General features: G+C 42.8%; 2 protein-coding genes across 2 annotated transcripts; both read left to right on the top strand.

The window, feature by feature from the left end:
• Positions 1–17,463: 17,463 nt before the first annotated feature.
• On the top strand, positions 17,464–38,167 carry st3gal2 (ST3 beta-galactoside alpha-2,3-sialyltransferase 2; the record flags this gene model as incomplete). The annotated part of the gene is made up of 8 exons (XM_083894316.1): positions 17,464–17,506; positions 21,206–21,591; positions 31,545–31,604; positions 31,954–32,087; positions 36,031–36,210; positions 36,316–36,361; positions 37,797–37,916; positions 37,994–38,167. Coding segments are annotated over 8 exons (1,143 nt in total), but the record flags the coding sequence as incomplete, so codon positions are not given.
• A 6,343-nt stretch (positions 38,168–44,510) lies between these two features.
• Positions 44,511–71,576, top strand: sf3b3 (splicing factor 3b, subunit 3; the record flags this gene model as incomplete). The annotated part of the gene is made up of 27 exons (XM_083894119.1): positions 44,511–44,593; positions 45,944–46,086; positions 46,167–46,322; positions 46,430–46,600; positions 47,644–47,816; positions 48,033–48,174; positions 49,321–49,433; positions 49,520–49,657; positions 49,766–49,869; positions 49,954–50,119; positions 50,352–50,447; positions 50,776–50,848; positions 52,614–52,765; positions 53,652–53,807; positions 53,891–54,046; positions 55,755–55,898; positions 56,014–56,136; positions 56,233–56,387; positions 57,363–57,537; positions 58,500–58,705; positions 58,811–58,967; positions 61,327–61,452; positions 62,422–62,634; positions 64,180–64,278; positions 69,286–69,429; positions 70,479–70,583; positions 71,436–71,576. Exons 2-27 carry the CDS (start codon positions 46,017–46,019, stop codon positions 71,574–71,576), a joined length of 3,654 nt encoding a protein of 1,217 aa, XP_083750245.1. The 5' UTR covers positions 44,511–44,593; positions 45,944–46,016.
• Positions 71,577–72,089: the final 513 nt, after the last annotated feature.

Below are 72,089 nucleotides of genomic sequence, written 5' to 3'. Positions count from 1 at the left end.
TGGTGGACTCCATGTGAGATTGAATTTTCGAGGCTTCTCGAATGCATCTCGTCGGCTGCTCCTCTTCGCGGCTCAACATGCATTCCTCTCGCTAGCTCTCATGCGCTGGAGTTTATGCCCACCTCCCTCGCTTCCTTCGACAACTTTTTTGTCTTCACAAGACCTCCTGATTCGGAGGCCTTCTGCTTTAATGTTGCATCTGGCTCGCATTTATGGAGAACGTATTACCATGAGGTGCCACAGGTTGACTTTGTGGCATGTATGACTCCAAGATGGTAGCAGCAGCAGCAATAATTTGGTGGACTCCATGTGTGATAAAATTTTCGAGGCTTCTTGAATGCATCTCGTCGGATGCTCCTCTTCACGGCTCAACATGCTCTGAACCCCTCATTCCTCTCACTAGCTCTCATGCGCCGGAGTCATTACAACCTCTCTACGCGAGTTCCCTTTAAAGCAGGGGTTCTCAAAGTTTTGATACCTGAGGGCCAATTTAGGAACCCAACATTGGACTGAGGGCCGCCAAAGGAAAAAAATGGGAAAAAAACCAGAAGGAAATCCCATTTGTAATCATTTTAATGACCAGATTGCAGTTCTACAGTTTAGCGTTAAGTAATATAAGCATTAATATAATAGCGCGATATACTTTAATGGGTAATTACCCAATATTTTGGCCATTGTTCTTACCTTCTAATTACAGGTTAGTACCAAGTAACACATTTCTGTTACCATATATTTACTGGGTAAATAGCTAGTAATTGGGGGCTGTAGCTACCTGCTTATTACCAGCTTATAACCCAATAATACACAAAAATTCACCATATAGAAACCAGGTAAATACCCATTATTTTTGTTTACACTTATTGGTCTGTATCCAGTAATGTCCAATAAACATTTAACAAGCTCCTGGATTAAAACTATCAACTGTAATTCATTGTGGGGCCGCCATTGGCCCCGGGGCCGCACTTTGAGAACCAATGCTTTAAAGTGAACCGGTTTTCGAGCAGCTTAAACATCACTTGTGCTGTCGTGGTTCAGAAAGCCGACTTTTGATCGAAGGCTCGTGAAGAAAAGGTTGTCAGAAATGCAGTGTTTCGTTCTTGTCTGATTTGCCATTTTTAGTCTGGCCACATTTTTCTGGACGCGGCGCCGGTGATGGATGTGCTCTGGGGTAAAAGTGACACATGCGACAGATGTGATGCTGACTCCAGTTTATGTCAGTGTTGTAGCAGAGTGAGTTATGTCTGCGCTCACACTGGAATGCGTGTGCAGCGAATGACAACTGCATCGTCGCTCGCCTCTGTTGCATCTGCTGTGTACCTGGTGTGCTATGAAAATGCCAGGACTGTATGAAGTCGTGCATCCTCTGGTTCTGCAAGTGTATGAGCCTTAATGGATGCTTTTACTTTGAAATGGGTACATGAAGTGCTCTGTTTGTGACAGAAGTAGACAATGAAGATGTGGTCAAAGATCATTTTCGCTGTCTGTTTTGCTGCGAGCCGTGCATGGCGCACAGAGATAATGGGCAGGAGCTTTGTTTCCGACAGAGAACAGCAGCGCGGCTCCCTCACGTCTCACGGGGCACAGTGTAGCTGATCTAATCTAATAAAGTGGGTGCCTTAATGAAAAGGAGCCGGTGTGGCCCAGTCCTCAGGTCCCTTTTGGAGCCGGAGTGAGTGCTTGTGCTGTAACGGCGGAATATGAATTTAGCCTTTTGAAGAAGTTGAATTCATTATGTGGCGGGGGAGTGTTGGCCGCAAAGGGATAAGCATAAGAGCCATAAGAACCATCATTTTTCTTTATTTAATTTTGGTTCATTGTGAAACTGAAGCAGGTCAGTGGACATCAGCAGAGCAGATATTCACACAGTGTTCACACAGATAAAAGACTGAGACCACCTGTTCCAGACTACAGTCTGAATGATTGGACTTAAAGAATGCTGTTCCTGCCCCGATCGATGGTAAATATAAGACTATGATTTACTAAAAGTACATTACGCCTGCTTTAGACCAAAATGTTTTTACTTGCATCATAACTCAACTGAGAAGTTCTTAGGTTCTGATTGACTGCACCTAGCCTACCGTCAACATGTCGTCTTCTCCATTCAATGGTGTTCTTCTGTGGCAGTGTTGCAGCGCCGTCTACAGGCCGGGCATATGTACTACTGCGTAGTTTTGGTCTCGAGACTATGCCGTGTTTGTATATTTAAGATTGTAAAAGATGGCATAGGGAAAGTGTCTCGTACTCGATTCAAATTTGAATATTTTGAAGTCCAGCACATGAGAGCTAGTGACAGTTAATGCAGGGTTCAGTACTGTTTAGCTACGAGGAGCAGCTCATGAGTTGCATTCAAAGACCCCGGCAACTCTCCGCACTTCTGCGCCGTGTTGAGATTCGAAGAGCAGCTTCAAGATGCATTCAAGAAACCCTGTAAATGTTATCACTTCTGCAAACACACATGCTGTAATAGATGCGCGGAATTCTCACATTTACCGATCAGCTTTTTGTCGTCTTCTCCATTTAACAAAGCTGTGTTTGTGTATTTAAGATTTTAAAAGATTGCGTCGGGAAAGTTCTGTTTCTGTGTGAGGATTAGTGTCTCGTACCCTATTCAAATTTGAATATTATAAAGTCCAGTACATGAGAGCTAGTGGCACTAATGCAGAGTTCTGTACTGTTAAGTTGAGTTGCATTAAATCAAATCTCTGCACTTCTGCGCCGTGTTGAGATTAGAAGAGCAGCCTCAAGATGCATTCAAGAAACCTTGTAAATGTTATCACTTCTGCAAACACACATGCTGTAATAGATGCACATTTACTGATAAATTATTTTTTTTTGTCATCAAAGAATAATCCAGTATTCATTCTCATCCCCTCTCAGCCCTCCGCACCGTTTCATCCCCAGCTGGACGTTTCATCTGATATTTGTCGGCGGTATTTGCGTGTTGTCATGTCTGATGTGCACGGTGATGTGGAGGCATGATTAGAACGCTGTGTGCGTAGCAGATATGGGATGGACACACTTGATAACACGCTGTCGATGACTTATGCTATCACTGCTGCTTTGCCACATAAGCACCCAGACAGCCCCACGGGTCTGGGGAGGAAGTTTTCCATCAAGGGCTGGATTCCAGGGTTTGGATGGATGGCCTCTGCAGCAGCAGCAGCAGCAGCAGCTGGCACCGGGCCTCAGGTCCGGGGTCTCTTCTCCTGGTCTTCCCTTTTATATTCCCCTCATCTCTCTCTTTAAGACCCAAGAGTAATGGAGAGAAGAAGCAGGGGGATGGGGAGGGGGGGGGGAGAGAGCAGAGACACTATTAAGGACAGCAGGGAGATGGAGAGAAGAAAAACAAGTGGCTGGTACATGCTCGCTGTTGCTTAAAATGAAGCGACAGTGTATGGAAGCAGACAGGCCATCTGGGCGCTTGTACTGTTTTGTTTCTTGCACCTCCCTTGATGTTTGTGTAGCCGAAACCACTGAGTGCATAGGTTTGGTGTACTTCACTCAGTATTGATCAGCTGACATGTAGGTTTAAAAAAACACCATAGTGCTTTTTAAAACAGCTATAAAGATGGTCGTAAATGGGGTTGAGTCGATGGTGGCCACAAAATCACTGGAGCAGATATTGGGGAAAATGCTTCATGAAGAATAGAGCTGCAGTGATTATTTTCATGATTAATTCATCTGAAATGAGTAATAATCTCATCATGTTCTCCCCAAATCAAAAATCAATGACTTAAATGCTCCATAAAATGTCAGAAAGTGTTGAAAAATGTTGATCGGTATTTCACAAAGCCTCATAATGATGTTCTCAAATGTCTCAAAAGAAAACGATTAATTCTTAATTTCTTTTTTTTGGTTGTTTTTCTTTGCCAATGAAACAAGAAAATGTTCACATTTGAGAAGCTGAAAAATCAGATAACTTATTAAAAAACACTTAATGAATCTAGTAATTTAACAATAATCGGTGAATCTTTTCTCGATAGCACGTGGTACCAGGGACTCCGCCCACGTTGAGTAGCTACTATTTTTGTGCGATTCTGAGAGCAGGTTCCAAAGAAAAGTACCAGGTAGTGGAAAGGCAAAATAACCGCGCCGAGTGTAGTCGAGCGTAGTCGAGTGTAGTCGAGTGTAGTCGAGTGTAGTCGAGAGGAGTCAAGTGTAGTTCAGTCCAGTCAAGTGCAGTGGAGTCCAGTCCAGTGGAGTCCATTTGAGTCCATTTGAGTCAAGTGGAGGGGAGTCCAGTCGAGTGGAGTGGATCCCATTACAGTCTAGTCCAGTCCAGTTGAGTCGAGTGGAGTCCAGTCCAGTGCAGTCAGTCCAGTCCAGTCCAGCCGAGTCGAATGGAGTCCAGTCCAGCCGATTCGAATGGAGTCCAGTCCAGTCCAGTCCAGTCCAGTCCAATCCAGCCGAGTCGAATGGAGTCCAGTCCAGCCGAGTCGAATGGAGTCCAGTTCAGTCTATTCCAGTCCAGTCCAGTCTATTCAAGTCCAGTCCAGTCAAGTCAAGTCCAGTGGAGTGGAGTCCAGTCCAGTCCAGTCCAGTCCAGTCCAGTCCAGTCCAGTCCAGTCGAATGGAGTTCAGTCCAGCCGAGTCGAATGAAGTCCAGTTCAGTCTATTCCAGTCCAGTCCAGTCCAGTGGAGCGGAGTGGAGTCCAGTCGAGTCTAGTCCAGTCCAGTCTAGTCCAGTCCAGCCGAGTCGAATGGAGTCCAGTTCAGTCTATTCCAGTCCAGTCCAGTCCAGTCTAGTCCAGTCCAGTCCAGTGGAGTGGAGTGGAGTCCAGTCCAGTCTAGTCCAGTCCAGTCCAGCCGAGTCGAATGGAGTCCAGTTCAGTCTATTCCAGTCCAGTCCAGTCGAGTCTAGTCCAGTCCAGTCCAGTCCAGTCCAGTCCAGTCCAGTCCAGTCCAGTGGAGTGGAGTCCAGTCGAGTCTAGTCCAGTCCAGTCCAGTCCAGTCCAATCCAGCCGAGTCGAATGGAGTCCAGTTCAGTCTTTTCCAGTCCAGTCCAGTCTAGTCTAGTCTAGTCTAGTCTAGTCCAGTCCAGTCCAGTCCAGTCCAGTCCAGTCCAGTCCAGTGGAGTCCAATCCAGTTCAGTTCAGTCTAGTCCAGTCCAGTTGAGTCGAGCCGGTGCAAACATGCCATAGCAGACCGTACCTCTGTCTTCCCACAACAAGACATGTAATTAGGATACAGACTTTGCGTAGTTCTGCTTTAAATGTAAGTCACATACGATTCAGTGAGTGTGTGATGATGTTTCTGTGTGAGAGCGAACACAACAGTGCTGTAGCGTCGGACGTGAAAGAGACGTGCTAGCATAGAATTCTGTAGAGAAGAGTGAGGATAACAGAGAGCACGTATAGATCACTAGTGACTCCTACTATTAATTATGAGCCATACATACAGAAATAACCCCCGTTTTTAAATACACGTCCCTGAGTTGCGTTTCTTTTGTGTGGAAAATCCTTTTATTTTAATTTTAGATCTTATGTAAATGTGCTGTTGTGTTTGTTAGAACAGAGAGATTATTATGAGAAGATGATGATGATGATGAAAGGTGGATGTGAGGATGGAAAGGAAAGATGGAGGACAGAAGATGAGAGGCAGTCAGAAGGATGTGATTGTTTTTTTGCGATCGGGCCGCGTTTATACGTCTGTCGGGGGAGAAAAAAATCCTAAGTGCCCTTTAAGTGCAGCCATCTTTTCCAGTGATTGAGCAAACGCGACGCCGTCCAATTCCAATGCGGACTGCGATGTCTCATAAATCCCAAAAGGAGGAAGTCGATTTGAGCGAAAAACCTCGGAGGTAAAGAGAGTCGACGGAGCAGAGATTAAAAGGTTTATTTGTCACGGCCATGAAGAAGAATGAAATGATAACATTTCCTAGTGTTTGGCTCTAGATGAATATTCATTTCTCTCTTTTTAAAAAAAAAAAAAAAACCACCGCTGGCACTTTGTGTGTTTGTTTTGATGAAGTGTTCGCATGAGCAACAGTGGAAAATTGGAAAATGACTTTGGAGTTGATTACTTTTGAAGCAGATTAGTGGAACGTTGAGGTCTGGAATCACACATTATCTCCACAAATAATATTCAGGAAATGGGAGATTAAAAATGAGATTTTAATAATTTAGCTAACACAATTAGGTATAAATTAATGGTTTCCATGACGACTGACCGGAAAAAGACGTGCGTGACGTCGTGTTTACGTGACTCCCCGGTGTTAAAATGAGTCTCTAAAGTAACGCTAAACTTTAAAAACAGAGGCAAACATACGCAGTACACAGGTACGCTAACGTTATTTGTAGCGCTGCTCTTTTCCTTTAATAAACAGACCGCTCCAGTTCCACTGTAGGCTAACGCTAACGGCGCTAAAGGAGCTAACACAGCTAAAGCATTTGGCATTGCGAGGGAACACTGTGATGTATTTTTAATAGAAGTGGGCACTAAGTTAACGCATGACGCCGTTTCCATGACGACTGACCGGAAAAAGACGAGCGTGACGTCATGTTTACGTGCCGCAATTTAGCAGTTAGCTCCGTTAGCTGCATTAGCTCCTTTAGCGCCGGTTAGCGCGCCAAACGGTGGAACTGGAGCGGTCTGTTTTATTAAAGGAAATGAGCAGCGCTACAAATAACCAGCGTACCTGTGTACTGCTTATGTGTGCCTCTGTTTTTAAAGTTTAGCATAAACATGACGTCAGTCAGTCGTCATGGAAACCGCCGTTAGCGCGTTAACGTGCCCACCACTAATTTTTAAGCAAATGTCTTTTTACTTACAACTGAACAGTTGTTTTTTCCCAGACTTGGACGTCCCTTGGCATCAATAAATTTGCGCTAATGTCAATAAAGCTTGGTTTACGTTACACTCTCCAGCTTTTGAAAAAAATAAATAAATGTACGGTTTCTCCGTAAATGCGTGACCAATTTAAAACAAGTTCCTTGATTTCGCCGCTTTTTAAATGTGTATATTTTTTGGCCCTTTTTTAAACTGAATAGTTTCCGAGGTTTGGGAAACAGCCGATCAACATTCTCTGAAAATTGAAGCGTGCAAATGCAATTTTAAATAGAAACCTGGTCATGGCGTTGGTTCGGCTAATGAACGTAGCGTGGTGCAGCGTGATGCAGCGTCTCTGTAAAATTAGAGCGAGGGAGAGACCGAGACGGAGATATCAGAGCTGAAGTAAAAGCTTCATGTATTTTGAATGAGCGTGTGTACCTGCAAACACACAACATCGTCTAATGTGATGTGATGCGCCGATAACTCGCCTCGCAGTCTGCTCTCAGCCCGCTTTTCTGGCATCGGAGCGGAGACTCACGTTCAGCCTCGGAACCAAACATCTCCCAGTCAGCATGAGGCATTATTGTGGTTTAAATTAAAGCTTAGTGAGTTAATGGCTTGTGTTTTTAAGTTTGTGTGTGTGTGTGTGTGTGTGTGTGTCTCCATAAAGTGGCTCCAGGCCAGGCAGATCATTTGGGCACAACATGGCCGCGGTGCATCAAAGCACATTAGTTTGATAGTTTAGCGACGTCACGGTGCTCACAAGGTAATAAACGTCGTGACTTATAGATTTTTTTTTACCAAAAACTGTGTCACTTTAATTTGTGCTTCTTTCATACGATGGTCTCGCACTACCACAAAAACAAATGCTCTGGAATCAGTGGAGGTGATGAAGGATGATGATGCTGCTGCTGTCTGCAGAGGAAAAGAAAACCAACCAATGACACAGTTTTCATTCTAGATCAGGGACGGACCAGAAGATTTGATTACTATATTCTAATATATGAAACAACTGTATTTGTCTTGCATCTAAGCATTTAGTTAGTGGACTGCATGGTGATTTACCAGGGTCCATGAATGCATCTCGTTAGCTGCTCCTCTGGAGCTCCACGCCTGTGAACCCTTCAAACTAGAAACTTACTTCACGTTCAAGTACCATTTGGTATTTTCCCTGTTGAACGGCGTGTTTCTAAACTCTCAAATGGACGAGAGACGATCCATTTTTCGGATCTACTTTTGGACCAGTGTAGTTTGAATTCAAGCTAGCTGGTGCTAATCAGGCAGAAGCTAATGTCTAACTCTATCTCTGAGGAGCTGGATACGTTTTGGGCTGAGATTTAAATTGTGGTCTGGTTAAGGTTAAAAGCGCCATATGTAAGAATGTGGCCAAAAACAGTTACTACACTCAAATTCAAAACACTGAGGTCTTTTTAGGTTTCGTTTTCTGACGTAACTGGCAACCTGTGGTTGTTCGGCAGCTGAGGCTCTACAGACTGCAACGATTGGTAGACAGCAGTAGGTGGCGCCACATGACGCCAAAACATGATTTCAAAACACAAACATGATTTGCAGTCTGCAAAATATTTTTTTTTAATGCAAATATTTTGTCTGTACTGTTGTTGTTGTTGAGTTGAGTTCAGTTTGTTATATGAACATTATTCCTGAGTCTCTGTGACATATTAGGAGGATTTTATGGCCAATTGCTTTAGATTTATCACATAATGCACCTTTAAAGGATAGGGCTTTGTTTATATCAGCATCGTTGCTGTTGCTGTTGTTGCTCAGTGTACAGTTTGTGTTTTTCGGGAATTTTTAGCCGCTATAAATATATAGTCGTGTGTGTGTGTGACCTCTGACCCCCCGTGAAGCAGCAGAGATTGTCATCCATTTTGTCCTTTTTTTAATAGTTTGATCACGCACTTATTGTTAGCCGCTGAAAATAGCACATGAAGCGTGTTTGTAGAGCGCACGCACACACACACACACACGCACACAGAGTAATGATATGCACCAAGAGTCTAGCGTTAATCATTTGAATTCCTCCTGCAGAAAGATGCCTGATGTGTCTAATTAGCCACGAGGGAGCTATCGAGGGGCTTTTCTCTCTCTCTCTCTCTCTCTTTATCTTCTCCATCTCTGTCCATCACTCCATCTTTGCCTCATAGTTTTTCCATCTCTGCCTTCCTTCCTTCCTTCCATCCTTCCTTCCTTCCTCCTCATCCTCATCATCCTCCTCCATCCGTCTCGTGAAGTCCAGCCCAGTTTCCCTCGTGTATTTAAATACGTTTTTAATTTACATAATAGTGTTTGTGTGTATTTACATTTTGCCGCCACGTCAAAACAGTGTGAAGGAGACGGTGGAGAAACTTCCTGTGTCTGTCACTCTGAATGAATATGTATATGTATATATGTGTGTGTACATATGTGTGTGTGTGTATATATATATATATATAAATATATATATATATATATATATATATATATATATATATACGTAAGTATGTGTGTGTGTGTGTATATGTATGTTTATATATGTGTATATATGTGCATATGTATCTGTATATGTATATATATATACAGTGTATATATGTGTGTATATGTATGTATGTATATATATATATGTGTATGTATGTATGTATGTATATGTATGTGTATAAATTTGTATATATATATACAGTATATATGTATGCATACATATATACAGTATATATGTGAATGTATGTATATGTATGCATACATATATACAATATGTGTATGTATGTGTATGCATACATATATACAGTATATATGTATGTGTATGTATGTATGTGTATGCATACATATATACAGTATATATGTATGTGTATGTATGTATATGTATGCATACATATATACAGTATATATGTATGTGTATGTATGTATGTGTATATATGTGTATATTCAGAATATAAACAGTCAGCTACAGTTAGTTGCCTCTTGTGAATGTATATATGTATATATGTATATATACGTACGTATGTATATGTATACATGTATGTATATATGTATATATATATATATATATATTTCAGAATATAAACAGTCAGTTACAGTTAGTTGCCTCTTGTGAATGTTTATATGTATATATACGTACGTATGTATGTATATGTATATGTTCAGAATATAAACAGTCAGTTACAGTCAGTCCTTGAAAAGTCCTTGAAAAGTTTGTGCCTTTGATGTCAACCAAGGCGTTTGGAACACCTGGACTTCTCCACTGGAATTTGGTCGACTCAGAGTTGACGCCGCTTCAACTTCTGACGTCCAATAACCGCTCTGAGCTGCTTCACTCTATCACGGCTGTGCTGTGGATGCTGAAAACTTTAATGAAGTGATCGTCCCTTTGACCACATGTCCCAGCATGTCATTGATAAGGCTGTTACCGAACGCCCTTGACACTTTTCTTTCCTTTTAAACTTGTTATGCTGCGAACACTCCTGACCCGCTCCTGTGAAACGTCTTGCAGATTTTCCCTCCGTATGCAAATTCCCCATCTGGTGCCATTATCTTTGTCAGCCTGTGAGACCTGAAGCTGCTGCTGCTGCTGTTTTCATCTCCACTGCAAAGACAAAGGAACGTTTACAGTTTGACCTTTATTTAACCTCTAAAAACAACCTGAAAGTCCACAGTTACAGAAGCAGAGTTTGTGAGTAAAGTGCTGCAAACATGCGCTGATGACTCTGTATATTACGGAGTGCTTTAAAGCACTTTAGTGCACTCAGATCTGTGATGCACATGGAACAAAAATCAGACATGAAAAGTATCATCGGGATTTAAGAGGTTTCTGGACAATCCACACTTGAAGATGTTCTTTGTTGTTGTGGACATATAAGTTGGACTGAGAGGTGCTTAAAACGTCGTTTTCATCGTTAAAACGTCCACAAAACGTAAGAAAACTGTGTTTTTAGTGTCGTTTTGTCCAGAAACTAAAGATAATCACTTTATTAATGAATGACTGAATGAATCGTCACATTAGCTCCTACCTCCAATTATAAAAACTACAGCATAAAAACGGCATATAGGGCTGCAACTAACAATTATTTTCAGTACGTTTGGGCCATAAAATGTCATCTAATGTTGAAAAATGTCGATCACTTTCACTCAAACCTGCATCTTATAATGTTGTTTTGTCCACAAACCAAAATAATGATTGAGTTTTAACGATTTCTTTTGTTTTATGGAGCAAAGAAACCAGAAAATATTCACACTTTAAGAAGCTGAAAACATTAGAGACGCCTATCGCCCAACGTCAGTTATTGCATTTATAAAAACAAATCTCTCTACTTCAAAGCCTCCTGACGTTTTTTTTGCGGTGCATCTATTACCACAAGGGGGAAGCATCGGCAAGTATTTAGTTGTTGTGCACTTCTTCACGTGATTAAAACTGATTAAAAAAACTTCTTGGATGCATCTTAAAGCCTCTCCTCTAAGCTCAACGCGCTGTACATCCCGCATGAAGAGAAGTGTTGAAATTTACGAGAGCCCTTGAATGCATCTCGTTATGCTTGCTTTAGCTCAACGCGCTCACGAGTTTAGAACATTTGAATATTCCAATACCAACACCAAATTTGAATCTTGAAATTAATATTGAGGCTCTGATTACTTATATATATATATGTATGTATATATGTGTATATGTATATTGATGTATATATATATATATATATTCACATATATGTATGTGTATATGTGTTTGTATATATGTGTATGTATACATGTGTGTATATATATAAATGTATGTGTATATATATATGTATGTATGTATTTCTATACATATATATACGTATATGTATGTATATATATACATATAAATGTTTATGTATATATGTGTATATATGTGTATATGTATATGTATATATATGTGTATATATGTGTATATACATAAATGTTTATGTATATATGTATGTGTATATATATATGTATATGTATGTATTTCTATACATATATATACGTATATGTATGTATATATATATACATACATATATATAAATGTTTATGTATATATGTGTCTATATGTATATCTGTGTATATATATATATGTGTATAGGGGGCGTAATCAGAGCGGCTTTGTGTCACAATTAACGAACGGCTGGAATGAAAGAATGATCTTTTCTATAGGATATAGATGGTGTGTTTCCATGACTACAGTCCAGAGCGTGAGAGCGAAGCTCTCGGCGTGCAGTTCATCATATCTGATGATTAAAAAAAAATAAAGAAATAAATAACTGGGTGCTTAATTGAGTCTCATCTGGTTTATTTAATTTCACGTCTTAATTTTGTCCGTTCAGAGACAGCGCCTGCTCTGGTCACCATGGTTTTTCTGTCTGTGTGTTTCAAAGACGTCAAAGTCGAGTTCGAGACGTTTGTTTGCCTCGAATACGCTGAAGTGAAGAGCTGACGTAAGAGTGGAAGTTGTTTTCTTTGAGTGGTTTTTCGTCCCGAGGACAGAGGAGACTTTTGTTGAAGGCAGTGAGCGACTGTGAATGAGTTATCAGCACATTCACACGCCGTGTAATCGTCAGCATCAGCGGGTCGCTGATATCTGCACGCTGTAATTATTCTTGTGCGTATAAATGTGATTTGAATATAAGACTGAAGACTGAAGACCCCCCCCCCCCCAAAAAAAAAAAGAAAGTAATTGACAGATTAATCGATTATGAAAATGATCATTAGTTGTTAATTAGTTAACCAGGTAATTAAGATAGCGAAAGGCTCCACCTGTCAATCTAGAGCCATCCTTCCATAGGTCAATCTGACCGTTCACCTGTGAGACAGACAGACAGACAGACAGACAGACAGACAGACAGACAGACAGACAGACAGACAGACAGACAGGAGACAGGTGATGTTCAAATGTGCGGAAGAAACGGAGATTACCGTTTGAATAAGTGCAGGTCATGTGACGGGGGGGGGGGGGGATTACATAACAAATACAGCACGCACACACACACACACACACACACACTACAGAGTGTGGACCATAGATCACATTAAACTAAAACTGTCCATTGAAACCTACATTTATAATTTGTGCCGATGGGAAGCATGGCTTGTTCTGTATGAAACTACAGCGATGCATCACACACACACACACACACACACACACACACACACACACACACACACACACACACACACACACACACACACACACACGCACAGGACACACACATAAACCTTAAACTAACCTTAACCTTACTTTAAACCAGTTAAAGGTCTAACCCTAACCACAGTTCAAAAATTAGCCCTGAACTGAAGCAGTTCCTCAGAAATGAGCTTCTGCCTCCATTAGGGTCAACTACTGGCTAGGGTTAGGGTTAGGATTAGGATTAGGATTAGGATTAGGATTAGGGCATGGTATGGTTAAGTTGCGTTTACTAGCGATAGCACCTGGTACCAGATCCTCATTTTAGCACCTGCTCTGGTTCCAAGCGAGCTGAGGCGATAACTACTGCCCGGCCACCGATTGGTCAGAGCGTCTTCACAGGAAGAGACGTACGACAACAAGAATCAAAGCCGAACTGTAGATCAGTTTTAAAGACTTAAAAATCACGAAAAAAAAGTGGTTTAATCTCCATTAATTAGCAGCAAAATGTCTAAAATCTCAATATTTAACAGTGGAGTCTGGTGTGTTTGGCGAGCGGCGAATTCACGGCAGTTTCATGCAGACGTGCGTTTATGACTCCGCCCACGTTGAGGCGAGTTGGGACCATAGGTGGAAAAGGGTCAATGGAGAAAGAGCCAAAATGGCTGAGGTGAAAACCCAAAGCCAAACGGCGCGTTTGGCTTTGGCTGAGAGAATAAAAATACAGAGGAAAAGCAACGAGAGGGAAGTGATGGAGCGTCGTGGGATCGGTCGCGTGCTCAGCCTCCCATCACCGTTTTCTCCTCGTGAACACATCGTGCTGTAATGACTGGAGGAGGCGAACGAGGCGACTGGGAAATAATCAGAGGGAAAATCGGAGCAGAAGAAGAGGAAAAGTGATTTTTGTGTGTAGTTATGGTTGGAAGTGGAGGAGGAGGATGAGGTGATTAAGCAAGCGATACGATAAAAGCTGCTAATAACAGATGTTTCTTGGGCAGGATTCTGCCGATGCCATATTTTAAACTGATAACGACGAGAGGCAAAGAAAGCAGATATGAGAATTGACTCTTTCAGGCAGCAGCAGTTTACGGCGATCGAGTCAAGTCATTTAAAGGCTGGAATTCGTCTGTAAAATCACAGTGTAATGCAACACTGTGTGAACACAGATCTGCAGACTGACTTAAAGTGCAACTACGCAGGATTGTTAGCCTCATTTAACAGCTTCAGAGTCATTGTGATGCTTAACCAGCTCCTTCTAAATCGAATCCCAGTTCGTTAGCTCGGGAAAGTGCGGTTCGTTTGGGGCAGTTGAGTGTGAATGTGCAACCGAACCCCGATCGCACCAAAGAAGCAAACTCTGGTCCGCCTTGCTACACTTCAAGTGGACCAAATGCAGGAGGCAGTCTACAACGCAGGGCATTGTGGGTAAACGCAACCAAAACTAAATCGAATCCCAGTTCGCTTGCTCGGTGTGAACGCTCAACCGAACCCCGATCGCACCAAAGAAGCAAACTCTGGTCCGCCTAAACACATAGGTCTTTGTTTACTTCAAGAGAACCAAATGCAGGTAGCGGACTACAACACAGGGCATTGTGGGTAAACACAACCAAAACCAAATCGAATCCTAGTTCGTTTGCTTGGGAAAGTCCGGTTAGTTTTGGGCAGGTGTGAACGCGCAACTGAACCCTGATCCGCACCGAAGAAGCAAACTCTGGTCCGCCCAAAGACGTAGGTTTCAGTTCGCTTCTGGTGAAGCAAATGCAGGTAGTGGACTCCAATGCATGGCATTGTGGGTAAACGCAACCAAAACTAAATCGAATCCCAGTTCGCTTGCTTGGAAAGTCCGGTTCGTTTGGGGCAGTTGAGTGTGAACGCGCAACCGAACCCTGTTCCGCACCAAAGAAGCAAACTCTGGTCCGCTTAAAGACATAGGTCTCAGTTTGCTTCGAGTGAACCAAATGCAGGAGGCGGACTACAACGCAGGGCATTGTGGGTAAACACAACCAAAACCAAATAAAATCCCAGTTCATTTGCTTGGAAAGTCCGGTTCGTTTGGGGCAGTTGAGTGTGAACGCGCAACCGAACCCTGTTCCGCACCAAAGAAGCAAACTCTGGTCCGCTTAAAGACATAGGTCTCAGTTTGCTTCGAGTGAACCAAATGCAGGAGGCGGACTACAACGCAGGGCATTGTGGGTAAACACAACCAAAACCAAATAAAATCCCAGTTCATTTGCTCGGAAAGTCCGGTTCGTCTGGGGCAGTTGAGTGTGAACGCTCAACCGAACTCCGTTTGCTTCGAGTGAACCAAATGCAGGTAGCGGACTACAGCGCAGGGCATTGTGGGTAAACACAACCAAAACATACGTTTGTAGAGCGATAGCCCGGAGAAATGTCCGAGCCCGTTGTTGTCGCTCATTATGTGTCGTATCTTCAAATAAAATTGATCAAATCCCCAATCGTACTTAGTCTAGCGGACTATTAAGTTTGAAAACGAGCAGAAATGTATCCTGTCTGTTGTGGAAAACCAGCCTTTCAAGATCAGGGACACACTGACCTGGGGTCATCAGAAACAGAAACCCCCAGACAGGTACTAGCTATATAAGATCAAGGCAGCGATAGCGTTGTTTTCGGTTATTTTCGCAATAAAAATACTGTAGGAAACTGTAGGGAGGAAAAACGGCAAAAAAGAAGAACAAAGTGATGAAGAACTTTCTGTTGTTGTTTAAGATGGAACACCACACTCTGAAATGACTTAGATTTATTCATGTTCCAAAAATTGATCCATCTCCATATTTTGTAAAAATAAAAAATCAATGCCTGGTTAGAAGAATTATTGCCTCCCAACATTTTCCTAGAACACTTTGTGCAGGTCTTTTTTTATTGGAATAATACTCATGTTGGTTGTGTTCATTACTATAATAAACTAGCAGCTGTTAGCTGTAGCAGTCGTTCTCTCTGCCACATACGTAGAGCGTACATCACCTCTGCCTCATGAGCGTCTGAGAGACATTTGCATGAGAGCCGATTTCTTTGCTCGATCATTAGTCACCAGCACCTGTTGAGAGTCGTCGTTACTCAAAATGAGGCTGTGGTTTTTGTGGTTCTGTAGTCATTTACAAGCTGTAAAGAACTTGGCGTCACATTCCCAGGATTATGACAATGGGACAATAGTTGTGTTTGCCTTAAAGCAGAAACTGGAGACGGCAAAGGGAAAGAGTGCAGGTGGTTATTGTGGTATTTGGAGGTAGTGGTGAGGACATTTGCTGGACTTTGCCATTTACATACAGGATGAAGGACTGTGTGGATGAGGCGTGTCCAGGGATCGACTTCCCCTATTCAGTTTCTTCTAACACTGGGGGGCCTTTTTTTTTCTTTTTTTTTGACGATTCTGAAATGTATAGTTTAGGGCGTGTCCAACTCCGATTTCACTCTTTACAAGACGTGGAATCTCTGGCGAGTCCCACCACGGGAAAATACTGGGCCATTGACTTACACTACCCTTCAAAAGTTTGGGGTCACGTAGAAATGTCCGTATTTTTGAAGGAAAAGCACTTTTTTTCCCAATGAATATAACATTAAACGAATCATAAATACACTCTATACATTGTTAATGTGGTAAACGACTATTCTAGGTGCAAAAATCTGGTTTTTAATAGAATATGTACATAGGTGTATAGAGGCGCATTTCCAGTGTTCTAATGGTACATTGTGTTTGCTCATGGTGTTAGAAGACTATTGGATGATTAGAAAACCCTTGAAAACCCTTGTGCAATGATGTTAGCACAGCTGAAAACAGTTTTGCTGGTTCTTTGACGAAATAAGATGAGAAAATAATAATTTTGCCTTTTCGTCAATGTCTTGACTATATTCTCTATTCATTTTGCAGCTCTTTAGATGAATAAAAGTGTGACTTTTAATGGAAAACACCAACAAAAATTGTATAGGTGAGCGCAAACTTTTGAACGGGAGTGTAGAAAATACTGGGCCGTTGACTTAAGATCAGGTTTTTTCCGTGCTTTATCGCATATTTAACCTCTAAATGGGAACAAAATTTGTAAAGACCAGAAACCTGCCATTTAATCGCACATCAGAACTGGCGTAAATGTTTTTATAAAATAATGGAAATGCGGAAAAACAATATAAAATGGCTCAGTAGCGCCCCCTCAGGTCAGGCGCCTATGGAATGGCCAAAATTTAGTTGTAGGAACATCATTCGACCCAAGACAAACAAACAAAAGAGTCCTCTTGGGACCATGACCTCGATTCAAAAGAAAGTCGACCATCTTGGATTTGGAGTCCATCTTGGGTTTTTTGCAAGTTTCGTAAAGGAACGAACTCAAAAAAACGCACAAAAAACGCGTCAAATTGTATGTAGACCCATTTTCCAAGATCAAAAATAATCAGAACGTTTCGCAGATTCAAAAGGGCGTGGCCACGGCAGCCATCGGAATTTTGACTAATTTCGTTGGCTCGCCACGAAACAGGAAGTGCGCTATGACTTCGCCATACATTGACCAATCGGCACGAAACTTCATAGTTGACACGTGACACTGCCCCTGAACACATGTACAAATGCGAACTTGACCCAAACACCTGGTGGCGGCGGCGGTGGCGGCGGCGGTGGCGGCGGCGGCTGCGAAGGCCCGCACAACGCTGCTTGTTAAAGTTGTCTTCCCAAATGTGTCGAGTCACCGGGTTTGCAGCGCCGCATGGATAAAGTCTGCTGTTTACCTCGTCTGAAAATGACAACCGACCATGTTTTCACAACGATTTAAATCTGTTGCTATGGAACCGCCTCCTGACACATTTGAGATATATGTACTGAGAATATCTGGCAGGCTAGGGCTTCATGTTTCCGTGTTAGCTTACTAAGTTAGGTGTAATAAGGTATATATCGGATTACGTCGTCTTACTGTTTGAAGCTATTGATCGTCATTCACAACCAGGAACGTCTAAGGAATATTTCCACGCATCGGTAATCCTCGACAGGCTTGGATACATGCGAACAGGAATATAACTTGGACGTACGGCAAGTGGAAATAAACGTGCAAACCCTTCATGTGACTTTCTCTTGCCTTCGTGATTGACGAATTAAAACAGTGCCTACGAGTCAGGCCCATTAGAACCTTACTATAGCTGAAGACTTTCAGTGGCTTCGGAATTGAGTGTACTTTATTAAATTTGCAGCATACAATAACATCCGAGGTAGGACTGCGGATAGTCCTGAGCAAACGCAACGCAGAAGAAAAGAAAGACGACTGTCCTCGCTGTCTAGCATTGATTTGACGGGTCAAGGTCGGGGACTCTGTTCGTCGCTGTTGCCGTAACAACCCTGCCTTGCCTTGCTGGCTGCCATGGCGATCATCAAAAATAGAGAAGTGGAAGAAAGTAATCATTACGTTTTGTTTACTGCGAAGGTTCATAGCAGCAGCAGCAGGAGAGAGAGAGAATTAAATGACACTTTAAACAAAAACTTTACAACAAAAACTTTTACAAGTGAATAATGAAGTATTTGTTGACTCTTTTCTGGTAAATTAGCTTCACGTAATATTCCACAAGGATTTCACGGGAGTTTTGCACCATTAGAATGATAAATGACGAGGCGGGAGTCGTACATTAGAGTGGCATCTATTATTTTCACTTAATTAAGCTGCGGTTAATTTTAATTTACAAACTAATTAATGAGGTTTTTTTTTATATTTTAAATGTTACAAAACAAACACAATGAGGACAAAATGTCCTGTAGCACAGATGAGATATATATCATCATAGTCCTGTTTCCAATGAAATGAGACAAAGAACAACAACATTTATGCGTCTTTGTATGGATATTATATCAAAATATATGGTCGCCATTTTCTTTTCTTACCCTGTTCTTAAATCTGTCTTAAATAACGGCTCATTTGTCACTGCTGTGTAGTGGTGCCCATGATTTGATCAGCCAGCTCAGAGGCCCTGGAAGCATCCAAAAGGGGGCTGTTAACTTAATAAACAGCAGGTTTTTTATATTACCGCCACAACTCAAGAGATGTACTCTGGGGGGGAAGCATAATAGAAAAAGAATATAAAAAAAGAACGAGGCAGGTTTAAAGAATGAGAAAGGGCATTTATTACACTGAAAATAATAGATCTTCTGTCTTTATTCGACAAATTTAAGACATGGAGTGATTTAAGCATTCAATTACTCATATTCCCAAGTTAAACGCTGCTACACGAGGATAATAGAGCGGAATAGAGTGATTTTTTTGTTTGTATTTTATGAAATCACTGGTTTCAGAAGTCGTCTTCCTCATGCAGACTTGCATCTCCAAGGTGCTGTCGCTGCTGCGACCACCAAAGTTTGCACTCGTTTGTGCAGTTCCGCGTTTTTGCAGTCGATGTCATCTGATGTGAAACCTTACAGGCGCCCTCTGCTGGATGCTAAAGGGTACTACTTTAAGTGGTCTTTGCGACCGCAGCATGAAGGAAACGGGTCCTGGAACAGTCGGTACCATTTCAGTGAAGTGAAACCCTTGTATTACACACTTTTAACCATGCTAACCGTCTCAATGTAGCCCCAAAATACCGATTAGAAATAGTCAGTGATGCTGTTGTTTGTGGTTAAAGGGGTTAAAACAAATATCTTTTGTCTCTTCCTCTGCAGGTTCTCCACGGATCAGGAGGACCAGGCTTCAGGCTAAGAGAAGACGGTCAGGAATCCCAGGCGGACATAAAGACGCTAGCAAAAGACGCTAGCAAATGAAATCATTCCATCGTCTGCACACGCCAGATTATTTATTACTGAAGATAGTAAGAGCGCGATTATCGCGTGTGCGCAGGTGTTTTATGCGGCGCGAGATTAGCATAAACGTGGACGCCGCACAGGGACTCCGCCGCAGGATTACAGTTTAGCAGATTAGCATCAAGCTCACCAGCCAAACCCCCCCCCCCCCCCCCACATGAAACTTTGGCCAGTCGGTCGTCCACAAACACAAACACCGACACAGCTGTAGAACACAATTAGATTAGTGCAACTGGCAGACGCCGCGCAACCTAGCTTAGCCGCACACACACACACACACAGCAGGACAGATGCTGCCCCCACCGTTCTCCCAAAGCCAGCTGGAGAGAAGATGAGATTTGGGACAGATTTCTTTTTTCCCGTCACACTCTCTGGAATCTCCAGAATCTTTCCGTCCGTCCGTCAATCCGCCGTTTGATGCTTCGATTACCGCAAAGTTCTTTTTGTACTTTTCTGTCGTTTCATCTCGACGGCGGAGAGGCAGCGGCTGAACGGACTTGTTGATTCGTCGTTTGATATTTTTAGCATCTGTGGGCAGCGCTATCCGATATAAACAAGACGATTGTGTGCGAGGAGAGAGAGATGCTGTACATCACCATGAAGCCGCCTTCATCTTCTTTTCATTGAGATTTCATCATCCAGCACAAAGGGGTCTTTTCATCCCGACTTTTTAAAACTCTGAAGAGTTTCTTCAAAACAGAGAGAACACGAAAGAAACTAAGAGAGGTATATTTTTTTTTTTGGCGAGATGTGATGGAACAACCTTCAGGCCAAACCTCCTCCTCCCTTGTTCTGCTCCTCCTCCTCCTCCCTTCGCCCTCCCTCTTTCCGCTGTTCTCTTACTAGTCTGCCAGCTTTCTGTGGTTACGTCGCCTCAGTGTAACCGAGAGAGAGCACAGGAAAAGGCCCTGCTGCATTCATTCATTCGCCGGGGATGGACACAGATGGCTGTTAAGGGACAAAAGAGGGAAAGTTAGAAAGTTTATTTCTTTTGTAAATGATAGAGAGATGGAGAATACAAAGAGTCTGCTCCAAAGCGAAGCGCGGATCAGCTCACGTTAACAGAAAAAGGACTTCTGGAAGCAGCTGCTGCTGAATGTGATTCAGCCACGACTCCTGTGTGTGCGTGTGTGAGAGAGAGAGTGTGTGTGTGTGTGTGTGTGTGTGTGTATAGAGAGGGAGAGAATCCAGAGCAGGAGACGGTGAGAAGGCGGCGAAGCATCATCGCTCAGTCTGGCAGCGCGACTGTGAGACAAATCCACTCTGACGCTCTCTCGCTCTCTCTCGCTGGGTGATCTCCTCGCCGTTGGTTCGCCCGTCAGGTGGTCGCTCCCATCGTGGGCTGGGGACGGTGGCAGGCCCGGGGGTGGGGGCATGGCCGTGGGGGGGCCGCATCCCGTCCTCCACCCTGAACAGGGACAGACGCTGGGGCTGGGGCTCCTGGGGCGCCGGCCCGTCCAGAGGGGTGCCCAGGCCCTCCGAGCTGAGGCCGTTCGTGGGCGGCGGGGCTGCAGCAGCGGCTGCCCCGGCGGCGGGTGGTGGAGGTGGAGAAGGTGGAGCGGAGAAAGGAGGCAGAGCGAGATGTTCCCGCAGAGTCTGGGTCCTCCTGGGCTCGCTGGTGCTCGTCTTCGTCACCTCGCTCTTCTACACCGTGTCGCTCCGCGGCGGCGGCGGCGGCGGCGGCGGCGGCGGCTTCAGCTACCTGGAGCCGCCCGGGTGGGAGGAGTCCCGGCGCGTCAAGCTGGTGCCCAACTACGCCGGCGCTCGCCACCTGTCGCCGCCCGACACTGCCCAGCAGAAGACGTGCGCCTGCCCGCGCTGCGTCGGCGACCCGGGCGTTTCCGATTGGTTCGACGAGAACTACGATCCAGACATCTCGCCCGTGTGGACCAGAGACAACGTCCAGCTGCCCCCTGATGTCTACTACTGGTGGGTGGTAAGTAACGAGGCTTAAATCCTTTGATCGTCATCATGTTTTTTTTTTTTTTTTTGCCTTATTCCCCAAAGCTTCTGTCCCTGTTGCGGCTCCTGTTGCCATGGAGAAGAATTTGTTCACAGGCTCTGATCAGATTCCTCAAAAAGGTTTTGTGATAAAAACATGAAATCTGGCACCAGAGGAACTGAATTCATCATCATAAACTGATTTTAACGTTGCAAATTGTAAATGGGGAAAAATAGTTTGATCTTTGGTGCAGTTCTGGAACCCACGCTACAATAAAGGCAAATGTTTTTAGTCAAAAGACGTGAAGAGATGCTAACGTTGTGTTGCTTGCAGTGGGGCGAGGCAAATTCGAGGCAAATTCTGCTGCACAAATCACATAATGACGTGAAATCCACCTCAGTCACTCGAGTTTAAACATTTCACGAAAGCCAGTTAGCATCGATATGTTTTCCAGGCAACGCTGGTTGCGAGTGAGACGAGGTTAAAGTCCGGAAAGTCAGTGTTGAAGTTGTACAACCGTGCTACTTGAACAGCTGTTGTCTCGGAAACAACAGCTGTTGACGGGAAAAAGACACGTGTGACGTCATGTTTACGTGACTCCCGATTTGTCAAAATGATTCTCTAAAGTAACGCTAAACTTTAAAAACATAGGCACACATACGCAGTAACACAGGTACGCTGGTTATTAGTAGCGCTGCTCTTTTAGTTTAATAAACAGACCGCTCCAGTTCCACTGTAGGCGCGCTAACGGCGCTAAACGAGCTAACGTAGCTAACAGAGCTAACATCGCTAACTGGTAAACGGTGCCTGGACTCCGGCGCCGCAACACCTAAACATGACGTCACGCGTCTCGGTTTTGGCTGAGACGCTTGTGTTAGCTCCGCCGGTTCCCGGTTCCGCCCCATAGTTTGGGAACCTCTGGTACGGCGCTGATACACCTCTAGCTTACCTATAGCTGTTATTTTAAAGTGCCGTCGGTCTCGGGTATTTAAATGGCGTCGATCTTTGGTTCTCAAACTTACCACCTGACCATATATCGAGCTCTCTGAGTAACGCCGCTATCGACAGCGTTAAAATAAGCCGAGCACTTTGGCGTAGCGAAAGTAGATTAAGACGGAGCGAGAGCTAACGAGTTATTTGCTTAATTTTCTACGCACTCTGGTCTAAAGAACCATGGGGTTTAGATTAAAGCCTTCTTACTACTTACTACCTACTTACTTACCGCTCCAATAAAGACTGGGAGAAATCTGGGAAAGCACTACGACGCTGGCTCCTCTGTTTAGCAGAACCTCTAAACCTCAGTAATCATGACTTATCTTGTGTTTGTTTGCCTGTGGATTAGCCGGAGCACGATAATCCTTCAAGCGTCTTGTTTTTAGTGCGCTCTAAATAGACGGCGCTGATTCTCGTTTAATTTTTTACGATCGTATTTTTCGAGCGCGAATTACATCCCAGTCTTTGTTTTCTTATCCTGTTTTCTAATATTTGATATCAGAGGTCCATAATCTTGTTGCTTGTCGATGAGATGAGTGTAATTCACAAACTTCGGCTCGTCCAGAACTCAGCTGCACGTATCATCACATCAGTGCTGAGTGGTTAACGATCACTTTTCCCATTAAATACAGAATTAACGTCGTCATCCGCCCGCTGATTCTCTTCAGACCTTCAAATCCTGTCTGAAAACACACTTATTTAAACTCTATATTGTTTTAATTAGAGCTGCAACTAACGATTATTTTCTCGATTAATCGGTTGTTCCATAAAATGTGAGAAAACGTTCATAATCGTTGATCAGTGTTCGTCACTGAGACAAGCGCTGACTGGACTCAAACTCTCGTCCACGAGGCTTCTTCGGATCTTCGTTAAATTGCAATAATTTGGTGAAGAAAAAAAACTACAAATCGATCGTTTTTGAACAGTAAATGAATCTCTAGAGAGAATCTACTCCGCGCTAGAGCTAGCGATACAAGGGTTTGGACGGTGTTCTTTTCGTGAAACATGGAGTAAAACAGGTTCGAATTCATATGTCATATGATACGTATATATATAAGTATATATATGGTGCAAAATCTTCCCAGTTTTGTGTAAATCCGCGGTCAGCGCTCCGCTCTCAGCCCGCCTTCTTGGCATTCGTCAAAATCAGTTCAAACTATAATAGGTTCAAACAGGTTCGAATTCATATGTCATATGATACGTATATATATATATGGTGAATTTATATATTTGGTGAAGAAAAAAACTACAAAGCGATCGTTTTTGAATAATAAATGAATCTAGAGAGAATTACTTCGCGCTAGGGCCAGCGATACAAGGGTTTGGACGATGTTCTTTTCGTGAAACATGGAGTAAAACGGGTTCGAATTCATGTCATATGATACGTATATATATATATATATATAAGTGTGTATATGTATGGTGCAAAATCTTCCCAGTTTTGTGTAAATCCACGGTCAGCCGCTCAGCTCTCAGCCCGCCTTTTTGGCATTCGTCAAAATCAGTTCAAACTATGATAGGTTCAAACAGGTTCGAATTCATATGGCATATGATACAAATATATATATATATATATATATATATGTGTATATGTATGGTGCAAAATCTTCCCAGTTTTGTGTAAATCCCCGGTCAGCCGCTCATCTCTCAGCCCGCCTTCTTGGCATTATTCAAAATCAGTTCAAACTATAATAGTTAGCAAATTCAAGCGCTCGCGATAACTTAGGGGCGTAACACGTTTCCTCCTGGATAGTAACGCTAACTTTTAACCATAAATAAAGGTGAACAACAACAACAACAACAGAGGATGATGCTTCAGGTTTCTCCCTAGTAACTTGTCGTTGTGAGGCTTCGGCCCGAGCGTCACTTTAATCTGTGTCATTTTGTGTTGTCAGGGTGTTGGTGACTGTGGTGAAGAGGTGGTTTATTACAGCAATGGCCACTGCACTGTTTCTTAAAACTACAACTCAGCAAAAAAGAAAAAGAAAGAAAGAAGGAGGAAATCCTCTGAGAGGCAAAGATGTGCAGCTCTTCATTAAATAATGCTTGCATTTGCAGTTTATAGATAGTATATATTTATATATATATGGTGTATTCTGTGTTTTAAGTTCTATACCCAGTGCTGCTGCATTGTGTTGCGTTCAGGTTCCTGCTCCAGAGCAGCGTCCTCAGTCCAGCTCTGGAATAACAGAAAAGTGCAAACGCAGGCCAACAGCAGCCAAGACGTTAGGGTCACGCTCTGCAACAGGGAGGTGATAAACAGAGAGAGAGAGAGTGATGGATATGATGAGGAGATGAACGGAGGAAACAGAGGAGATCAAATATTGGATTAAGGAGAAAAAAAAACCAGGGTTGCGATCATTATGTTAAATTTATTCATTTATTCAGACCGAATTTTAAACACAAAAAAACCCCGCGTTTTTAAAAATTTGCATTTTAATAGCCAGTGTTGCTCTTTAAAACAAGATCAATGACTGATGTAACAAACCCTAATATAGTCGTTCCTGCAGCACGTCGTGATCTAACGAGATCGTGTTACTTCATCTGAAGGTCGTTCAAAAATGGCACCGACCAAAAAAAATATTCAGACACAAACAAAAAATCGATGTGAAAGCTGAGTGAAGATGAGGGGAAAAGACCTCGTCCTGGCCTCTGCTTATGGAACCACCTCATGGCGCCTCCTTGTGGTGGTGAGAGGTACTCAATTTGAATTTTAAGAAGGTAAAACTAGTTAATTCACTGAAAAAAAAAAAAAACGTTTTGGATATATTGAATTATTATATTGTTGTATTGGATATTGTTTGACCATTTACCAAATAAAATAAACACACCAGGCTTCTAATTTACCTTTAATGAGAAAGTTTAAATTGTCCCAAATGTAGATTTATATTGCACAAAAGTTTGCTATTGCTAATGAAGCCCTAAAAACAAAACAAAAGTAGTAAAAAATAAAGATTAAATTGCATTTGTGGAATTTTTAACAAGATAAATAGAACCTGGTTGACTTTAAAATGAAGCTTAAATTTCTCCTTACATGGTTGTCCTCTATTAATGCCTTTATATGTGATGTAAATTGATGTTACCTAAACAGGAACCTATTGTTTCCTGTTGAGATTATTATTTTTCTCCGAAGTTGCGCTCATTTTTTAGGGCGTTAACGTGCATAAAAAACTCTTGAAATTTGGCACGAAGGTCGGGTCGGTGAAAAATACGATAGTGGTATAGGACACGGACCGCGTACGTAGCCCCGTAGCGGCGCAAAATCATCACAGTTTTGTGTTAATCCATGGCAGTGCACGGCGGTCTTCCAGCTCTCAGCCCGCCTTCTTGGCATTTTTCTAAATCAGTTCAAGTTCACGTTTAAAAAACGTGTTTTTATTTTAACACACTTTAAAATTACGTTGTCATCAATTTGTCAAAAACATATGTCGGAAATAGCGAGATATTTGCATTTACTAGTATTATAGGATAGCCCGGGCTTAGGGAAACGCTACGCCTCCTAGCATAGTTGTCGTCTGGTTAAATCTTCCCGAAACGCAGGTGCATACAAGAGGGAAAGTCGTGGAAAGAGTGTTAAATGTTTATATTCTGTAGTTGTGAGCTGTGGGTGTGGTAAAATGGCTCCACAGCGCCCCCTTCAGTCAGTTCGGTTTGTCTGAAAGAATTCAGGAGGCGCATGTATCAGGTTAATATGAGCTTTTGTATTTGTGTTGTGGCGTTTGTATTTGGCCTGACACCTCTGGGCCACCGTATTTATGTCGTACGTTGGACAATTCAACATCCAGCCAACACAGCGCTGCTTGCAGCAGTAGTTTTTTTGTATAAATCTCCTCTTTTAAGTCCTAACGTCGAATAGAAAGTGACAAAAAGCAGATGCAGGATGGTTATTGGTTTCTGTCGCTGCTTTAAAAGCTGCATTTTTTTTACCCCAAAGTGTCGGTGTCAGGGAGTAGAGGACAAAATCGAGAGGAAGCCGCACGGCTGCCAAAAAAAGCATCATTAGAGGCTGCTGAACAACAGCAGTGCAGCGCGCCGAGCTCAGAGGAGGCCAGAGGATGGAGGGATCAAGGAGGATAGGAAAGGACAGAGCTTATAGCTCATGAAAAGACAAAGTTAGGAGATAGCGAGGAGAGAAGCGAGAACTTTGGGGGAAGGATTAAGTGGCGCTCCAACGCTGATGAGCTGCAGAGGGAAACGGGAAGAGGAGGAGGAGGAGGAGACGGGAGCGAGGGAAATTAAAGAGAAGGAATTAGTCAGGAGGAGGAGGAGGAGGAGGAGGAGGGCGAGGAGGCTCCCGGAGATGATGTGGGAATGCAAATGCAAAACGAAGGAGACCTGTGTTAGGAGAAGCAAATCAGGGCTGATGGTGGGTGAAAAAGGAAATGAGTACAGAGATGAATAACTGCTGTGTGGGAAGAGAGCAGAAGAAAGGAGAAGAACAGTATTATGGGATGTGCCGATGGTGCCGACGGTGCAGGTGCTTCCTCTTTGGCCGTCTTTGTAGCCGCTGTCGGTTTGTGTCGTCGTCGTTTCAAATCGTCGCTTTTATGTCTCAGGTTTGACCTGAAGTTGACCTCAAATATAAAACATCTTAGCTTTTACTCCGTTTTCAAGGCGATGCAGTCATGTAGAGCTGCAACTAACGATTATTTTCGTACTCGATTAATCTGTCGATTATGTTCTCGATTAATCGATTAACCGTTTGGTCCATAAAATGTCAGAAAACGTTAAAAAAAAACGTTGATCACTGGTTTTCAAACCTGGAAATGGAGCAAACAAACAAAGAAAATATTCACATTTAAAGGTGAAGTAAGTAGTTTATAGTGCCATCTAGAGGAGAGGCTGAAATTTACAACAAAGAACTGCTCCTCTGCTCACCCCCTCCCTTCCCTGAGCGCTACGGTGTCCGCAGCCGGTCAAATGTCGTCGACCATGTTATTTTACATGACTTTTTGAAACACTACGAAAGTGAAACAAAAAATATTATACAGCGACTATACAACGCAGGAGCACATAATATGTATAAAAAGTGGATTTTGGGTCATATAAACCCATAAATACTACACAGGGTCCCTTTAAAGGTGCCAAATGTAAGAATGTGGCCAAAAACGGTTACTACATTCAAATTCAAAATACCGAGGTCTTTTAGGTTTCGTTTTTTTCTGACGTAACTGGCAACCCGTGGTTGCTCGGCAGCCGAGACTCTACTGACTGCAGTGATTGGTAGACGGTGGTAGGTGGCGCCACATGACGCCAAAACATGATTTCAAAACATAAACATGATTTGCAGTCTGCAAAATATTTATTTTTAATGCAAATATTTTGTCTGTACTGTTGTTGTTGGTGAGTTCAGTTTGTTATATGAACATTATTCCTGAGTCTCTGTGACATATTAGGAGGATTTTATGGCTTTAGTTGCTTTAGATTGAATACATAATGCACCTTTAAGAAGCTAAAACAATCAGAAATCTTGTTTTAATCAGGAAAAAAGCTTAAAATCAAGTATCAAAATAGTTAACGGTGAATTTATTATAGATTAATAATCGACTAATTGTTTCAGCTCTACAGTCGTTAGCATTTAAATAGCGCTGGTTGGACGTTAGCTTAACGAGGAGCTGCGTTTAGACCTGTGTTCATGCACGTGTACGTACATCAATGTCCAACACTTGAATGTATTTAGTGTTTCAGCAACAGGCAGAGAGTGAACGTGAAAGTGTGTCTGCTCTAGAGCAGCGGCAGAGTCGTCAAGTAGTGAAATTTTGCGACCTAGCATGTGGAGGATAAAGCGGTAGTTGGTGCTTTTATGACTACATACGACATGTTGTCATCAATGAATGTGTCAACTTCTTGAACTTCAGAATGTCCTAAAATAGGAAAACCAATAAACCGCTCCAGTTCGACTGTATGCGCGCTAACGGCGCTAACGGAGCTAACGGAGCTAACTGGTAAATGGTGCCTGGACTCCGGCGCCGCGGCACATAAACATGACGTCACTGTTTCTGGTCAGTCGTCATAGAAATGCGTCAACATCGACGCCGTTAATGCGCTAACGAAAAAATTGTATAGGTGACCCCAAACTTTTGAATGGTAGTGTCTAAGTCTAAACACTTCCTGCTTAAATGTGAGTTAAAAATGTGCGCCTCAATTGAAGAAACTCCCCCGAGGTATCGCAGACTGACTGACCATTAATTGTAAATGACAAATGCCTCGGGGGCCACCGCTGTCCCCGCAGGCACGGAAACGTCACTGCATTAAACCGAAGTGTAGAGAAAACGCAGAGGAACAGGAGAGTGTGAACTTGTGTTTTCACAGCAGAACACGTCGACGCTGTCAATCTGGTCGAGCCTCGGAAAAACGATGAGGTTCACAGGTTTCTCTGTCCGCTGCTCACACAATCACAGAAAATAAAAGGGGTGGAGGTTGTGTTTGCTTTAATTTATTGGTGAGTTATTGAAGTTTCAGGGGTCAGAGTCTGGACTTTAAAACTCTACAGTTGATGAGGGAAAAAGCTCTTAAAGGTGCATTATGTAATAAATCTAAAGCAACTGGCCATAAAATCCTCCTAATATGTGACAGAGACTCAGGAATAATGTTCATATAACAAACTGAACTCACCAACAACAAAAGTACAGACAAAAAAATTTGCATTAAAAAAATATTTTGCAGACTGCAAATCACGTTTATGTTTTGAAATCACGATTTGCCGTCATGTGGCGCCATCTACCGCCGTCTACCAATCATTGCAGTCGGTAGAGTCTCAGCTGCCGAGCAACCACGGGTTGCCAGTTACGTCAGAAAACGAAACCTTAAAGACCTCAGTGTTTTGAATTTGAATGTAGTAACCGTTGTTGGCCACATTCTTACATATGGCGCCTTTAAAGTATTCATTAAACTACCCTAAGAAATAATATATTGCCTGTTTAATTGTGTAAGATAATTATTTTATCATATATATACATTTTGGTGACAGGTGCTGCTGCTGCTGCTGCTGCTGTTGTTGTTGTTGTTGCTGTTACCAGACAGACAGTGTGCAAAATAAGATGTGCACCGATTCATCACCGGCAAATCAGATCCGGTCAATATTCTCCTTGTACGACTGTCTTCGGGGCAAATTGGATGACATTAATTGATACAAACATCAGCGATTATCTGGGCTGTGTGGGTGGATGAATGTTTTAATTAAACGTATGGCCGGTTGAGTCAGAGATTGTTTATGATTGAATTTTGTATTTATGGTTATTTTATAACTCGGTTTGATAGTGTGACAGCGTGAACAGTGTAATACATGTAGTAAGCAATTACATTTAGAATTTAGCTTATAAAACTGATTTTAAAGGGTTAAGTGCAGTTTTACCCTACAGACAATAACAGTCTTTACATTCACGTTAAAAGTCCGATTCATAGGTGGACTAAGGCAATAGTCAGACTAACATACCTAGATCATTGGATTCAAAGTCCAATTACTGCTGCATGTATACGCTGAAACCAGGGCTCTCAAATTCAAAGGAACTGGGGGCCTTTGGGCGTCTAGTTTGGTCAGTAGACAGACACACACACACACACACACAGAAACCTGTTTTTATATCTTAGTGAGGTCACATCATAGACATCATGCATTCCCTTGGGTTAGGGTTGGGTTGGGGTTAGAGGTTCGGAGTTTAAAACTCTGTTGGACAGGTCTACTGATCCGGCGTGTGGTAATGGTGGTTCAATCCAGGTCTGTGAGGGTTAGGGTAGGCACGTCATAGACATCCCTAGGGTTAGGGTTGGGGTTCAGGTTGGGGTTAGAGGTTAGAGGTTAGGAGGTTAAAACTCTGTGGCAGAGGTCTACTGATCCGGCGTGTGGTGATGGTGGTTCGGTCCAGGTCTTCCAGCCAGGGTTAGGGTAGTCACGTCATAGACATCATGCTTTCCCTAGGGTTAGGGTTGGGGTTGGGGTTCAGGTTCAGGTTCAGGTTCAGGTTCAGGTTCAGGTTGGGGTAAGAGGTTAGGAGGTTAAAACTCTGTTGCACAGGCCTACTGATCCGGCGTGTGGTAATAATAATAAAAATAAACTTTTTTTTGTATATTTTCTTCCACCACCAGGAGGCGATAGTTTTAAACGTGATAATTTTTGCATAGGTGTCTTCAGCAACTACCCATCATCAATCATGGCAATTTTGGCTCCGACTTGACCTTCCATCGCAAAGTTATAAGCGTTTCGTTGCGTGTTGGGAAAATTCAGAATTTTCGCCAACTTTGGCGCCCCCTATCTCGTGCGCCATGCAATATTTCAAAAAACCTTCCAGATTATTTCGTACCTCAACTGGTCCACAGCGACCTCCCCAAGTTTGAAGGTGATTGCTCAAAAACTGTAGGATTTGGAATATACGACGAGCGCTGCTGTAAATTCGCCAAAAACGCCTCCGTTTTCGCGTTCAATCCAAAATGGCGGCCTTCCTGTAGGATTCACAGAAAACTTGTCATTAACTTTTGCTCATGGCACAACCTAATGAACGTGTGTACCAAGTTTCGTTCATGTACGTTATACCCGACAGGAGTTGACCCAGAAGCACTTTTTTGCGTCAGTCTTTAGCCCCTCTGTCTAAAACTCTGTTGCACAGGCCTACTGGTGATGGTGGTTCAGTCCAGTTCTGTCAGGGTTAGGGTTAGCACGTCATAGACATCATGCATTCCCCTAGGGTTAGGGTAAGGGTTCGGTAAACCCTTATCCTAACCTTAACGATCACAACTAACCCTAAAAAAAAGCCCTTTAAAGTTGTCAAAATGTCCTCTCAAAGAAAGGTTTGTACATTTTTTTGGACCTCGCAAAGATATGAAAACACGCACCTGCTTATTTGCACATTAATCCTGTACACACACACACACACACACACACACACACACACACACACACACACACACACTAACCGTGCTCTCCCTCTATGTCTCTCTCTCTCTCTCTCTCTCTGTAGATGTTACAGCCACAGTTTAAACCCCACAGCCTCCAGCAGGTGCTGCTCAGGCTGTTCCAGGTATTTCATTATTATTAATTCATCTTTCCATTGCCACGCTACTTTCCTTTTTTTTAAATCGAGTCGATGACTTCACACTCCTGGGCGAAGGCAGCGGGGGGAACAGATTGACTTTTATTGGACATTAGCTTCATCAACGAGCCAGCTCATTCACCAGCTAATGTACCTGCGTGTCTTATTTAAGGCTGTGTGCTTTAAATGTCTCAGTCTGGCTTCCCTGAAGGCTTTGTGATTCTTTTATATGGAGGCTGTCATGAAGTGTTGAGACCAGGATGGGAAGCCCTAACCCTTCCATCCAACCATGGCTGTGTACTTGTATTGATTTCTTTTTTAATTTATTTGTATAAAGGTGATTCCAGGAAGGTCGCCGTACGGCTCGTGGGATCCGGGTCGCTGCTTGCGCTGCGCCGTGGTGGGAAACTCCGGCAACCTCCGCGGGGCTGGATACGGACCCACCATAGATGGACACAAATACATCATGAGGTGAGCCGTGCTAGGATTCTGATGTGATGGGTAAAAATGGAACTGAAATGCTTTAAAGGTGCCATATGTAAGAATGTGGCCAAAAACGGTTACTACATTCAAATTCAAAATACCGAGGTCTGTTTGGTTTCGTTTTCTGACGTAACTGGCAACCCATGGTTGCTCGGTAGCTGAGACTCTACTGACTGCAGGGTTTAGACGGCGGTAGGTGGCGCCACTTGACGCCAAAACATGATTTCAAAACATAAACCTGATTTGCATAATTTTTTTAATGCAAATATTTTGTCTGTACTGTTGTTGTTGGTGAGTTCAGTTCGTTATATGAACATTATTCCTGAGGCTCTGTGACATATTAGGAGGATTTTATGGCCAGTTGCTTTAGATTTATTACATAATGCACCTTTAATGTGATATTATCCATCCATTTTCTACCGCTTTATCACCCTGGACAGGTCGCCAGTCCATCGCAGGGACACATATCGAGACAAACAACCATTCAACCAATCACTCTCACACCTACGGTCAATTTAGAGTCCCACACACACGGGGAGAACATGCTAACTCCATGTTCCGACCAGGGCTCCCCCTGGGCTCGAACCCCCTGGGCCTTCTTGCTAACCACTACACTGACTGTGTTGCTAACATGATATGTCCATCCATTATCTACCGCTTTATCCTCCACTGTGGGGGTGCTGTTATAGGGCGATAGGCGGGGTTCGCCAGTCCATCGCCACATATAGAGACAAACAACCATTCGGTCAATTAAGAGTGACCAATTCACCTAATCCCCATATCGCATGTTTTTGGACTGTGGGAGGAAGCCGGAGAACCCGGTAAAAAAGGCCCTTGTTCCAACCCGGGGCTCGAACCCGGGAATCCGGGTCTTCTTCCTGCAAAGGCGAGAGCGCTAACCACTACACCAACCGTGGACCCCGCGTGTGATATCATCAACGCCAATAATGCTACTTGAGTTCTTTTTAAAAAGTTGGACGCTGGGCTACAATAACGGTGCGTTCCAGTTTGTTCCTAGTCGCTAGTTTGAACTGGAACGCTCCCTTATTTCGGATTTTCAAGTCGGAATAACCTCACAAATCCTACTTTATTGCAACTCCGTCTTATTTGTTTCACATGAAGTCAGTCGCACGCACAGCTCTGTTCAGTTTTTTTATCCATCGACGTGACGCTACGTTTATTATTTAATTTTGTATTTCTGATTTACCACCAGAGGGAGCTCGCGTACCACTTGTTGTACATGCACCACAGTTTGAGAACCGTGGGATTAGAATATAAGACCGAGCGAGATGAAAGCTGAGAGTGGGAGACAAAGAGGAGGAGAATAGAGACTGGAAGGAAGAGGGGAAGGAGTTCATGTGAGGATTATACCGATATATGCCCTGTGTGTTTTCATTGAGGTTACATCATGAACCATATTTGTGCGAAGGGGAGATGAATTTAAAAGATAGATGATAGGAGATAGGAGAGAGGAAAATTGCAGAATAAAGAAGCAGACAGCTGATGTGTGGGTCTGGTGTTATATTTAACCTCAGAGGTAAATGATGTTCACTGTCCACCTCTGTTGTTATTAAACACACAGAGAGAGAGAGAGAGAGAGGTCACCTGACTCAAAGACGACTCGGTGTTACTATCCGTCATCGGTGATACGATCGTACATGTAGTGCGTGACGGGGAAAGAGGAAATAAGAAATAAGATTTCAACTATAGGTGGCTACAAATACGCTGCGTTCCATTCACAGTGGACGTTGGAACTGGAGGTGACGTCACCTAGCTAGGAAAAAAAAAACCATGGATGACATCGCAGACAGGATTTGGAATGCGTACGTCTCATTACCGTAACTCCGTAAGACCGTTTGTGAGATCCCGAAAATTAAAAAAACCTGGAGATGGATGTAACTTGTCATCACGGTAGAACCTCAGGACTTCCACGGAACGACCGTCCAATCACAGACGAGATTCACCAGCGTCGGAAATAGTGAAAGTTATCTTGGAAAAAAGGAAGCAGAAGACAACGAAATGTCATAGGAAACTCGGAAATTTCCGACTTTCGTGTACAACTGGAACGCGACATAAATCGACCCATGTATATATAGGTCACGATACGATATTATCACGACGTCGCAAAATGTGTTTTTGAAATCACGTATCGCGATAATATACTCACACTTACAGCGCTAGTGAGTGTGAACACTTGGGCACCATCTAGTGGACGGACCTGTATGTTTATTTTTCTTATGCTAATACAAAAAAAAAAGTCTAATCTTTATTTGTAACGTCAGTCAAATTGATGTCGGTGTCTAAAAAGCGATATAATATGCCGACATTTCACCCGTGAGTGATGCTAACGCAAGGCGTTAGCGCGGTATTTCTTAGACACACACACACACACACACGTCTCTGACGTCGAGGTTACGCTCCATTGTTTTGAAAGCCTCAGCAGGAACAGCTGAGCGCTCCGTGCGCTCCAGACATTAGCATCCATTAGCAGTGTATTGTCAGCAGACCTGCGTGGGCAGGTCTCAAACATCCATCTCCTGTTTACCCTCCTCTCTCTCTCTCTCTCTCTCTCTCTCTCTCTCTCTCTCTCTCTCTCTCTCTCTCTCTCTCTCTCTCTCGCTGTCTCCGCTGTAGTTTGATCCTCATTTGATTTTCAAATCCGCTCTGGTCCACAGCAGCCGTGCTGCCCACCACCGCTGCCCACTTCCTGTCTGCTGTTTGTCTCCCACTCTCTGCACAAACATCTGCTTTGTTTCGCTGACATGTGTGCGTAGGCACATGCTCGACACACAGTGTTGTGTTAGTTCAGGTTGAAAGCTTCCTGTATACGTTAGCGGTTAGCGTCTCACTACTACACACGCATGAGTCACATGTGCTGTAAACACACAGCAAACTTGGACTAGTGCAGGGCGGTTAACGGCGTTAATGTACGGCGTTTCCATGACGATTGACCGGAAAAAGACGCGCGTGGCGTCATGTTTACGCGACTCCCCGATTGTTAAAATTAGTCTCTAAAGTAACGCTAAACTTTAAAAACAGAGGCTCACATACGCAGTACACAAGTATGCTGGTTATTTGTTAGCGCTGCTCTTTTCCTTTAATAAACAGACCGCTCCAGTTCGACGCTTACACAGCTAACACAGCTAACACAGCTAACGGAGCTAACTGGTAAATGAACGTCTTGCACACCTTTTTCTTGGAAACGCGTCATGCGTTAATGTGCGTTGGGGTGCCGAGCACTAACTTATATAAAACAAGGCGATCACAGATGGCAGACTTTGTTCACGCAACAAGCCTCTGGCGGCCTCTGTTGGTCATACTGGCAACGCGTGCCATTTACGACACTTTGAAGCCGCCAATTTTGTTATTTTGTCGATTATTTGTATAATTTGACATCTATTTGATGATATTTTTGATTCTGTCGAGTCGAGGCCATTGTCTTTCAACCAATTTTCTATTTTGTTATTATATGAGGTTCATTTAGGGAGTCATTTGAATCATTTTTTTGAGTTGAATGAATAAACAAATGCATTTTCCAGGTGTTTGTTTGTGAAAATGAGTTGGAAGCGACCATTATTTTCTCTGTTTTAAGTACACTCAAGACCTCATACTAAATCTCACATAAAACACTTAATAAAGGCTTATTCTAAGGCTTATTTTACAGTGGTCTTATGCACTTATACATACTTGTGTGCAGTATCATCGATTTGTCCTAAATCATTTTTTACAAGAAACAAATTTTTTAGAAAACGAATCAGTGAATAAAACCAGAAATACCTACGGTCGACGACTGGATCGGGATTATTAATGACATACAAGATGGAAGACGCTGAAGTTATCTGGATTATTTCATAGCTCAGCGATGACGCGGCGACCTGCCGACTCCTGAAGGATTACTGACGCTGTTCCGTCTTCTTCCTCTCGCTCGCAGGATTAATCTGGCTCCCACCGTGGGCTACGAGGAGGACGCGGGCAGCCGCACCACGCACCACTTCATGTACCCGGAGAGCGCCAAGAACCTGGCGGCCAACGTCAGCTTCGTCCTGGTGCCGTTCAAGACGCTGGACCTGGTGTGGATCACCAGCGCTCTGTCCACGGGCCAGATTCGATTGTAAGATCTGCGATCTGCTCGTCATCCTGGACTTAGAACCGCAGCAGTCGCTTAAAGAGCTGATTGGAAGTGTTTGATAAATCCCTCTTTTACTCTCTCTCTCAGCACCTACGCTCCAGTGAAGCAGTTTCTCCGCGTGGATAAAGACAAGGTGTGAATTTCCATCCATCGACTACACACTCATCGTTATACACACAGTGCACCCTACACCCCCCCTGCAGTTGTTGATGAAGGATTACACTTTAGATTATGAAATAAAAATCCTTTTGCTTCAAGTAATCATCTCTTTAATCCATGGAAATAAATGAATGCACTAAACTAATCCTCCCAACGTCTTCTTCAACGATCTTTGGAGCCGAGTCCACGTAAACTAATATTAGTGCTGAGCACGTTAGCGCACATTAACGCATGTCGCGTTTCCATGACGACTGAGCAGAAAAAGACGATGCGCGTGGCGTCATGTTTACGTGACTCCCCGATTGTTAAAACGAGTCTCTAAAGTAACGCTAATCTTTAAAAACAGAGGCACAGGTACGCTGTGGTAACCCTAACCCTAACCCGCTCCAGTTTGACTGTAGGTGCGCTAACCGACGCTAAAGGAGCTAACTAGTAAACGGTGCTTGGACTCCAGTGCCGTGGCGCGAAAAACTGTGTTACTTTTGTGTTTCCATGATGACTGACTGGAAAAAGACGCGCGTGACGTCATGTTTACGTTAGCAGTGTGAACCTGTGTAACCTGTCTCTAAAGTAACGCTAAACTTACGCTAAACTTACGCATTACACAGGTACGCTAGGTTATTTGTACACAGACCGTTCCAGTTTTACTGTATGTGCGCTAACCCACGCTAAAGGAGCTAACGGAGCTAATGGAGCTAAAGGAGCTCACTGATGAACGGTGCCTAGACGCCCGTCCTGCGGCGCTGTGTTACTTTTCCATGCCGACTGACTGGAAAAAGATACGAGTGATGTCATGTTTACGTGACTCCCGATACGTAACGCTAAACTTCAAAAACAGAGACACACATACACAGTACACAGGTACACACTGCTCTTTTTTTGTTTAATAAACAGACCATTCCTGTTCAACGGTAGGCGCACTAACGGCACTAAAGGAGCTAACGGGGCTGGCACGGCTAACGCAGCTAAGGGAGCTAACTGCTAAACGGTGCCTAGACTCCGGTGCTGCGGCACGTAATTATGACGTCACGTGTCTTTTTCCGGTCAGTCGTCATGGTAACGCGTCATGGTAACGCGTCATGCGCTAACGTTTATTTGAACTGTATAGCACCTTTCAAAAACAAGGTCATTCAAGTTAAGTGCTTTACATAAAACATTTATAAAATAACATTCAACAAGCAGGTATAATATATATGAAAAACATTAAGTCATAGGAGATTAAAATAAATACAAATATAATCTGCCACTTGAAGTAATGAAGTAGAGAAGACGAGCTCACACTACGGGATCATTTGGCCAGAAATCAGCCTGAAAAACATCGGAAAGATTGTCGGAAACTCTTAGCGACTTTTTAGATCTTCCCGATGGGTTTGAATGATCATTTATATCTTGACTAACTTTGATTTCAGGTCCAAATCTTTAACCCAGCGTTCTTTAAATACATCCACGACCACTGGACGAGCCATCACGGACGCTACCCGTCCACGGGCATGCTCGTGCTCTTCTTTGCCCTTCACATCTGCGACGAGGTCAGTGCACGACTGTAAATATCTCACTCTCACTCGTCAAAAATAATAACAATAATAATAATGATAATCTGCCGCAGGTCAACGTGTTTGGCTTCGGCGCCGACAGCCGGGGGAACTGGCACCACTACTGGGAGCAGAACCGCTACTCCGGAGAGTTCAGGAAGACGGGCGTGCACGACGCCGACTACGAGGCGCAGATCATCGAGCGGCTCGCCAAGGCCGGCAAAATCACCGTGTTCCCGGGGAAATAAGAAGAAAACTCTCCAGAGGCTGGTTTTTGGTCAATTCGGGCATTTTCCTGGCTCTGAACGCAGATCCTCGCGTTATTGCCTCGTCGTTGATCTACGCGTCGGTCTGAAACTAAACGTGTGGAGTTTGACCGCTGATCCAGATTCACCACAAACTGGACTCAATTATGTGGGGAAACATCTGATCATTTAATCCACATTTATTAACAAAAACATCTTACTATAACACTGAGACGACCGCAGGCTTTTGTTGTTTCGCCGCTCAAATTTACAGCTCGTCCTCGGCGTCTCGACCGCCTGCTGCTGGATATTTATGACGACGAGGAGGACGAGGAGGACGACGAGGCCTTCGAACGGAAAATTGAGGGCACAAACTGTGGCGGTATTGGATTTTATTGTACCGTCAAACACCTCGAAGGCACCGGGGCGACTTTTAACAGCTCTATCGGGACCCGCGGGGACATCGTTTTGATTTCCCCACCATTAATAACTCAACTTTAATGCGAGTTCTGCCTGTGTTTCATAGACTCCACTTGTTATTAGACGATTGGTGAGGGACTGCTGTCGTCCAAACCCCTTGGAGATCCAGATTCAGTGGAGACTTTTTGCCTTTTTGACTGCGGCACTTGAACACACTCTGCTGCTTTTGCTGCCTTTACTCTCACCAGGACTTGAGAGTGTGACCCAGACTCTTAACAAGGCCCCAAAAGTCCTCCTCCCCTCCGCCTCCTCCTGGAAGTTCATGTTTGGATGGAGTCAGGCCAGTTTCCTGGACTGGAACCTAATCCCCGTGTGGCCCGCGAGGCTCTAATTTGGGAGAGGAGGCGAAAAGAGCTGGAGCATGAAGATCCAGTCTGACAAAAGCCAGCATTAGAAACTCATCATCTGCTCCGGAGTGAAAAGTCTCTCTGCAGGTGTTTAACCCCCCCGACACTAATCTTAACTCCAGCCTGACTCTTTTATCCCACTCTAAGTTAAGAGACTGTGACTGGCTTCATGATTGGCTGAAGGATTCGTTAACCACCAGCTCCTGGTCCCTGCTCTGCCACTTAAAAACGTCAGATACTTCACCTCTGTACAGCAAGTGTTCCTCCCTGCAGATGTCGCTGTGTTGAGTTTCAGATCCTCGTTAGCGTCCAGGTGGCACATTAACGTTTCCGCCCGTCACGTGACGCCCGTCTGCACATTTTTAGCCTCCGTTGTCGGTCGTTTACACTTGAGCCGCGAAACGAGGACGACGCAGACTAAAGTGACTGAACTCACGCGTACATTTGAATATTTATTGACCAGCGTTAACGTTAACCATGAGAGTTACAGTGATTCCCAAAGACTGCGTCTGCGTCGGTGGTGACGGGAGATATTTACCCCGACTTTTCAAGATCACATTTTATGTGTGTTGTGTTTAAAACAGTGCTGGGCAACGTTAACGCACACACGACGCGTTTCCGTGACAACTGACCGGAAAAATACGCACGTGACGTCATGTTTACGTGCCGCTGCACTGGGGTCCAGGCACCGTTTTTCAGTTAGCTCCATTAGCTGCGTTAGGCTCCTTTAGCGGCTGTTAGCTCTGTTACCTACGTTAGCTTTGTTAGCTCCTTTAGCGCCCGTTAGCTCCTTTAACGCGCCTACAGTGGAACTGGAGTGGTATGAAACGAAAAGAGCAGCGCTACAAATAACCAGCAACGTTAACGCATGCCACGTTTCTATGACAACTGACCGGAAAAAGCAGTGCGTGACGTCATGTTTACGTGCCACGGCACCGGAGTCCAGGCACCATTTACCAGTTAGCTCCATTAGCTGCGTTAGCTCCTTTAGTGCCGTTCACTCATTTAGCGGCCGTTAGCTCTGTTAGCGCCATTAGGGCACCTACGGTGGAACTGAAGTGGTCTGTTTATGAAACGAAAAGAGCAGCGCTACAAATAACCAGCAACGTGAACGCACAACGCACGTTTCCATGACAGCTGACTGGAAAAAAGACGCGCGTGACGTCATGTTTATGTGCCACGGCACCAGACCAGGCACTGTTTACCAGTTAGCTCCTTTAGCGGCGTTAGCTCCTTTGGTGGCATTAGCCTTTTTAGCGCCGTTCACTCCTGTAGCTGTACGTTAGCGCCATTAGCGTGCCTACAGTCGAATTGGAGCGGTCTGTTTATTGAAGGGAAAGAGCTGCGCTACAAATAACCAGCGTACCTGTGTACTGCGTATGTGTGCCTCTGTTTTTACAGTTTAGCGTTACTTTAGAGACTCATTTTAACAATAGGGAGTGACGTAAACCTGGCGTCATGCACATCGTCTTTATCCAGCCAGTCGTCGTGGAAACGCGGCATGCGCTAATGTGCGCTAACGTGCCCAGCACTAGTTTAAAATGGACTGTGGTCTGGGGACGAAGCTGAAAAATACCTCTCAAACCTATCAAAATGGCTGCCTGAACATCAGTTTATCACTTCAGTCGGTGACTCATCATATCATGATATGTATCACAAATTTAAAAAAAAAAAAAGTGCCACCTTCACCGCTGAATTTTAAAGTCGTGAACAGACGCCGCGGAAAACAAGCGACTGCAGCAGATGGTAGGAGTTGAGGTTCAAGGGACGTAACCACGTGTCACATGTTGACACTTGTTCTAATTTACTGTACTTTAGTTGGGGAAACATTTAACACACACAGATCGTAGAAGGGGAGGAACGGGGGTGTCACACTGCCCCCAGCAGGTGATGGAAGGAAATGTGCCTCCTGTATTGTTTTTTTTACTGACGTTGTGAATAATGTTTTACCGTCATATTCCGTGCCGTCGGTGTTATTTGCGACTCTCGAGTCTGAGTGTGGCTGATTATACATGTCTGTTACACACACACACACACACACACACACACACACACACACAAACACACACACACACACACACATTCTTGTACTTGCTGCATACTGAGGACCAGGTAAAAGTGCTGATAAAGTGAGGACCTGAATTTCCACTTTATAAATCAACATTAAAATATCTTCTTCATGAATGACATCTATAAAGAATAACTTGGTGCAGTACCATAAAATGTCTGCAGGTGGAGCCCCAGAGCAAAACGTGTGTTAAAGACCAGGACTGGAAAACGGACCTTAAAAATAAACATAGTATAGCATGTTTATGACCTAAGGAAGTGATTTGAATGAAAACAAAGTGAGGACTGGCCAAAATGTCCTCACTTGGTAAAAATGACCTCACTTTGTTGGTTAAAAAGCCCTCACTGGTCCTCGGTATGCCGCACACACACACACACACACACACACACACACACACACACATATAGTTCCTGCTTTCCTGTGCCTTGTCCTGCTTTTGGACATCACTCACCTGCAGCTGCTCCATCAGCGACACACACACACACACACACACACACACACACACACACACACACACACACACACACACACACACACACACACACACAGGCTGTTCGTCTCGCTCTTCACTTCTTGTTGTTTAAAGACAGCTGTGGCTAAAGGACACCATGTGCCGTGAATTTCACATCAACTCAAAATGCTAACTTTATTTTATTTTTTTCCGACCTGTTACATCGCAGATACCAGACGGTTAAGGTTAAATAAAGCTGTAGTAACCTCTGTCCCGCCCCTGCTGAGGAATTCTGGGTAATTAATAATCGCCCGGAGTGATCTTATACCAGCCGAACCCTCTCTCTGTTTCGACCGTTAAATCAAGCGTTTATTCCGTCAAACAAATGACAAAAGTGAACATTAACGTGCGTAATGTGCCTTTAATTTGAGCCTCTTTTTTGATTTTTAATCTGGAAAAAAGTTAAATATGATACATTTTGATCCTTTTTTGTAAGTATGCGCTGTAGGGGGTGCTGTTGAGCCCTTGCCTAATGACCACAGGATACGAAAACGTTCAAATTTTTCTGATTTTTCACCGATGGTCAATCCCCGAACAATTTGATTGTTTGTTTTTTTTTGGAGAACAACAAGAAAACCTAGGCTAAATATTATCTGACTTTAGGGGGCGCTGTTGAGCCACTTTGCCATAGCCAGCGCTAACAACCACAGAGTGCTGAAATTTCTGAAAGTTTCTGAATTTTGCGAAAAGATTTGCGTTGAATTGTAGAGATAGGGGGTGCTGTTGAGCCATTTGACAGACGTTAGCATTATTTTTTCTCTCTCTGGTTTTAGGCAAAGTTTAAAAACAGGTGCAACGAGCTGCCTCTAGGGGGTGCTGTTGAGCCCTTCATCGATGGCCAATCCGCTAAGAAATCCTAGGATGAATATTATGTGCAAGGGGACTGACTTAAGGGGGCGCTGTTGAGCCACTTTGCCATAGCCTGAGCTAACAACCACAGAGTGCTAACATTTGTGAAATTTTCTGAATTTTGCGCAAAGATTTGAGTTGATTTTCGGAGAGATGGGGGGTGCTGTTGAGCCACTTTTGAGACGTTAGCGTTATTTTTTTTTCTCGAAAGGTTTGTTCGATCATTAGAAAACAAGTGCAACGTGCTGACTCTAGGGGGTGCTGTTGAGCTATTTTGTCACGTGAGCTACCGCGGAATACAAACATTTTTTTTGTTCTTTATAAATTTCGGGACCTTCAGCGTTCTTGGTGACGAGGAAACGCCACGACGCTATGAGTCATTTGTCATTTTTTTTACAGATATATTTCATGTCGCAGACCATCGCAGCAGAATAATCCATTTGTGGAACATTCCTGTGGGCGGTGCTCGGTGTTTTTTTAGCCGTGCTCACGCTGTCTCGCTTTACTAGCGCAATGTTGCCTCAGTTCATGTGAGAAAACTTCCCCACTTCCTGTGCGCAGATTAGGAATGAGATTCAAAATAGAACACAAACACTATCAGCTTCCTCTGAGCAGAACATTGTGATCAGATAGAGGACACTGGTGAGGTGATCCCTCTCTGCTCTAACCGCCAAAATTAGATCAGATTCACCCCCCCCCCCCCATGACACAGATATTAGATTTCCTAAAGTAGGTCTTTTTCCGCTGCTGCTGACCCGATGCACAGATTCTGTTTTTTTTTTTATTCTTTCTTTCTCCTCTAACTCTCCTTAAGTTGATTCTCAAAATAACGTGAAAATGTGTGTCAGGATCATCAGTCAAGAAATAAAGAGCTGCATCGATCGAGAGGGGAAATGTGTGTTTTTTTTCCTTCCCTCAAACAGGTGAATGTCACATTAAAACAAAGAATCACATCTTTCTGTGTTGCTTCCAAATTCTTATTCTACAAAGTTAAGTTTTAATGATTTAAAATATAAGGTTTCAAATCTTATATGACATTATTTAATGCATGAAGAGAAGACGCTAAATTTGCCTTGTTATTGTTCCTAATAATATGGTCATGTTGTAGTCTGCGGGTTTATTTTCATATTTTACGATCATTATATTAACCATAACAGTAATTATAATGATAATGTGGCTTTATTTGTAATCCACCTCTACAAATTTGACTTTGAAATTCAAACCAAAATACAAAGCATAGAAGTTATACAAAAAAAAACAGATTCAAGGTTAATATTCAATGGAATGTTTTTTTTTTTATCATAAAAGTACCTAGTGTCAGTTGTCAATAAGTGAATGGAAAATCAAGTGGATTTTACACATCTATAATAATATAATACATGCAATGTTGTCATTGACGTTTTAATGTGAAATCCACGGTCAACACTTCCACTTCCGTTTTGAAGCTAGCTGCTAATTAAAAATTATGACGTCAGTTACAAAATTAAAGTCTACTGCTCATTCTTAACGAATGTGTAGTTTTCTTTAAAAAATTAAATAAAATAAATATTGATAATAATAACAATAATAATAATAATAATAATTTAACAACAATGGGTTGCCTCTTGGATTTTATAGATAAATCTAGATTATTTTAGTGATCATGTGATTATTATCAAAACTGCTACGCGTTACGTTTTCACGGTCTTTGGCGACCTCTGCTGGACTTACTTCGCCACTGCGGAATATTTGAGTTCCTCTTCTATTATAAACTGAAAAAGTAGTTTTATTGCAACGTGTAGAAACCACAGAGGAAGCGTAGAACGCGGATACAAACACGTTATAACAAAAAGGGAAATAAACAATTTAAAAAGGATCATAAATGCAGCGGTAAAGTTAAAATAAGACACTGCCAACTGTCTCCAAAGCCTGTTAGATTTGTCTTTTTACAAAAACAAGAAAGGTAGATTTTATATTGTCAACTTTACACATTATGTATATTATATGTTGCCAATACAATCAAAATAAAACATTATCCTAACATTTCTACCAGGCACTGTGTCGGCCGCCTCTCGTGACGTCATCTCTGTCGGACGAAGGACCCACGGACGGCGGCTCTTCGTTGGCTTTCCGGCTGTTTTGTATCAATGAAACTTTATCGACCTGAAATCAGAATCATCTCCGTTTTCACGCCGGTAAATATCACATCCTACGATTCTGCAGATTGTGCGCAATTAAACCGACGACATATGCGCGCGAAGTGTTTAACCTGTGACGTATTATGGCAAGAAAACGGGGACGATGCGCCCGGTACAAAAGTGGCGCCTCGTATGAATGGACTTCCCCCCCTCAGCCGCTGAGTACGCGTTAGCCTACGAATGTTCCAGGCTAACCGTGTTCATAGTTGTTTTTTCCCCCAACGCATGTTTCCGGTTTATGAAAATATGTGGATAACAGTTAACTCGATCAAGAAAATTCACTCTCAAAGTTAATTTGCTACTTGCTAAGCTAACAGTTCAGTGTCACCGGCTAGCTTAATGTTAGCATTGCTAACGTGCAAAAGCATGTAAACAAACGTTTTGTGGCTCTGCGGGTATTTTAATACTCCGCTAACTTGTTTGTATAGACTTATTTGGCGCTTATTAGTGTATAAAGGAAGTGTTTGTGGATCTCTTCATTTAGACGCAACTCGTTTTGATTCTCCCTCCATTAGTTACACTTAGAGCTGTAACTAACGTTTAATCTGTGGGTTATTTTCACGATTTGGTCCATAAAGTGTCAGAATACGTTGATCAGTGTTCGGCAAACCTGGACGAGATGATGCTCTCAAATGTCTTGTTTTGTCCACAAACCAAAATAATTATATTTTAATGATTTCTTTACTTTATGGAGCAAAGAAATGAATAAAAATATTCACATTTAAGTAGTTAAAACAACCATAAATAAATTAAATTAAACATGGGCAATGCATGTTAATAAATATACTGTATATGTATGTGTGCAAGACTTAGCTGTAAGGCTTAAGCTGGGGACACACTATCAGGTGTTTTGCCCCATTAAACCCACCATTCACAGTTGGACAGTGTTAGCACTAAGTTGGTTACAGTCTGTTGTGTGTGTGTGTGAGGGGTAACGTCTTGAGTTAGCATCGCAGTCGATCGAACTTGTTGGAATTTTGGACGTAACACGTGGTGTCAAACAGCCAATGAAACGGTGTCAGAAGACGACAGGAAGTAGCGGGAATATCAAAACAAGAACGGCAAAGTTTGTTTACCCTTTAAACTGTCGCTCTCGAGAGTTTGATGACGGATCATGTCGTCTGCGATCTCTCATTAGTCCATAAGAGTTTAGTGCAGAATTTGACATTTGTCTCAATATATCTAACCCTTATAATTATAGTATTGGACATTATTCCAGACCCGCAGCATGGTCTTCAAACCGATTTTCTTGCCTTAATCTGGACTACGCCGAGACATTGCAATGTGTTTTATGTTGACATATTTGTCAGTAAGTCTTTGTTTGTTTTTCCTGTTCTTCCTTTACAGTATTGACCCGGGCTAAGCACACCGTTTGCTGCCCTTTTAAAGACATCGTAGTGAAGCCACAGAAAGAGGAGCCATGTTTCTCTACAACATCACACTACAGCGAGCCACTGGCATCACCCACGCCATCCATGGAAACTTCTCAGGTGAGTTGGCTCAGGAATATCCCTGAGATCGGACGCGCAGAACGGCAGCATTTGTAAATGAGTTGTTTCCGTCTCGATAGGAACCAAGATGCAGGAGATCGTTGTTTCCAGGGGAAAGATCTTGGAACTCCTGCGACCAGACGCCAACACAGGAAAGGTGCACACTCTGCTCACAGTGGAAGTGTTTGGCATCGTCAGGTCTCTGATGGCGTTCAGGCTCACCGGTGGAACCAAAGGTATGGAAAGAACCATAACACAAAATGGAGTAATGGTTTGGTAAACTGCTAATTCAAGAGGTATAATATATTTTTGATACAGCTACAATCTTCTGATGCGTTTGTAGATTACATCGTCGTGGGAAGTGACAGCGGTCGCATCGTCATCCTGGAATATCATCCGTCAAAGAACATGTTTGAGAAGATCCACCAGGAGACGTTTGGAAAGAGCGGCTGTCGGCGCATCGTTCCCGGACAGTTCCTGGCTGTCGACCCAAAGGGCAGAGCTGTGATGATCGGTACGGGTTATTGTCAAAGAGTTACCACGTTTATTAGAGCAGAGGGGTTTTTTCAGGGTTCGTACGGTCATGAAAAACCTGGAAAAGTTTTGGAAATTGAAAATGCATTTTCTAGGTCCTTGAAAAGTTAATGAAAAACTAAATGTCCTGTTGAGTTTTGGAAAAGTCATGGAAATATTGCATGGATAATATTTTGGATGCGTTAAAACATAAATAAAATGATGTAATGTGCAAATAAAATTTAATTTGACACGGAAGTGTCAAGCGGAAACAAGCAGATCACTGGCGCCGGGCTTAGCGACCCTCCAGTCCCCACATGGATTTTGAGATGCTCTATTCAACGACAAAATGCCAGGAAAGTTTAATGCGTCTATGCAAATAAAGCGTACAGAGACGATCATTCAGTCCTGGCGTGTGGGTTTCGCCAGCTAACAGCTAACGGAGAAGCTAAAAACACAAGGCAACACACTTCCGAGGGTGTTCTTATTCGGAGGTAAATAAAAAAGAAGACGCCTATAGGGGACAACAATTCAAATGCAAGCGATGCCACACAGTGGCTGCAAGTGTTTACTGCAGGCGTGAACCAAAAAACAAAAAAGCCCTTACAGAATACAACCACTTCCTCTCTTTTAACCATTACTTAAAGCAATACTCAAATAATAATTCGAATCAATAAGTATGAGAGAAAGTTACAACAGAGTGGCTTTTTAAGGAGAGCTTTAAACTTTGGCTGCTGAGAGACGCAGACCACGGACGTGCAAAATGCTGATAATGAAAGACGTGTTTTTTTATTTGACGAAAGTCTTAAAGATTTGCAGTCAAAACAAATGGACTTTCATGTAAGACTGTGGGATGGCACCAATTTTTGGTCTTGGAAAGTCAATGAAAGGTCATGGAAAACTATTGCTAAAAAAGTGTATGAACCCTGTTTTTTGTATCGTTTGAATAACGCGGTAGACGCACCTCACAGCATCATTGAATGTTAATAACTCCTCGTGTGAATGTAGTTGAACATGTCGTACGTGTGTTCTTTTCGTGTGCAGGAGCGATCGAGAAACAGAAGCTGGTTTACATTCTGAACAGAGACGCGGCGGCGAGGCTGACCATCTCCTCCCCGCTGGAGGCCCACAAAGCCAACACGCTGGTCTACCACGTGGTCGGAGTCGACGTCGGCTTTGAGAATCCCATGTTCGCCTGCTTAGAGATGGACTATGAGGTGAGTTCATGACAATTCACCAGGACTCACGACAGCTGCTGGAGACGTGATGAGATTTCATGTCTCTTCTCTGACTAACTCTGGAGAAAGATTTATAACCTCTGATCTCAGCGCACAAGTTCAACATAATAAGTATCTTTTCAACCTTTTATTTTATTGTTGTTCTGCAATAAAATGGTGTTAAAACGATGTTTGTTTGTTTTTTGCTGTTTCCAGGAAGCTGACAATGACCCAACAGGAGAAGCCGCCGCCAACACGCAACAGACGCTCACCTTCTACGAGCTGGACCTGGGCTTAAATCACGTGGTGCGCAAGTACAGCGAGGCTTTGGAAGAGCACGGGAATTTCCTCATCACAGGTGAGCGTTTAGTAAAGACGTTTGTGAAATGTGGAACTTTTGAGTTCTGGATCAGTTTAGACACTTGAAAATGTTGACCAGATGTGATGAGTCTCACATGTCTCTTCTCTGACCATCACTGGAGAAAGATTCAGCTCTGATCTGAGACTAGGGATGGCTTGATACCACATTTAGTGAGTAAGTCGCCTGTCGGGTGAAGCGTCCATGCTAATGTGACATGTTGTCAGGTGTGTAAACAAAGGCAGCATGGTTTGAATTGAAAACATGAGTCTGGGTGAGAGCCAGAATAGTTCAGCAAATATTGCAAATATTTTCGACGTATCCTTGTTCAGGGCGATGCCGACTATTAAGATGGAAAATTTCAAGTTATTCCGAGATACTTTTTGTTTTTTTGAGGAACGTCAGAAGACCGGCTTCGTCTTTGTGTCTTCAGAGTTTGGAAACCAGCAAGTTTTCAGTCTGTATCATCAGCATACGTTATGCACTTTGACAGTGAGCTGAGTCTCTTCTCAAAAACAAAACGTATCTCGGAATGACTTGAAATTTACACCCATAATAGTCGGCACCGCCCTGAACAAGGATACGTCGAAAATATTTGCAAACCTCTAATGGAATAATTTTAATGAATTTTTGAAATCCAGGAAATGATCCATTTGCCCTGATGCACTTTGACAGTGAGCTGACGTTCTTCAAAAATACAAAAAGTATCTCAGAATGACTTGAAATTTACCATCATAATAGTCGGCATCGCCCTGAACAAGGATCTGTGGAAAATATTTGCAAATCTCTTAAGGAATAATTTTAATGAATTTTTGAAATTCAGGAAATGATCCATTTGCCCTGATGCACTTTGACCGTGACTTTCTTCAAAAAAAAAAAAAAGTTTCTTAGAATTATTTGAAATTTACCATCATAATAGTCGGCATCGCCCTGAACAAGGATCTGTTGAAACCTCTAATTTCTAATGAATTTTTGAAATTGAGAAAATGATCCATTTGCCCTGATGCACTTTGACAGCATGGTTTGAATTGAAAACATGAGTCTGGATGAGAGCCAGAATAGTTCAGGACAGGAAAAGCTCCTCTTAGCTGTGGCTGTCTTCACTCTAACACACCTCACGAAACACCTCTCCACCTGTGTTTTCAGTTCCCGGTGGTTCAGACGGGCCCAGTGGCGTCCTGATCTGCTCCGAAAACTACATCACTTACAAGAATTTTGGAGACCAGCCAGACATTCGCTGTCCCATCCCGAGGCGCAGGGTGAGTCCTCGATACAGAAGTCGTATCATCGTTCATGACATCTCCCTGTGGATTATAAAATGTTAATGTATGGCTCTCTCGTGCAGAATGACCTGGACGACCCGGAGCGGGGCATGATATTTGTCTGCTCGGCCACACACAAGACCAAGACCATGTTCTTTTTCCTGGCTCAGACCGAGCAGGGAGACATCTTCAAGGTTACCCTGGAAACGGATGAAGAAATGGTGAGCACACGTGGAGAAAACCGACTCTGTCGTCATCGCTCCTTTCATCATCATTTCATCATTGACTACAGTCTCCAACTACAACTAAAAGTCTTGTTTGTGTCGTAGGTCACTGAAATCAGGCTGAAGTACTTTGACACCATCCCCGTAGCGACAGCCATGTGTGTTCTGAAGACCGGCTTTCTCTTTGTGTCTTCAGAGTTTGGAAACCAGTAAGTTTTCAGTCTGTTCCATCAGCTGCGGAGAATTGTTGGTGTTGTGTCTCCTCTAAAAGAACATGACTTCTTTCCTCACAGCTACCTTTACCAGATCGCTCACTTGGGTGACGACGACGAGGAGCCCGAGTTCTCATCTGCGATGCCTCTAGAGGAAGGAGACACCTTCTTCTTCCAGCCCCGCCCACTCAAAAACTTAGTGCTGGTGGATGAGCAGGAGAACTTATCCCCCATCATGTCCTGTCAGGTGAGTACGTTATGCACTTTGACAGTGAGCTGACTTTCTTCAAAAAAACAAAAAGTATTTCGGAATGACTTGAAATTTACCATCGTAATAGTCGGCATCGCCCTGAACAAAGATCCGTTGAAAATATTTGCAAACCTCTTTAGGAATAATTTACATGAATTTTTGAAAATCAGGATATGAGCCATTCGCCCTGATGCACTTTGACAGTGAGCTGACTTCATGTTTTTGACAGATTGCTGATCTGGCCAACGAGGACACACCTCAGCTGTACGTGGCCTGTGGACGAGGACCCAGGTCTACCCTAAGGGTCCTTCGTCACGGACTGGAGGTAAATACACACACACACACACACACACACACACACACACACATTCTGTGGCTGTGAAATGATGAGATTTTTCATGTCTCTTCTCTGAATAAAAGCTGAAGATTCTAAAATTCTCTCTGATCCCAGCACAAAACGACCTGCCGGCTGTTTTACTTTATCTCATGTTTATTCAATCTGTTGATCATTATATTCGATTAATGGAACTGGGTTCTTTGCTCCATATACCAAAGAAATCATAAAAACTATAGCATTTGGAATTAATAAATTATGAAATTGATAAACACTAAATCTTCTTTTCGTCTGTTTCCGTCGTCTCCTTCTCCGACAGGTCTCAGAGATGGCTGTGTCTGAGCTGCCCGGTAACCCCAACGCTGTGTGGACAGTACGCAGACACGTGGAAGGTAACGACGCGCCTAACTTATTTTTCCCCTGACTTAAAATCAAATCAAAATCATGCCACCTTTTCACCAAATTTGAATTGAACAATTAGTGAATTGGCAAAAGTCTTTTCCCCTCGTTCTTAGCGGCGAGGTCACTAACTGACACCACTAAACAAACGACACTACTTAAGGAATTTCTGTCGGATATGTCAACTCGCTGCAGACTTGACTGCAGGTACAGTTTCAGCCTAAACTAAGCTGCCACATGTTTCAGCACATCCCAGAGCCTTAACAGCCTCTGTGAGTATTGTCCGAGTAGCTCCCTGTCAATCAATAATATGCGTTTGTGTTGCTTTCGGGAATATCGGGATTAAGGAATGTTCCTCAGGTTAGGGTTGGGCTGTAATTCAGTGTCTCTACAAGTACTAGAGGAAAGGTTTCCCGTCACTTGTCTGTTTTTCTGCACGTTCTCTGGTAATAAGAGGGACCAATATTCATCAATGTCACCATGTTCAAAAGGAGCTTAGCTACTGTAGCGGTGTAACTGTGACGGCCGCCGCACAAGACAACAACGCAGTTCATTTCCCTGTCTTTTTGGTCCATTTCTCAGAACTGACATCCTGTCCAGGCCTGAGGGGTGAAATTAGGTTTTTAGGGTCTTAAACCATGTGTTTTTTCTTTTCTTTATTTCTCCCCATCAGGAAAGGATCAAATCCACATAGTAGTTGTTTATGTGTGTTATTGATTTATCTGATGTACATCACTTTGTCTCAGTTGTTGTTTTTAAAGTGCTTTATAAATAAAGTTGGATTGGATATACATCTTATAGACATAGGCCCCTCCCCAACCCTACATTTTTGCCCTAACCCTACATTTTCCGCATTCAAGTGTAGGGGGGACCAAGGGGGAGTGCAATTTTCCCCCTTATAATCAACCCTCAAAATGTAGTGAGCTCTGATGTGAGCTTAAAACGAAGTGGAAGATGAAATTACCCATGATGCTTTGCGAAATCAGCAAGCCGGCTGATCTTTTTTAACAAAGATGGCGGCCGCATCTGCCGAGGAACAATTTCGTTGCGATATATTTTTGCAAATAAGCACGTTACAATGTCGAATTGTGTTGGTTTGATCTATATCCAAAGGAGAAGCTTTGAACACTAATATCAGAAAATAACTGCAGATTTATGAAAGCAACTAGCTAACTAGCTAACTAGCTGGCTGGTGGCTGTTTGCCGGTGCTTCGGGAGAGTATGCCCATTACGGAGAGCTGTATGGGGGTCGGACCTTCTCTGGGCACTCGGCAGGTAGCCGCTGGCTAGCTCCGCTACATCTGGGTAGTTTTGTCAGTGTTTTCCGGCGTTCACTTTAACACGCATACCCTGGACTTGTCAGATTTCAATCACATTGGTGGTATAGCGTTTATGAGGATGGAGAAAAACGCCGGCATTTTTCCAGAATGAAAATAGTAGCACGCTCCACCGGTAGAATTGACGTAGGTTAGCATTCTGTAGGTTAGCGTTCACTACGCTAATTTGCATATAGGGAATTTACGGTTGAGGGCACTCCAAACCAAGTGGACATTTTAAGGGGGAGGTATTGGGACACGGCCTTAGGCTTAGACCGGACTTATAGGGAGCTAGCAGTCACTTCCTTGCACTCTGTGTTTCTTCAACACTCGTACAAATTGCGACGTCTTGTTGAGACGAGCAGGAAAAAGAGCTGTTGGATGTAACCTGTAACCAGTTTCTAATGTGTTTTTTTTCTCTCTCTCTTCCCTTCTTCACCAGACGAGTTCGACGCCTACATCATTGTGTCTTTCGTCAACGCCACTCTGGTCCTGTCCATCGGGGAGACGGTAGAAGAAGTGACAGACTCCGGCTTCCTGGGAACCACGCCCACTCTTTCCTGCTCGTTGCTGGGTGAAGACGCCTTGGTGCAGGTGAGTGAGATATATATATATATATATATATATATAAATATACCATCATCGTTATCGTGCCTGTGTGGTTACTGGAGATGCATCAGCAGAGGCGATTCTACAGTCTGTTGGAGCCCTAAGTAACAATTCCCAGAGGGGTTATAAATAATAACATAACATAATAAATGTATGAAGTCAAAACGTTTTTTTTTATTCTTAATGAATGGAATTACATGGAAAAACCTTGTAATTTTGGAAATAAATAAAGTGTGTGAGAATATAAATGTTAAGAACAATAAAATACTGTAAATAACTTAAAAAGAACCTATATGAAGTTTGTAAAAAAAATATACATTACACTGTAAAGATAGACAAGTATATAAACATAGTAAAAAATTGCAAATTATACATTGCACTGTAAACAACCCACATTATAAGACCATATAAATATGTAGAATTGGAAATAACAGGAATATACATTACACTGTGAATAACTTGCATTATAAGACGATATAAATATATAGAACAATAAAATACTGTAAATAACTTTTAAAAAAGTATATAAACCTAGTAAAAAATATACCTTACACTGTAAAGATAGACAATAACCCACATTATAAATATATGGAACAATAAAATACTGTAAATAACTAAAAAAAAACATATAAACTTAGTAAAAATATACATTACACTGTGAATAATTCTAAATTATATAATAATAAATTATACATTTATAATCAAGATTTAAAATATAGAAGTTAAATAAGGCAATTCCTCATCAGCACCTTTTAAGCACTGCTTCTACTAGTTAGCGTTAGCGTCGGCTAGCGTTCTGACACTAGCGTTAGCTGCTGTTCGGTGTCCGTGTCCCTCCTGTGATTTCCCTCGTCTTGTTTCTTTTCCTCAGGTTTACCCGGACGGCATCCGTCACATCCGAGCAGACAAGCGTGTGAACGAGTGGAAGACTCCGGGTAAAAAGACCATCGTCCGCTGCGCCGTCAACCAGCGGCAGGTGGTCATCGCCCTCACTGGAGGGGAGCTGGTCTACTTTGAGATGGACCCGGTAAGAAAGTCGACGTCGTTGTCACATGACGTGTCTGTGTAATATGTACGTGCTGACGTCGTCTCCTTCCGTTCTCTCTGTAGTCTGGTCAGCTGAACGAGTACACGGAGCGTAAGGAGATGTCTGCAGATGTGGTTTGCATGAGCCTCGCTAACGTTCCTCCTGGCGAGCAGCGATCCAGATTCCTGGCCGTTGGACTGGTCGACAACACCGTCCGAATCATCTCCCTGGATCCATCGGTAAGAGTTTGCGAATAAGACGTATGCTTTACTCAAAAAGTATACTGTCCATTCTCTTTACCTTCATTTTTTTTGTTATTATCCATCCATTTTCTACTGCTTTATCCTCCATGTGAGGGTTGTGGGGGATGCTGAAAATGGCGAAGCAAGGGCTTTGAGCTAAAGTATTTAAAAAGCATATTCTAATGCTACAAACATATTTGATTTCAATGTAGTCATAAACCTATATAAACATACGTATTGGAAGTAAATTCAGTTCCTCGAAAACCACCTCGAAAACCACCTTTGTTTTAACAAACAGTTGAAACCAGACGTTTACATACACTGTATAAAAAAAATTCACATTAAATCACGCTAAACTTTTACCGTTTTAGGTGGATTAGGTTTACTAAAATCGGGTGTGCCTCTAATTAACCTATCACAAGCTTCCAAAGACTTGACATCATCATCTGGGCTTTCCCAAATTGTTTAAAGGCATAGTAATCTTAGCATTTGTAAAACATCTGGCTTTGAAGGAAGTAATAAAAAAATGAGTTTTTTTAAATGAGTCATGAGACGGATCACAATGGTTTGCTGTAAGAGAGCTACAGAGCTCCTCTGTGACTCGTGAGTCATTGACACAGATGCTGAAGGCAGTTTGAAAAGCGATACTCCTCTCCATTGTCACGGTGACGTAACTGGTGAGAAATCTCTGAACAATTACCCCATGGGGGTTTTTTTATCTGTAACTTTCTGTGAGCAACTTCCTTACTTCTACAGTTTTTGACCAAATCAATCAGATTATTTTGGGCTTTTGGTCGGTGATCGCCCAAATATGTTCTTATTATTAGAATCTGCCCACAGGTTACACCACAAATCAACAAATTTTATAAAGGGGCAAAACTATACAGGATCAGACACAGTCAGACTAAGATTCTGATCCAGATTACAGATTAGGCTGCCGTTTCTTAGGTGGTAAATAGCTAGCTGACTGATTATGTAAGATTTTACTTCCCGAGGTGAAGCTTGGATGTGACTCTTCCCTTGTCCCCACTACATAGATTTATTATACTGAAACGTATCCTCCTGTGGTACACTAGGTGGCAGTAATGCCCCCTTTCAGCCTGTTATGAGGCAGTTTCTGCTTTAGCGAGTGGCAGAGTTGTCTCGAGTCTTGGGAACAGTCATGATCTTTAAATATTTAAACGTACTGGGCTGGATTTTGCCACGCTTTTGTCGCCATCGTCTTATTTTTCTGTGTAACGGCTTCCACTGTTATTTTAGGGTTTAAGTTAGCGGAGGGAGTGCTATTATCTGTGTGCGTTAAATTCAGTTCATTAATGGATGTCAACTGTTCAAACGTTTGGGCTCACTGATACAATTGTTGTTGTGTTTCCCATTAAAACTTTTATTCATCAAAAGAGTTGCAAAATGAATAGAAAATATAGTCAAGACATTGACAAGATTAGAAATAATGAGTTTTATTCAGCATAATCATTTTGCCCTTTTGTCAAAGAACCAGCAAAACTGTTTTCAGCTGTGCTAACATCATTGCACAAGGGTTTCCAAGGGTTTTCTAATCATCCAATAGCCTTTTAACGCCATTAGCAAACACAATGTACCATTAGAACACTGGTAATGGGCCTCTATACACCTATGTGTGTTACCACATGAACGGAAGTGTAAGCTCCTGTTAATTAACCTTGTGAATGTTTATCTGAATCCTCAGGACTGCCTGCAGCCCCTGAGTATGCAGGCTCTGCCGGCCCAGCCAGAGAGTTTGTGCATCGTGGAGATGGGCGGAGTCGAGAAGCAGGACGAACTCGGAGAGAAGGGAACCATCGGTTTCCTCTACCTCAACATCGGACTTCAGGTATTCTTCCTCACGCTCACGGTCATGTCTGCAGTACGTGTGCGAATGTAATCTATATATAAATCTGTTAACCAGGAAGTATATTTTGGATAACTTTATTGGTTGCGTGTCTCAGAACGGAGTGCTGCTGAGGACCGTTCTGGACCCAGTAACCGGCGACCTGTCGGACACGAGAACGCGTTACCTCGGCTCACGGCCTGTCAAACTCTTCAGAGTCAGGATGCAGGGCCAGGAAGCGGTATGTGACTCCATATTTATACAACACTACCACACAGTGACGCTTTTGTGTTTTTTTGTGTGGAATTCTAATGTAAAATATTTCCTCTTTCCTCAGGTTCTGGCAATGTCCAGTCGCTCTTGGTTGAGCTACTCGTACCAGTCTCGCTTCCACCTGACTCCTCTGTCGTATGAGACTCTGGAATATGCTTCTGGCTTCGCCTCTGAGCAGTGCCCTGAGGGTATCGTGGCCATTTCCACCAACACGCTGAGGTGTGGACACCACTCTTTCAACACAGTGGATTTGTCTTGATCATTTAAACACCATAGTGGGACAGAGACAGAGAGAAAACTTAAACGCTTCAGTGCATAATCTCTATTTTGGATTGAAAGTAATTACCCAAACAGTCTGTGGTCTCCACGGCCCCACATTGTACAGTCTGGGTTTGTGTCTCTCACACACGTGAGGTTTTCATGACTTCAGGGGACATTACATTGACTTACATTCATTTCCTGGAGACATACTCCCAGTTACCACTGGCCTAATCCTAACTCTGACCCTAACCTTGCCCTAACCCTACCCTCAACCTTGAAACATTTCTCCACCTTAAAATGTCGTCAAGTCCCCGTAATGTGAGTGTGTAAACAGGTTTAGGTCCCCACAACATTAGTAAAACATGGGCACACACACACGTGGAGTGAGAGGGAAGAGAGAAAAAAAAAAGAATCCAGGAATTGTAATTGGAGCTGCATTGTGAAGGGAATAGCAGCAGCTGTGACTGAACATGGCCAGCTAGCTTTTCATGGATGGGAGCAGTGGGTTGTGTATTTACTCGCGCTGGGCACGTTAACACACGTGCGTCGACGGTACGTGTCCAGGCACCGTTTAGCAGTTAGCTCCGTTAGCTGTGTTAGCTCCTTTCGTGCCGTTAGCGGCACCTACAGTGGAACTGGAGCGGTCTGTTTATTAAACAAAAAGAGCAGCGCTACAAATAACCAGCGTACCTGTGTACTGCGTATGTGTGCCTCTGTTTTTAAAGTTTAGCACTACTTTAGAGACTAATTTTAACAATCGGGAGTCATCACATGCGTCTTTTTTTGTAATATGGAGTTAATGGGCATGAAAAGCATTGTCTGAATGAATTTGGCAGTGGTTTGAATCTAACAGACGTTTTTGTTCAAATTGAAAATGTGATTTTTCTGACCCTCTCACCCTTTCTTCCTCTTCATTTTTCCTTCCTCTTGCAGAATCTTGGCGTTGGAGAAGTTGGGCGCCGTCTTCAACCAGGTGGCCTTCCCCCTGCAGTGCACACCCAGGAAATTTGTAATTCACCCGGAGACCAATAACCTCATTCTGATCGAGACGGACCACAATGCTTACACGGAGGCGACGAAAGCTCAGCGAAAGCAACAGATGGCTGAGGTATGTGAGGAGTGCAGCGTCATGATGGTCAGAGCAGGGCTCAGCAGCTTTGGTTTGGGCCGAGGTTGCACTTTTTCAACGCTTTACTGAGTTTATTTCAGCACTTGAACAAACTTCACAGCCAGCAGTGAAATGTATTTTAGTGACATTTTTTTCAGATTGTTGAAATGCACGATTGTGCAAGACGAAAGCAAGAAATGACACGGAGGAATGTCAACTTGACAGTTTTTTAAGTCACCGAAGGAACAAAGGTTCAGAGGTTTTTGCAAAATTATATTTTTGGAAACGGGTTAGGAGGGAAAAAAAGTAATTGCTTTAAAGAGATAACGCAAGTGTCTTCAACCGCTGCTCGAATTAGTCATTTAGATTAGTTTTTAAAAAGTCTGCTTTTTTTTTTCCCCTCTACTTTAACACTTGTAGTGTTTGGTAATTTCCGTGCAAATAAACACGTCTAAGAACCTTTTGTCAGTAGGATTGAAGCTGCAAAATTCTATTCTTGAGATCACAAGAATAAGGAATCACAGAACAATACAAACAATCGATTTTGTAATTGGTAGATTAAGCTATACCCAAGTAATTTAGTATAGAAACACAACAGGAAATGTGTAAAGTAACTCCCGTTTCAACCGCTAATCAATATTTGTAGAGCTGAAATGATTAATCAAGGACTAAATCATCAACTATTTTGATCATTGATAATCGGTTTGAAGATTTCTGATTGTTTTAGCTTCTTAAATGTGAATATTTTCTTTGTTTCTTTGCTCCATAAAACAAAGAAATCATGCAAACTGAATCATTTTGGTTTGTGGACAAAACAAAGACATTCGAAAACATCGTCATTTCCAGGTTTAGCAACCACTGATCAACGTTTTTTAACATTTTCTGACATTTTATGGACCAATAGTTTCATTGATTAATCGCGCTTTAAAAAATCGTCTGTGCTGCTCTTCCTCCCTCTGCAGGAAATGGTGGAGGCAGCCGGTGAGGACGAAAGAGAGCTGGCTGCAGAAATGGCCGCCGCCTTCCTCAACGAGAATCTCCCAGAAGCCATCTTTGGCTCCCCGAAAGCCGGCGCCGGACAGTGGGCCTCCATCGTGCGACTGGTCAACCCCATTCAGGGCGCAACCCTGGACCAGGTGCAGCTGGAGCAGAACGAAGCTGCGTTCAGGTGAGCAGGACAAAGGAAAGAAATCAGGTTATTATTTATGTTTTTTTAATAAGAGAACCATTTCACACCACGTTTTTCCATTTCCGCGTGCTTGCTGTTTTCCAGTGTCGCCGTGTGTCGATTCCCAAACACGGGAGACGAGTGGTACGTCCTGGTCGGCGTCGCCAGAGACATGATTCTCAACCCCAGATCTGTTGCCGGAGGCTTCATCTACACCTACAGGCTCGCCAGTGGAGGAGAGAAGCTGGAGTTTGTGCACAAGGTAGATTTGACTGGCACTCCGATCACTTCCTGTCCTTCCTTTTCCTCATTTCAGGCTCATTTAAGAGTGTTCCATCTTTTCCTGTAGGTGGCAAACTCACCCTGGTTTGTGTGTATTGTAGGTCTAAACACTGCTGCTAGATGATGCAGAGTCCATAGATTGGTGGTTTTGATTGAGGCTGGTTAAAGCTCAGTTAATGAAGTTATATTAGTTACCATAGGAGACGAGTGCTAAAATAAGGATTTGAAGCTGTTTTTTTTATGATTGAAACAAGATTATGATCGTTTTAGCTTAAAAACTGAATCATTTTGGTTTGTGTACAAAAACAAGACATTCGAGAACATCGGCTTTTCCACGTTTGACAAACACTGAAAAAAAAAAGAGTAAATCTGCATATTTATTTGTTTGTTTGTCTTAGTGTCATGGAAACACGTCAGTCTGACTAAAATCGAGCTAGTCTTAGTCCGACTAAGACTATAATTCGGTGTTCTTCATGTCATGTAAACACATTAGTCTGACTAAAATCGAACTTGTCTTAGTCTGACTAAGACTATAATTCGGTGTTCTTCATGTCATGTAAACCCGTTAGTCTGACTAAAATCAAGCTAGTCTTAGTCCGACTAAGACTATAATTCGGTGTTCTTAGTGTCACGTAAACAAGCTAGTCTGACTAAAGTCAAGCTAGTCTTAGCCTGACTAAGACTATAACTCGTTGTTCTCATGTAAACTCGTTACTCTGACTGTGCCTTCACTTTCTTGTGCTGTCGTAAATCGTAAATCCCCGGCTCGACTAAATCACTCATGAGTTTCTACTTTGTACTTAATTGTACATGTTCTACATGTATGTTTTGTATTTTTAGTTAAAAAAGCTATTTGATTTCACCCTGTTTTATTCCCTATGCTTAACTTGAAAACAGTCATTTGTTGGCTCAGCCCATCAGCTCTGGACGGGCTCAGGTTGTGGTGTCCATGCTCTAGTTTCCACAGAGGAGGAAGAGGTTTAAAACGTTTAAATCACACCAGACACAGATGATATTGGCCTCTCTGGCCAAGCCCTTAAAGGCATTCCCCACAGACACTTGACCAGGAGGGCGGAGGTCATCAGGAGGGTGACTCAGCCCACATTACCTGATGTGGATTAAGAGGCGGGGGGGAAGTGAGTCATGAGTGTCGGGGCCACCTATTTTCACATTTAGAGGAATTTCCCAACCACTTAAACCAGATCTGATGTTTTGGATGAGTCTCGCACATTCTTTCCAGTGTCCGGTGTCAACCAGGCCTCACAGTACTACTGTATGTGTGTCGCTGTCAGAATTAGAGGTTAATCAGCCTACTGCATTTTTGTTGCCAAGCCACTGAAAAGTTATTTTTATCAGCTGCTCTGATTTCTAAAAAAAACATCTACATCATCATTGACCATGGAAAACCCTTGTTTTGGTCGACCAATAGTCAACATGGATGTTTTGGGTGAAAGGTAAAGTCAAAACTTAATACTCAGACAGACGGAGGGCAAATGGGGTTATATTACACCTATCAAATAGAGGGAATTAGAACGAAATGCCTTTAAATAACATCCTTCCCTTTAAAAAGTTACCTTTCACAGTTAAGAGAAATAAAGGCTGCAGTCTCTGTTTGGAGACGTTTGGAAATAAATAAGGAATGGACTTCAATTTGCCTGTTTTTGCGAGCAGCCCATGAATATGTGATTATGTTTGGTAAAAATAGTCGAAGTAATCTCTCGTGTTTAGGTCTTTTTTATAATTCCTTGGCATCCATTACACAGTAATGTAAATGTAGCTCCAATTGTCAAAGCGTTAGCGTTGACGCTGTTAACGCGATAACGTGCCAAGCACTAGTTAATGGAATGAACTTGCTGATACAATATTGCACTTTGGCGTTCACCAAAGTGCAATATTGTTTTCAGCTCAACAAGAAGACGCTCGGGCAAACGGTCGCGAAAAACGAGCAACAATTTAAACGTAATTGTTGATTTAGCTGCTTCACGTTATATCGAAGTGGTTCAAGGTGGATGGAAATTGAGCCTTAAATTGCAAAAATGGATCCCAACAGACCGTGCAGATATGGGACCACACGTATTAGCACTGCTGCTCTAGAAAGATTTATGGGCTCACATGTTGGCCACCATGTAAAATACTGCCACAAAGGTCTTTGGCGTATTTTTCTTTCTCTTCTTCTTGTATTGCAGCTCTAATATTCTGGGATGTGGAGATTGTGGGGCTAAAGCAGTGATAAGACACTGGAGCTCTTCTTTACAAAGGAGCCTTTCTCTAAAAGCTGAAACTCATCTAATTAGCTGTGGAATATTGACCTGTGTGTTGTCTTGTGTTTTGACTGACAGACCCCGGTAGAGGACGTTCCTCTGGCCATCGCTCCGTTCCAGGGCCGAGTCCTGGTGGGGATCGGAAAACTGCTGAGAATCTACGACATGGGGAAAAAGAAGCTGCTGCGCAAGTGTGAAAACAAGGTAAGAATCATGCGGTTGTGCCTTTAATAGACACTGAAAGTAGAGAAAGTTCAATTATGAAATGTTATGAAAGACCTAAACCGACATATTTACGTACATTTACTGTACAGGGACCCATTTTTTTAATGTATCCATGTGTACTTTAAATGAAACAATAGCTGATATTTCATTTTGTTGCATAGAAATTGTAGCTTTTATGTTGTATTTTTATTTATTTATTTATAATTGTATTTATTTCTATCTAATTATGTAATTCATTTGCTGATCCAGGTGCAAATCTTTACTTTTAAAGGGCTATTTCACCCATTCCCCCCCCAAGAATACACTTAAAGTCATTAAGTTCCTACTGCGTTTGTTTAATTCACATTCTATGACACAGTTGGGTTCAATTTGTTCACATCTTTTACTAAAACTAAATAAAACGTGTTATAATTGACATAAACACAGTGAAGAGCAGTGTAGGGCTTTTATTTTCTTTGAAGTAAGTGAATTTGACGTCCACTTTTTGGGAATGAGAGGTTTTATCTCAGATCTGCTCTCTGGTGATCAAATAATGCAATTATCTCTGGAAATTAGTTTAAAAAACAACAACAATCATATGCTAAGTATTCTTCTTGACACAGGAAGAGAATCTTGTCACTCAAGTCGTATATTCCGTTTTTGACACTGACAGAGCTCATTAAAGAGATAAATGGTCGCATTGGGAGTGCCGATGTCAGTGATGAGACACATATGAACTTTAACCTGACCCCGAGGTTCATTGATTGGTCAAGGACAAACCTTCCTGTCCGATGACATAACAGCGTTCTGCTCGCTCTGCCTTGGTGACTTTGAGAAGATCGAGTCACAACTTTGTTTACATGCTTTACTAATATCAATGTGTGTCCATATTTAAAAGCCACGTAGCTTTTGTCAAGCTATTCAAGCTATATATAATCCCTTCGTTTTTTTCTCTCTCTCCTCCTGCAGCACGTACCCACGCTGATCACCGGCATCCACACCATCGGCCAGCGCGTGATCGTGACCGACGTCCAGGAGAGTCTGTTCTGGATCCGCTACCGCCGCAACGAGAACCAGCTCATCATCTTTGCCGACGACACGTATCCCCGCTGGGTGACGACCGCCTGCCTCCTCGACTACGACACCATGGCATCTGCCGACAAGTTTGGCAACATTAGCATCGTGAGTACTCGGAAGGGTCCTTGAAATCCTCAAGTTTAAGATTTTGAGAAAAGATTAAAAACAGCTTCTTCTTCTTCTTGATAGTTTTGTAAATGATCGTTAATAAGTATGCTTCGTCTGACTGTCTGCTTGTGCCCTCTAAGCTTTTTAATTTCTAAATATGTCTCTTGTCTTTATCGTTTAACTTGCACAATTATTGTCTGTTTGCTAGTGCTAACAGACGTTAACGCACATTAGCGCATTACGCTTTGCCATGACGACTGACCAGGAAAAAGGCGCACATATTGTTAAAACACCTCTCTAAAGTAACGCTAAACTTTAAAAAAACAGATGCTCACATACGCAGTACACGGGTAGGCTGATTATTTGTAGCGCTGCTCTTTATGTTTAATAAACAAACCGCTCCGGTTCCAATGTAGGCGCGCTAACTCAGCTAACGCAGCTAACTGGTAAACGGTGCCTGGACTCCGTAAACATGACGTCAACGAACGTGCGTTAACGTGGCCAGCACTACTGAATACACAACCCACTGCTCCCTGAACAGCTTCCTGGCCATGTTCAGTCACAGATGCTGCTGTTCCCTTCACAATGCAACTCCAATTACAATTCCTGCATTCTGTGTGTGTGTGAGACAGGGTAAGGAAAAGGGAGACAAAGCTAGGCTGTACTCCAGTGCCACGGCACGTAAACATCACATCACATCACACACTTCTTTTTCCCGGTCAGTCGTCACGTAAACGCGTCATGTGCTAATGTTAGCTTGTTAGAAGCCAACTGTTGCTGATTATACGTTTTCTGAATGTGGCAACAGCGTTTCATCTTTGTCTGTCAGAAAATGACATTACATTACATTACATTACATGTCATTTAGCGGACCCTTTTATCCAAAGCGACTTTACAATTGAGTAGAACCAGGCAGGGGTGGAGTTGAACTTGTGACCACGATGACTCCTGCGCATGGGAGTACCGGTCTTAACCACTGAGCTACTCCAAACATGCTTGATCAGACCTTGAAATGATCATCTCAAATGTACATTTAGGAAACTGAACAGTCAGAAAGTGTATGTTGGGAGACTGCAAAACATATTGAAAACATTAAAACTAAAAGAGCTGTTTCCTCGCACAATAAAACGCCCCAATCCTATGGGACAGACTCATTTTCAGGGTTCGAGCACGACTGTGCAAGGACCCTCTTGAAATGGAAAAGGTAATTCTTATTCTTATTATTTCGCATTTTTGAGGGCCTAAACATACCCCAAAACTCAAATGAATGTATTTAAAAGGTTCGGTGGAAAATTGGAAGTGGGAGGGGCAAATAGAAAAGAGGTTGGCCAGAACATTAGCTTTGACGTACATGCACAAAACTTGGTACATGTGTTCATTAGGTCAGGACGGTCCAAAAATATAGTGAAGACCTATGCTCTAAAACGAACAGGAAAGCCACCATCTTGGATTGAACGTACGCTAATTGGCGATTTTGGCGAATTTGCACCAATGCTACAAAATCTATCTATTTTTTTCTTATTATGACTTGATTTTCCTCAGGTGCGTCTTCCCCCCAACACCAGCGACGACGTGGATGAAGATCCCACCGGGAACAAAGCTCTGTGGGACAGAGGCCTCCTGAATGGAGCTTCACAGAAGGTAAAAACACACAGTTGACTTTTTTTATGGGTTTTATTTCTCGCTTTTTCTTTGCTTTTGCTCCAAGTCGATTAGACCTGAATTAATAAATGAAAGTATTTATTATTCTACTTCGTTGGCCAGCTGTCCCATCAGTGTTTACAACTACAAAGATTATTTTCTCTATTAAACAATTTCAAAGACAATATTCACAGTTAAATATTCACAAGCTCGAGGTTAATATTTATTGCAGCCCTAGAAAAGTTTACTGCAATATGACTCCGCGGGGTGAAGTAATAATGATTCACTTTTAATGATTTCTTTGTTATGTGGAGCAAAGAAACCAGAACATATTCACATTTAAGAAGGTTAAAAACCACTAAATTCTCGGACTTTATACTTGTGGTAATTTGAAAATTTGACCTCCTTCATTTCCTCCTATCCAGCAGTTAAATTGATCCCAGTTACACAAATTAAAGCGAACACACTACAAACATACAAACTCTAACCCTGCTTGACATCAAAGGTCTTTGAGGTTTGTGTTTTCATTTCATCACAGGTCGGGGTTTTTGAAATGAATTTTGCCTCCAGAAATTAGATCTACGACAATGTGGTTTAAAGACGTTAAAGGGCTCTGAATTAGTGCAGTGATTATCACATTAGCCTCTGGCTTTGGTGTGTGTGTGTGTGTGTGTGTGTGTGTGTGCTGAGCTCAGGTCACACAGTTTATCAGCAGTCTGGCGCTGACATGGTTTCAGAGTCGCCTCTTCCACTGCTCGGACCTCCAGCCGCAGACACAACACACACGCACAACTCGCACAAACTGCACAACACCAGCGTCAACCACACACACATACACACACACACACACAGTATCACTTCTCCCAGGTTTGAAGCCTGGTCAGAAAGTGTTTAGGTAGCAGATTGAGTGGGAAAGTCCCCCGTAATTGAGTTGACTTTATGACAATGTGTTTGTCCACTACACACTGATGTGTCTGTTTTTAGACGTGGGTGTGGACGCCTGCATTCGTCCCCCTATCCAGGAGGACAAATGTGTCTCTTCTTGGTGCAGAGGACAGATTTTAGGCTAAAAAAAAAAACCCATTGTTGACACCTTCAGGCTCCTTTTAAGGTTAAGACCTGGTTTTAGTGGCGGGATTATAGTAATTTTCTGGGTTGGATTGGGGTTAAAGAGAAGGGATTATGCCTCTGGGTTTCTCAGAATTAGAGACAGACGTGTATGAATGTGTATGTGCATGTGCATCCGGCTATTTGAAGTCAATAACCCCGTTAATGGCTTGGCTGAAGGGGCGTCCTGCATTAAATTAGATGCATTCCACATTTATTCGATTAATGTATTTGAAAAGCTGAAGAATGGCCGTCAGTCTGTCTGAGACGGGCTCGGCAGACTGACTGTCCCTCTGTAGAGTAATTAAGGTCAAACTTTTACATAAACCACACAAGGATAAATGTAGCTAGCAGGCAGCGCTCCGTTTTAAAGTAGACATATTATAGCCTATTTCTACAAGTTAAGCTAGTTCCCTGGTGTCCTAATGAACATGTCTGTGACGTTAGGCTTTGGTCAAAATACCTTCAGGATGAAGCACCACAGCAGTTCAAACAGCCCTGTGCAGAACGCTCGCTTTTGAGTGTCTGTCTCTTTAAATGCAAATGAGACACAGGAAACTACGGCAGCTAACAGCAGTTAGCATTTGGAAAAGCCATCATTTGCCATCACTTTAGCCGATTTATCCACTGGACACTTCCGCTCTTCCGGATACTATCGCCCTCGTCTGCACTCTTGCGTGTTTTAGCGACAAAGTGTAGCTCCGCGAGACGACAATTCCAGGAATGTCTCGTTGTGACGTAGCAATGAGCGCGCGAGTCAACATCGCGTGTTTTATCTCCTGTACTTACACTGAGGCGGACCACAAAAACATGACTGAGTCGTCTTTTTTCACACTTCGTAGAGCCTCCAGAGTCCCAAATATAAGCATTACATGATTAAAAATGTTGATTTTGCATAATATGTCCCCTCTAATTATAGAAATAATCCATATGGGGTTAAAAATTATTAAGTCTCGGCCTTAGTTATGTTCATATGTTGTGCCACACTTTTCCCTTACGCTGATGACACTCTAATTTTCATAATCATCACCACATTGTCCATTACTGCCTTTTTTAAGTCGCGTCACAGAATTCGCACCTTCTTTTTTGGGACACCAGGTCGCGCTGTGCAGCTTTAAATTGTTAACGCCGTGAATCACAAGGTCAATCGATTACATAACAATGAGTGTGGAAGTCAACATCGCGTCTACTTGGACTGAGGCAGACCACAAAAACATGACTGAATCATCTTTTTTCACACTTTGTCTACTCATAGAGCCTCCAGAGTCCCAAGTATATGTATTCAAATGATTTAAAAAGTTAATTTTGCATAATATGTCCCCTTAATTATAGAAAACGTTTAAAAATGATTAAGTCCGGGCCTTAGTTATGCTCAGATGTTGTGCCACACTTTTCCGTTACGCCGATGACACTCTATTTTCATAATCATCACAACAGTGTTCATGTAACTCCGTGAATCACAAAGTCAATCGATTACTCGGACCGAGGCGGACCACGAAAACATGACCGAGTCGTCTTTTTTCACACTTTGCCGACTCGTAGGGCCTCCAGAGTCCCAAATATAAGGATGAAAAAGTTGATTTTGCATAATACGTCTCCTTTAAACTATATTTTCTTTCCAAATTCACCATTTAATCCTGTTGAATCGTACACATGGATCATGTTCGGCGAGCTCTGTCCGAGTAGAATCTAGATTTCTAACTGAATGGTCCCTCACTGACTTTCTATGACATCGTTTCAAGACCTTTGTGAAGCAAATCCTCAGATCTCATCGGTGATCCCAGCTCTGTTTAACATCGTAAAAAGCCTTTGTGTCTTTATAATTAGCCCACTCACATTCTGTAATTGACAGCTTTCCTCCAGGACAAAGGTATAATTACGACAGTCGCGTTGGACAGAAAGTAAGATTTTAACTGTTGGGATGTCCTCTCCTTCTTCATCCCTGCAGACACAACCTTTAATTGCTGCGGCCAAAATAACTATTGAGTTTCTCTGCGGTCGCTCTCCTTCCAGGGGATTCTTTCCCTTCCCCAAGGCGACGTTAATCAAGCCGGGGATAAGCCTCGAGCTTTCTCAGCGGGATCAGAAGTAGCCGAGAGGAAAAATCAAACAAGATAATAGAATCCACAGCTTTTAGCCACAAGGAACCACTGTTTTTGGAGTTTTTGGTTGTGGTTTGGACGGTGCTTTGTTTCGGCTGTCTAAACCAATAGACGTCAAGATGTTTGTCGGCTATTTTGTACACGAACAGAGCGTCCAGGAACATGGGAATTGTTGTGCAAAAACCCTCCACAGTCAGTCATTTGGAAGGCAGAAGCGAACGAGAACAAGACGCACGGGGAGACGCGAAAATAAACGCGCAGAAATAGGCAAACGCTCGAGTCCGCTGGAGATTCAGCTCTATAAAAAACTACAGAGTGTAAACAAGATGTACATGCAAGATATGCAATTTCAAAGGACAATTTTTAAGTATTGTGAGGAACACAAAGTTATTGGGGTCAGGTCCAAACCAATGACTGTCTCATGTCAATCTTCACGTCTTCATTTTACGTCTTTATGACCATTCTTTGTTATGTGTGAGAGGTCGCTTTGTGTCCCGAGTGCACAGAGGTCATTTATACGTCGACCGTCATGTTTGTCCTCTATACAGTCGACTCAGACCGAGGGTTAAATGCTACCCAAAGCTGCCTCTTTTTCTCTCTTCTATTTTTGATTTGATGGTTATTGGATTAGATGTGGCCATGTGGACCAATTTTCTCTAAGCTGTGTGTGTGTGTGTGGGTCGTATACTTTTACCCTGGTCTTAACTGGGTTCAGTGCCACGGGATCTTGCGTTAGTCGCTGCAGGGCTGCACAGTTTGGGCTCCCCTATACAATTTTTTGTTGTGTTTTCCATCGAAAGTCGGACTTTTATTCATCAAAAGAGTTGCAAAGTGAATAGAAAATATAGTCAAGACATCGACGAGATTAGAAATAATGGTTTTTCTTTGGTCAAAGAACCAGCAAAACTGTTTTCAGCTGTGCTAACGTCGTTGCACAAGGGTTTTCTAATCATCCAATAGCCTTCTGACGCCATTAGCAAACACAATGTACCATTAAAACACTGGAAATGGGCCTCTATACACCTATGTACATATAACATTATAAACCAGACGTTTGCAGCTAGAATAGTCGTTTACCACGTTAACAATGTAAATTAAAAGTGCTTTTCCTTAAAAAATAAGGACATTTCTAAGTGAACCCAAACTATTGAACGCTATTGTAATTGATAAATAAATATTTTGCCATCTTGGCTTTAGCCTGTTAACTGTTAGCAAACTAATTTTTGTGTTCTCTAAAACAGGTTTTTTTCATGACCTGTTGTTCAATTACTGTTAACTAAGGGTTTTTGTATTATTTGTTACCATTAAACATTTATCATATGGTGTTAAAAAAGAAAAAAAGGCCAAATATGAGAGTCTTTGTGATAATCAGTAAGTCGATTTTAAGTTGATTTAATGATTGATTTTCCAGCTTCTCATATGTGAAAATGTTCTGGTTTCATGGCTCCGTTCAACAAAGAAAGTATCGAAACATCATTTTGAGTTTTCAGATTAATTATTTGACCAAAAAAGCGGATGAAAATTTGGCGGGAAAAACGTGAGTTTCCCATTGACTTGAGCACGGCTTTCAACTCTTTTGTCTCTGTTATTGTGAGACCATAGCTCCACTAATCAGGACCATAAACCCCAGGACAGTGAGTCTGGCCAGACCACATGCGTTTATTCTCTCAGAAGAAGCAGGGATTATCACCCTCTCATTGACCAGATTACTATTTTTGACCTAATTATTGTGAAACTTTGAAATATTACGCATCATGCAACACATGACTCACTCACTCTCTTTCTCTCTCTTCTCCAGGCTGAGGTGATAGTGAACTATCATGTTGGCGAGACGGTGCTCTCTCTGCAGAAAACCACTCTGATTCCCGGAGGCTCGGAGTCCCTGGTCTACACCACGCTGTCTGGAGGAATCGGAATTTTAGTCCCGTTCACATCACACGAGGTAAAAAAAACACACAAGTTACTGTGATTTAATACAATGATTTATTGATTTGATGAAGCATAAAAAAGTAGTGCTGGGCACGTTAACATCGGTTAGCGTCAACGTTAGCGTGCATCGCGTTTTCATGACGACTAACCGTAAAAAGACGATGTGCGTGACGTCATGTATAAGAGACTCCTGATTGTTAGAATTAGTCTCTAAAGTAACGCTAAAGTTTAAAAACAGAGGCACACATACGCAGTACACCAGACCACTCTAGTTGTACTGTAGGCGCACGCTAACGGCGCTAAAGCAGCTAACGCAGCTAACTGGTAAAACGGTGCCTGGACTCTGCTGCCGCGGCACGTAAACATGACGTCATGCACAACGTCTTTTACCAGTCAGTCGTCATGGAAACGTGCCATGCGATAACGTGGGTTAGCGCCGATGTCGTCAACCGCCGTTAGCGCGTTATCGTGCCCAGCGCTAGAACTATAGAGAAAAAGATAAAAACAACAGAACCCTTTCACAAACTAGGTGTTATATGGATGCATGTAACGTTAGCCTAATAGCATAATTGCCAAAGTCTTGTTTCCCGAAAACGTTCAAATATGACTCGGGCAACTATGCTATTAGGCCAACGATATGTAACCTTTGTTTAAGGAGATGTATAGTGTGATATATAATCACAATCCTTTATTCCCTGTTCTCATTTAGCGCGGATAGTTCGGCCATTTTTGTAAAAAGCAGAGAAGCCACATGAAGTTCCGTAGCTCTGTGTTGCCCTGAGGGTCCAGCTAAATCTGCGCTGACCTCCCAATAACAGCTAATATCCAACATAACGCGGTCCCCTAACTTTTTACCCGACCTTTAACCTTTTACCCTAACCCCAAAAACTGAGGCTTAACCTGTTGTTATGGACTTGAAAAGACGGCGTTAATCTGCCAAATGAAAACCTCACGCAGAATCGACTGATATCAGGTTTCTGAGAACAAAATGTGCACAAACTTGTTGATGCTCCTTCATTTTCATTTGTACTGATTTCTCTAATGTCTCTTCTTCGTCTCCAGGATCACGACTTTTTCCAGCATTTAGAGATGCACATGCGCTCCGAGTTCCCTCCACTGTGCGGCAGAGACCACCTCAGCTTCAGGTCCTATTACTTCCCCGTCAAGGTTGGTGTTTGTTGCTCTGCTCTCGTCTGTGTGTGTTCGGGATGATACCTGAATTTGGATATCTGATATCTGATACTATTGCGATATGGATGCTCCGTTTGCTATGATAAACTCCAAGTATGATGTGAACGATTTTACAGCGACTTTACACACCCCTGGCAATTTATTTTTTAAAACGGTGACAAATCTAGCGACTTTTTGGTCAATAATGCTCGCCTGCTAGCTGGCTGGAAACTGCGGAATGGATTTCTTGAACGGAGTAACGTGCATCATTACTCCGCGTCTCATTGAGACACGCCTCAGTTCGGGAAATCCGTTCCACTCCTTACAGCCAGCTAGCAGAGCAGTCAGTCAGTATCACATGTGGAGACATTTCAACAGACGACATTAAAGCACAGACATATCTTTTGCGGAATTACCGATCCGAGAATTACGTCTGGATTACTGGATCGGATCGGCCCCATCCCTAGTCTTTGTGTGCGTTTTACTTAAAGAAATCGTCGTCATTATTAGATTAAATGGTGTTTGTTATGACGCCACCTACTGGTTCATGCCCTGTGTTGTTTGATGGGTGATTCCACGCAGAACAATGAGCGAGTAAAGTTAAGCAAGAGAGCAAATGACGACGTGACGATGCCCGGGAAATGAAAACTCCAGCATCTGTCTCACCAAAGACCGACTTTGACCAAGATCCTAAGGACAAACGCTTGTCCAAATATGGAGCCTTCCTATCCTAAGCCGTTTCAGCACATTCTGTTTGTCCTTGAATTTGATTTGCTGTCATCCAAGATCCTCTCGCGTTCTTCCTCACCTCCTTTTCACTCTCTGGTCTTTTCTCTCTCTCTCTCTCAGAACGTGATAGACGGCGATCTGTGCGAGCAGTTCAACAGCATGGACCCTCACAAGCAGAAGAGCGTGGCGGAAGAGCTGGACCGGACGCCGCCCGAGGTCTCCAAGAAGCTGGAGGACATACGCACTCGCTACGCCTTCTAAGAAATGTTTGGCGCCAAAGGCCGAAAGGCAAGGACACTTGAGACTTGACACACACACACACACACACACACAGACACACACACACACAGATGTCACACTTTGTAATTCCCATACGTTGCTCAATTATGAGTGAATTATGTGGAAAACGTGGCAGAGGGAATCTCAGTCCACAGCTCCTCCTCCTCCTCTTTTTTTTTTTAACCGTTTGCTAAGATTTCGGCGTCAACGGAACTCACGCACTTGATTACAGGAGCGTCCGCCGTCGCCTCACCTGCAAACAAGCAAGTGGATTTTATTTAAAGGTAAAAGTGTGATCCCCGTAATCATCAAAAACATGTTTTTTTTTTGTATGTTGTGATTATTCTTTTTTTTTAAAGTGTAATGATTTAGAACGAGTTGTCGCAAGACGCTATAGAGCAAGTCTTCTCTTCTTTTTTGTGTTTTGTTGCTCACTCGGCGGCCGACCTCTGAGTCCAGTCCAGTCCAGTCCGGTCCTCTGAGTGAGTCCAGTCC

This window comes from Microchirus variegatus, assembly GCF_963457635.1.
Source record: "Microchirus variegatus genome assembly, chromosome: 8".
Lineage (NCBI taxonomy): Eukaryota > Metazoa > Chordata > Actinopteri > Pleuronectiformes > Soleidae > Microchirus > Microchirus variegatus.
Note: the sequence above shows the minus strand (reverse complement) of the source record. Positions and strands in the feature narration are given on the sequence as shown.